The following is a 61,060-nucleotide window of genomic DNA, read 5'->3' on the forward strand; positions in this document are numbered from 1 at the left end:
GAAGCTCTTGTCAGATGTATTCACCATAATACATCGTTGTCGTAGATCTCAATGGGTGTCTATATTCCTGCCCAGCTAGGCTTAATTTGTGTTGATGACCTGTCTTGGATCGGATTGGCTACCTAGCTTTGGCTTCCCCTCTGGACCTACTTGGGGTGGATCCAATGTTCTTGAACCCCCTTGGCTCTACTTTTGATGTACACCTCCCCCTTCTTATGTAGTCGGGCCGAGGTAGTCGTATCCTATTTAGATACTCTGAGCGTAACCTTTTTAGATTGTATTTCTTGTGAATATCTAGAATATTCTTTAGTAATCTGGAGATGATCTATGTATAGAACACGATGAACTATCAAAAATATCGGCACATAACTTATTTACTCCATGACAGTTGTAAAACCTAACGTATCGAGTAAAGGGCATGCGTACGGTGGATATCTCTTACGAGAATATATCATATTTATAGTGAATGTATAATTGTTCGTTATACCTTCCTCATTAGCTAGCTCTCTAACTCTGCTCAGAAGAGGGCAATTGGATTATGTCAAAAACTCACTCTCACTGGAACTCACCTAGTTGGGAATATTTCCTTAAAAAAATGTTCCTCCTAGTCAGAAATTACTTCCGACTGAAGAGAACTTTTTCTACTCAAGGAATGCCTCCGACTGAATAGAGCTCGAGGCATACCTAGTCAAGAAATTTCTTCCGACCAAACAAAGCTCAAGGAACACCTAGTAGGGAATTTTCTTTCGACCACAAAGAGACTAAAGGTTGTCTCCTCTTTTTTTATATCCTCAAGGAATATTTCACTAAATACACAAGATTTCTGAGGGGAGTCAAAATCATCATGACATTTGAAAAGCCACCTGACACGGCATTTTATAACACGAATTACCATAGACACTATGTAGGAAACAAACATTAGTGATACCTCATTAGTGACGGCTGACTAGAACCCATCACTAATGACCCATTAGTGACGGGTCTAGTGACGACGCGTCACTAATGTCACCTCGGACTGGGTCTCGTATCAGACCCGTGACTAATATACAGTCATTAGTGATGGATGAAGAAATCACCTATCACTAATAACAACAGTGATGGGTCATCAGATAAACTGTCACTAATGATTCAGTCATTAGTGATGGGTATTAATTATCAGTGACGGGTCTAAACATAACCCATCACTAATATTTCAATCATTAGTGACGGGTCACTAATGTGTTAATGTGTTTGAGAGTTCAAACCACATATCAACAAGAAGGCAAACCTAGGCTCGTGCCCAGGTAGCATTTCGGCCTGCCAGCCTAGGTGGGGGGCACTAGCGCTGCCGTTTAAAGGGGGCAGACAGGGTGGTTAGGGTTTACCCCCCTGGTCGCCGTCGTGGCATCGCTACCTAGTCGCCCCCCCCCACCAGATCCCGTCGATCTCAACGGCCGTCCACGGGAGGCGAGGCAAAGAGGCCCAAAGGAGTTGTAGGAGGATGAAAGTGCGACAGGAGAAGAGGAGGGGAGAAGATGTTTCTATGGGACTGGTTCTATGGGGTGCTCGTGTCCCGCAGAAGGAGGCCAAGATCCTCTTCCTTGGCCTCAACAACGTCGGCAAGACCACGCTGCTCCACATGCTAAAGGACGAGCCGACGAGGTACGTGCCTCAGATCTTGTCTTGTCTCATTTGCCCCGAATCTGATCCGATTCGATCCTTTTCCATTTCTTGATTTCCCTTGATCTATTTGAATCATCTCTCTCTCTCTCTCTCTCTCTCTCTCTCTCTCTCTCTCTCTCTCTCTCTCTCTCTCTCTAGCAGTGGTTAGTGCAGCACCAGCTGACACAGCACCCCACGTCAGAGGAGCTCAACATCAGCAAGATAAAGTTCAAGGTGTTGGACCCCTCCTTTGGGGTCACCTTGTGTAGCTCATACCAGTTCTTGGATCAGTAGCTGGTACACACGAATTCCAACATAAGTAGACATCACAGACATACATCGATTAAATACGATAATAGGGTACAACACAAAGTTCATTACAATAAATACCCGTAGGTATAAATTAACAAACCCTCACAGCACAACGGAAACACGCAAAAGTGACCCATGCCCTACAGGTAGCTTGAGTGCAGACGAAACCAGCTTCTCTAATCTTCATCTTCTCTTTCGATGAAGTCGGCCTCTGGATCATCTGGGTCCACAATTAGCAAGTGTGAGTACATAAGGTACTCAGCAAGTCCTACTTTAAGGGGGAATATTAGATGCTTATGGGTAGATCAAGGATAAGACTGTAGAGTCTTTTAAGTTTTGCGGAAAGCTAGTTTTGTTGATGCAAGGTTCATTTTGCAAAGACTACCTTTAATAAAAATATTTTCGAAGATAACACGTAAGTTAAGCTTATGGGGGTTGACGGCCCTGGGGAAGATACTTCCATCCCACCAGTTCCCACAAGTCTTTTGCCGGCAGACACACAATCCAAAAGGCTTAGGGCACAAAGCCAAAACCCTTCTTTTCGAAAACACGGGCACGCAGCCCACTCACACACCAAGGAGATACTCACACCGAAATGCTAATCATTGTGACCAAACCATAGCATGTCCTTGACTGAGGACACGGCTATCCGGATAGATTTAACACTCTGCAGAGGTTGTACACTTTTCCCACAAGATATGCGCAAGCTCCCACCTTAGCAACAGGTGGAGCTATCATAACAAGACGCAATGACCTCACAACGAAGTCACAATATCCACCCATGGGGCACTAAGATACCAAGGGTCTTAGAAGATTCACGGGAAGGACCACTTAGCAATCCCAAGGCTTTGACATAGCCTTAACAATATCACCAGCCGAACCTTGGGCTACGCACCACCCAAGTCTTCTCCTGGTCCCCATTGCCACTACCGGCCTCCGGGTGGGTACCGAACCAAGTCAGAGGGGTTATGTCAAGTCCTGCCCATTCAGACCATGTGGTTGTACGAGTGCATACTAGGTGAGATGTCACAGCGAACCGGTCCTTATATGACCGAGACAAGAGTCTCCCAGCAAGAACACCATAAAGGCGAACCTTGCTCCAGGGTAGTTCCCACCTTTGTGGGGTACCTTACTCACCCTCGTCAATACTACTCTAGAGTTTTCCCAAGAATACAAGTTTTACACGCACACGCACCAAGCACACATCACTTCACATTTTTGAAAAGCATGATTAATATATGTAGATAATCTAGTTCTTTCTTTTGAGTAAAGCAATCCTAAGCATACTAGTAAACAAGCATTCATCCAAACAATCATTATAGTTAATGTTGAGAAACTTCTAGGGTTTCAACGGAATAAAGGTAATAATGATAAGGCATGGTATAAACAAGCTAGGTCATAGCTATTCTAGCATTTCTTTAAAATCACCACTATTAATTTAATCATCCATACTCCTATTATTTGAACAACAGCTCTACGGGTTATATTTAAAATCATAGGATCAATATGATCAACGGTTGTAGGACTTGCCTTCGTTGAAGTCCTCGTCTGCTCCTTCTCCAAACTCCGGGTCCTCGGGGTCTTCCTCCAATGCTCATTCCTCTAATAATCGCAACAACGATAAAGGCGTACACGATCAATCAAACGGTTAAAACAATGACTAAAAAATTTACAAAAAATATAAAATTGATATGATTGGCTAGATCTCGAATTTAGATGAATATCGGTGGAAGAATCATTGAAAATGAAGTTAGGACGGAGGAGAAATAGGCTTCAGAAGTTTTGCCAGGAGAGAAATTCAGAAAAAGAAAAAGAGGGGAATATTCCCAGAATATTCTGTTGAGTCGGCTCAGGGCTGGGCTGGGCTCGGCTCGGGTTGGCTCGGTTTTTTTTGCGGCGGCTTGGCGGCTCTGTTTTGGGCTCGGCTCGGGCTTGGCTGTGACGGCTCGGGCAGCGGAGAGAGATAAAAGAGAGAGAGAGAAGAGAGAGGGGAGGGATGGCTCGGGCAGCGGAGAGAACGAGAGGGCGAGAGAGAGGGAGGGGCGACGGGCGGTGGGCCTCGTCGGCCGACGGACCGAGGGCAGCGACCTGGATCTGGCCGGTGGGCGATGGGGGCGGCGGCCACCGACGTGAAAGCGACAGCCAGCCACGGGGAGGCGGCGGCCCGGTGTCGGGAGAGCGGCGGCCGGCGACGGGAGGCCAGGTATGTCCACCGGGGGAGGGGAAGGAGAGGGAGAGAGAGAAGAAGAAGGCCGGGAGGGGCTCACCGGCGGCGAGGGGGGTGCTCAGAGTGGAAGATGGCAGGGTGCTCGGAGGGAGAGAGCGGATGGAGGTGAGGATAGGGGTCTGCACTGTTCACCTTCTTATATAGAGATGGAGACGGGGCTGCGTGGAGCGGGGCGCGAGGGGGCTGCACGGGGTGCGAGGCTGCAGCGCAGGACGTGAGATATGTCGTCGCGGCGCGGCGCGGCGCGGCGGCGGGGTCACGTGAAGGGGACGGGAGAGACGGAAGAGAGAGGAAAGGGAAAAAAATTAGGGAATTAACACAAGGCCTTCGACCTCGGCGGCCACCAGATCGTGCACCGCATCTAGAAGGATTACTATGCATCGCGGGGACGACGTAGGCGTAGGGGTCAGTGCCGCCGCCACCACTGCAGGGCAACCGGAGCGGCCGGATCCACGACGGGAGCGACAAATCCACGATGGGCTCGACCCGATCAATGGCGGGAGTGACCAGCCGTGTGGCGACAGGCAGCGCGAACCGCACCAGCTCGTGTGGCTGTGCTGGGAGGCAGGCTCGTGCGGTGTCTGACGGTGGAGTGTTGGTCTTTTTGATGGATCTCTGAATTGCATTGGTTTGTTTGTTTCAGGCAATTCTGCACTGGTGAGCACAGGTAAGATGCATCTGGTTGTTGATTATTGGCCTTTGGGCTTATGTATGAGGCTAATTCTGCAACGTTGACTTTATCTTCATCCATTTAGTTTAGTATGAATTGGTAGTGGATTTGCTATTATACTGGGCTTGGTTATTTGATCAGGATACTAGATTGTGCAGAAAGAATGGGTATACGGAAACGCAAATGTGGATTTGACATATTTTCTACTTCTGTTGCTGGTTATGATTGGTGAGAAGCTTAGCTCGTATGGTCAAAACGTTTTCTGGGACATCAGCCACTTGAATGGTCATACTTTTTAGCTTGACTTATTGATAGTTTTCTGATGTTTGATAGTAAGTCTTGCTCCTTGCTTTCATCGTTGATTGCAGAAAAAATGCTTTGCCACGGAGGTATAAGGGTTGTCAGTTCCACAGAGTGATCAAAGGTTTCATGATTCAATGTGGTGACTTCTTGAAGGTTTGTGCCATTTGCCTGCCACACTTGTAGCTTCATCCATCTATTTTCTAACTTAGCATAAACATTAACATGATGCTATCCTATAACTAAGCTTGTGGTTCTAATGTATGTATATATGTTTATACTAAGCAACACAACTTGAGGATTTCTTAAGGTCATTTGTTCCTATCGAGAGTATTCTTAAGGTAGAACTGCTGAAAGCAATGACATATTACAACTAATTTGATTTAACTGCTCACAATAGTCTGCAAATACTGAGACTTTGACATGTACTGGATACTGGAAGGTGTAAGATGGAATAGCACTGTGCTGACTGCTTGCAATTGAACTATGCAAAATAGATGTTTAGCTTAGCAGAATAGATGTTGAGCACTAATATTCAGACTTCTGTTAATTCACACCAATATTTATGGCTAAATAGTTATTGCTGTTGTTGCTTCTCAGCTATGGAGCTATCTTTTGTCAATGCTTGGGGAGCAGAAGAACAATATTGGTACTCTGTATTCTGTAGAACTAGTCATTTTTATTATTTATGTAAGCATAGAGTGAAAATTTTATGTAACCAGAATATCTCTAAATTGGAGCTGTCTTTTCCTATTAGAGTCATGATGTATTTTGAGGTTTTAGAACTTAATATGCATGTAAATATGAACTTACATTTTGGATCTGGACCCAACACACATTAGCGACGGGTCTAGATTTGACCTGTTGTTAATTGCAGTTATTAGTGACGGGTCTAGTCAGATCCGTCACTAATGTGTTTCATTAGTGACGGGTTCAGACCAGTCACTGATGAGAACATATCAATGATGCGTTAAGAGTGACGGGTGAAATACCCGTCACTAATAAGGGTTACCACCCGTCACTAATGTGGATTTTTGAGGTAGTGGGATGCCCTTAGCTTGGAGTGATAAAGCCAGAACCTGTTATGAAACCGATGCACGATCTCCAACTCTTATAAATAAGAAAGGATATACGCGTTATCGCCTTCCTACTTTTGTGCCTCTCAAACTTTTGCCGTCAAACTGCAAGCTCTTCCGTTTCTTCAACCTCCAGCCCCTAATTCTCCAATGGCGTCCTCAAGCACCCAATGGGCAACCTTGGAGTCATTGGAGACTTGCATTAGGAAACTATAGAGGGACGGGATGATCATGCCAAGGAGCCTGAAACCTTGGTGATCGGCAAAGGGGGATGACGTTTTGATGTGCCAGGTTAGAATATATTTGGCTAGCGTACTGCTCAGTGATTGGGTGTAAAAGCTCGACACCCGGTAACTTTTGCAGTGCTTCTCCGGTAAATGAACTCATAACCTCGACCCTCAGGAATCGAGTTAGCATTATTTCTAGAACTTGGCCTAGTTCTTCTAGGAGACCTATCTTGATCTCTCTCTTGGTCATGATGTTCATTAATCTCATGACGTAGATCCATATCTGAGCGGTTTTTGGGAGGTGTTGCATGATGTATCCGCTGGCCACGTGTGTATGCCTCCTCATAGGTTGGTCTAGTCTCTCACCTTCGACTAGGGGAAGCTAAATTGAAATTGTGTTGATATGTTCTACTCATCCAAATAGTATATCTTGTTGAGGTTGAGTCTTTTGCTCGCTGTTGAACATTGGTAACAATCTTAGCAATGTCTTCCAACTATTGCACCCATTTTAGAGTATCTAATCCTCCCCGAGTCAGATTGGAGAGTACGGTCTTTGCACCTTGTAGGTACCGAGCCATGCCAAAAGCACAATGTTCCCTGTTGTCTTGCCAACCTATCGAATAGAATACTAAACGGCGAGGTGACGACAATTGATTCCTGTGGCTTTGATCTCCATTGCGATTGTGAACTAAAGAGAGGAGTTTCAATGGACTCGAAACCCTTCGTGGAGCATCATCATCACTTTTTGTGATGGGATTTTCATGCCTAGGGCTAGCATATGCTCAATATGCTGGAGGATCAACAAAGAGCACATTGACTTCGTAATCCTCTACGTCTTCTCTGTCTGTAAATGCATCAAATTCTGAGAAGCGATGTTCATCCTTCGGAATCTCCTTTTCGATATTGGCGACTAATTGGTAGCAAGAGATATCGGAAGTTGAGGCCACAATCGTCGTTGTTTTTTTTTTTTGACTCACAAGGCATAAGATTATGCGATTAATCATCTTGATCAATAAACCCTAAGGCTTGTCAATCGAAAATTACCATCGAAGATCGAGGAATCTCCTTAAATGCGTCGGGCTTCATGTAGATGTCGGGTCCAAAGTCATCGTAGAACTCGTCGTTAGAGTAGCCCATTGCGGGTGACTTGATACGCTTATTTGATGAAGATGTCTTGTTGTATTCCCATAGTTGATGCCAGTTGTTAATGATTGGTAAAGTCGATTATGCAAATACTTGTATAAAGTAGGGATCCCTCCTCCTCAACTATACGTATTGAAGAAAGAGACATGAGATTTTATATAAGTTCAAGGCTCCCTTAGGATAATAATCATAAATCATATTTTTCCTTTATTGATGTTAGGAAAAGATAATTACAATTGGGATATGTCTAGATCCAATCCTAAGGATCTAGGAGAGTTCTCTCATGTTCTAAGTTGTAAATCCCATGTCGGATGAATCTTGTTATGATTTGACTTTGTTGTGGATCTTAATAGGTTATCTCTGCTCCTATCTGATTAGGCTTGCTCTATATTGCTTATCCGGACCTTTTTTAGGAATTTGATGTGGCTCAAGATCTCTTTACTCTTGGGTTTCCTAGGATTCACCCTCTTTCTAGCTCTAGATCTGGTATCCTCCTTAATGTACCCCTCCCTCTCCTTATGTAGTCAGGGCAAATGAGTCGTATCATACTTAAAAACTCTTAGTGCAATCTTCCTAGATTGTATCTATTCTGGATGTCTTGGATATTCCTTTATAATATAGGGATGGGTTCCGTATAAAATACAACGAACTTCCTAAAATATTAGCACATGGCTTATTTACCCTATGACGGTTGTAAGACCTACCGTATCGGGTTAAGAGCACATGCACGGTAAATATTCATTATGAGCTAATATCGTATTCATATTAAATGTATAATTATTATTTACACATTCTACATCAGCGGCGTTGACAATGGGACAAGATGAGTGGGTCTCTAGGTAGGCTGATGACGTGTTGATGTGCGCTCTATGTTAAGGGGATGGAGCGAGGAATATATTGAGAGAGGAATGAAGGAGGGGAGTAGGGAGGTATGGCGAGCGGCGGGGAAGCTGTAGGAAGATGATGGCAGTGTCGTGGGCCAAAACGGTCCAAGGTGGGTTGGAGTGCTGTCAAGCACTGATAAAGGGGAGGGGATGGACCTGGCTCCAGTTGGGCAAGTGAAAGGGTCACAGCCCGATGGAAAAATCAGGAAAAGGAAAACAGGGGAGAGAGAGGTAACAGTGCCGGGTTGGGTTGGAAGGGAAAAGGAGTTTAGGTTTTTAGAAAGGTTTGACATTTTCAGGAAAAAAAACAAATTCAAAATTGAACCATGTTCAAATTTGAATTGGCAAACATTCAACCAAATAAATCCAGAAATTCATAAACGCAACTTGATGCAGTTTATGCAGGTTTTTGAATTTCAAAATTTAAATTTGAGCTATACACTTGGGTTTCTTTGCCCATATTCATTTGAAATTGTTTCTAGTTTGTTGCAAATTTAAAAAGTTCACGGTTTTTGTGGTTTTTTTCATGTCCAAAGCACAGGGCGTTACATCATTTGAGTTACTAAACCATGCAGGACTTGAGCAGCTCATTGTTAAATTCCTACGATCCAAATAGGCCATAACTCAATTCAGAATTTTAAATGGAGTGGTTGGTTTAATTACTTAGGAGCATAAGTACTGTTTCCATTCCTTTACTCTATTTTAAAGAATAAGTACTCCTTATATTACTCTTTTTTTTCGATTACAAGATTGACATATAATTACACAACCTAGTGCACATGCACACCACACTCACATACTCACGAGTGCATCTCTCAGCACACACGCCTATAATATCACCAGAAGCACTCATGTGCATGTAAACCGTGTGCACAAATTTCACCATATACTTGTAGGATCTCCTTTAGTTGAAGTCCATAATCCAGATTCACAATTCTGTGAATCCATAACTTGTAAAATTCTCGAGCGCCTTAAATGGCCACACCCACACGTCAAGGTAGCCATGCTGGTGAACATGTCAACATGCATGGGCAGAGTTTTGTGATCGAGTGGACGTACGCATCGCATGGACAGATGATGCATCGTGAAATCCCCGGCATGCAGGCAAATGTAGCGGCTGGCGGCTGCTAGCCTCTGTGTGCATGTGATGTGGAGAATGGGGCCGATGCATCTATCTATATATCCATAAATCGATCACGCGTGCATATGCGTCGCGTATATGGCTCGCACTCTATCAACTTGATCCGTCTAATAACCATCCATCTTTATGCATGCATTCTGAGCGATGCATCGTACATGTACACACATACACATCCAAGTTGGAGATTTCAAGTTTTCAACTGCATGTGGTTTGCCCAAACCAGGTGCTGGGTCGAACTGAAACTGCACGCTACCACCCAGCTGGCAGCTGGCCGCTCGCAGACTCATCGATCAACAAATAACAGTAATATCAATCAAATTAACTAGCTAAATTGCATGTTTTTAATTAGCTTGCTCGCTTCTATGTGATGGATCCATGATCAAGTAATAAAGTGACCTGCACAGTAGTGGCCAGTAGGTACGTAGATGATGATATTTTTTTTCGAGGCAAACGACCTGATTTTACTTGATTAAAACACAACTGTCTCAGTTACAAGCATGATACAAGAGAGTGGAAAAAACTCTCTTGTTCCGTGAGTTATATATATATATTATATGCTTAGATGTACTGTAGTTCACTGTTGCACTATCCTGCAGTTATGATCCAAAATTTAGTACAATTACGACTCACAAGATAGGTCAGTTACTATAAATATATATGATTGTAACTTGGTATCTTATCTAGTCGTAATTATGCACTTTTTTTTGTCATATGATCGCAACCGGGTCACCTTTGCTATTGTAACTGACTTTTTTGTCATGTGATCGTAACTCAACTATCTATACTATTGTAACTGATTATTTTTTTAGTTGTAACTGTGATCACAACTGGGTCACCTCTGTGCACACCCCAATTACATCCAAAACGCAGTATAGTTGCTATCGTAACTGATTTTTTTTGTCATGCGACGTAACTTAACTATCTGTGATGTCGTAACTGACTATTTTCTTAGTCGTAACTAGGGGTGGCACAACAATAAACTACAATGCTTCTCGTAATTATACACTTTTTATCATGTGATCGTAACTCACATATATGTGCCGTCAAAACTTTAGTCATAACTGGGGTGGTGCGAAGGTGGTTGTAGCAACTGAGGGTGGCGCAACGTAGTTCACTGTTACATCTAGACGCATAGACGCAGAATAGACTCGTCGTGTGTGTGTGTGTGTGTGTGTGTGTGTGTGTGTGTGTGTGTGTGTGTGTGTGTGTGTGTGTGTGTGTGTGTGTGTGTGTGTGCATGCTACACCACCCGCGCTCCTGCATCCACACGTCCACTCGCTCCAGTGCCTGCGCGCACCTCCCACTACTGTGGCACCCTGCTGGACCAAGCCTTCAAGAAGAGCCCCATCGTGAATGGAATTAGAGTTGCGGCGGCTTAGACGAGCTCGCCTCTTCGGGAATCAGAGCGTGCAGACTTTGCAAACTCTGTAGAACATCGCGTATTGTGTGCCCGTTGAAAGTGCAGCGACATCTGCAAGCTTTGCGTGCTAGGAGTCGGAGGGAGCCGACCTCCGAGCGGTAGCATCTATGAGCTCCACTGTGCTGGTAATCAAAATGCAACAACCTCCTAGGCATGAAGCTACAATCTGGGGTGCCCAAAGGGTACATACGCCCGTTTTCTCACCGGCCCAGCTCGTTACCTCGCGCAGCCCGGCCTAACCCATTTCTCCCTCTCTCTCGCCGATAGCCTGAGAACGCCTGTCATCCCCGTCCCTCCGCTTCGCCCGCGTCGCGCGCAATCGTTGCCCACGCCGCCTGATTTCGTCACCCCGTCTTCGTGCCCGCGCCCACGATCCTGCAACCACCTCGCTCTCTCTCGTGCCTATTTAGCCGTCCCTAACCCCCCCCCCCGCTCTCCCCTTAGCACCAAGCATCACCACCCCTCACCTTTGCTGAGCGCCATTGTTGGTCGCAGAGCTCCGTCGAGCACTGTCCGGTTTCATCGGTTTCGCGGGAACACGAGGAGTCTTCTCCGCCTCCCCTCGATGTTGTTCTATCGCCGCACGACCCTTTCCCACCGTGCTCCGGTGAGCACCGTCATCACCTCTCCGTCGCCAGCCCTTCCCGTTGCGCCCCGAAGCCCGCTGACCGCCTCTTCGGCATCGCAGGACCCCGAGGGAGCTTCACCGATCTTCAATTTTGTCTCTCCGCCGTCAGGACCGTTATTACGTCAAGCTCTGACCCCGCTGCCTGCTTCTCTCAGTCACGAGCCACCTTTGGCCGCCGTGAAGCCTTCAGTGAGGACCCCATCGCCTCCTCTTTCGATTGCGCTATTTCTTGTCGCGTTTGGTAGCCCGTAGCGCTAGATCGAGCGTCGCTGGTGATGCTCAGGCCATGCCTGCGGCAGCGGCGCCGTCTCTCTATCACCGCTGGCCGCCAATCATCCCCCAAATGCCCTTGGTCGTTCGATCGTAGGTGCACGGTCGAGATTAGATGTGCGGATACCCTTTCGCGTTTTAAATCTCAGCCGTCCGATCTAGATCATGCGCACTAGATTTAAATAACCAAATCCCAATCAGCGTTAGCACATCTGTGCCATGTGTCGCAGCCACATCGGCAGCCCTGTCCTATGTGGCAAACAACGTCAGTGCACCTAAGCCCAGTCAGCTGCCAGGTAAGCTAGTGATATCAGCATGACGCAATAATTAGGTTTTTCAATTCAAATAAATCCTTAAATATCTAAAATTAGGTAATTTTATATACAGGCCCCCAAACTTTTCTACTTTCACAAAAAAACCCTTTTTGACCCTTGTACTTTTACTTTTAGCCCTATGTAGTTTTATTTAATTGCATAGGTCCCTAAATTTTACAAATAAGCCCTTAACTTTCTGTTTATACAACTTAGCCCTTGTTCTTTTTCAAAAATGCCCCCAAAGCTTTAAATCCTTATAACTTTTTCTTTATAGCTTCGTTTTAGACGATTTTTGCGCTCTCGCGATCGTAGCAGCGATTACTATCCGTTAGTAGGCTTTTTATAATGCTTTGCTTCTTTTTAATGTAATGTTCTTAGATGTTTGTGCTTACTTATTTTCGGTGCGCACGATTGCAATAGGAGATGAGTAGTACGTGAGCTTGCATGACCAGATCTTTTAAGAGTTTGAGCAACCCGCTGTTGAAGGCAAGTGTCCTTGATCACATTGATTCAATTATAGGAAAGTGTGTCTTTTACTTACTAATTGCATTCTTTTGTCAATATGAATCCCATGTTTAGAGTTTATTAGTATTTTTCATGGTTATCCTTGTCGCCGGTGTTGTAGTTGGGTGTCAAACGTACAAATGCTTAGTTGTACTGTCAAGTCGGGTAGGATAAATGTTAATCTGACTAATGGTCTCTGCAACATGAATCGATTTGGGTAATCTTTTGTAACAATATGGAACATAGGGATCTAGGTAGGTTGGTTTGGTTGGTATGGTTGTTGTGTGCACATTAGACGATGTGTATGTACCTACTTTAGATCCTAAGGATTGGTTCATGGACCTGTAACCCGGCATAATAGCGCAACCACGAAACTTATATGGTACGGCCTGGTCGATTAATTGGATGACCTTTGCAGTGGATGGAATCCATGTTAGCGGTGAAATCTTAGTGGGTGTTTACAGATTTGAAGGCACCTTGTAAATGCCTTGTAATGACCTCTCGTGTAACATCCTGAGTTTAAGCCTGCCAATTAGTACAAATTTCACTCCAACTTGAAACTTTTTAGGGTACATTAGGCTGATTAAGATTAAGAAAATAGGAGTATGGATGTATATATACAAGTATATGTATACATTCGTAATTGTGAGTTATGCTAAGTTATAACAGTATTCGAAGTGCACTAGGATCAAATTCAAAATAACCTCTGCATTAAGTTGGTTCTTGTGCCTTAGTTGAGAATTTTTATGGTTCTTTAGGTGGAGATTTGAAATTGAATGACTCCCACTTTCAAATATACTTTTAGATTCTATTCAGCGCAAATCCAAAATTGAGTTGGATCCTTTGTCAAAACCAAATTCAAATTCTCCAAATTTGAATTATTCCAAAACCTTTTCTTCTCTCTTTCTTTTTCTCCTTCCATTTTTTCTTTTTCTCCCCGGGCCGGCTTTCCCCTTCCCTCTCCCTTTCTTGGCCCAGCTAGCCAGCCCGGCCTCCTCTCTCCCACGCGCCGCGCCCGGCCCAGCTCGCCGCGTCATACCGGCCCACTCACGCGCGCGCCTCTCCTTCCTTCTCCCCTCCAGCGCGACGACGACATCGCCGGTCGCCATCTCTCCGGGAAATATCTCGCGCACGCCCGACCACTCTCCGCGGTCCCTGCTCACTCTCCGCTCCTGCTCTCTCTCTCTCTCTCTCTCTCTCTCTCTCTCTCTCTCTCTCTCTCTCTCTCTCTCTCAATCTCTCCTTGCTACCCATGCCTCTGCACCGTGATTTTCGAGGCCCACGCGCTGGCCGGCGCAGAGTGCCCATGCTCCGGGGAAAATGGTGGGCGCCGGCCGCCACCTCGCCACCGACGTCCCTGTGACGCCAGCACGTGAACCGCCTCCCCGTGCCTTCCCTCCCGTCTATAAATAGAGCAGCCCGTGTTTCTCTCTCCCTCCTTTTCTCCACTTCGCCGCGCCACCGTACCACCACCACCGCCATTTCCGCCGCTGCAACCTCGCCGTCACCCATTCACCGTCCACGTGCCGTCAAGGAGTTTCAGGACACTACCGCCATCTCTGTGCTGCTGCCTGTTCACCGGAAGCTCGACTGGAGCTCGTTCGCGCCAATAGCCGAGCTGCGCTGCCGCCATCTCTCCGACGAATCGCCGGCCGCCGCCCCGCCCGTCGTCATTCCTACGCTCGGTGAGCACCCCAAGCCCTAGCACCTCCCTCCTAGATAGCATGTAGGCGTCCTCGCACTCTCCCTTAGCTTTTCACCGTACACCGCCGTGTTTTGGTTTCCGCTGTCGCAGTTGCGCTCGCCGCCGGCATGATTCTGCCCTGTGTTGTGATCCGGCCATCGTGCCATATGCTCTAGGGGCGTTAGGCCTCTTTTCCTTGCAGGATTGGCCCCTCCCCGTGCGGGGGAGGTGCTGTCCAATTGCACCGCGCCGCCATCTCCTCTCCGGCGGTGATCTGGCATCGTTCTCTCCGCCGGTTGCCGTCGAGATGATCCTTGCCGAGTCCGCCATGTCGCGTAGAAGCCCGGCGTTAACTCGTCGTCGTGAAACTCCGGCGAAAACTCGATTCCGGCGAGCTTTCCGGCGCTGCGCCGCCGTGATTCCTCGCCGCCGTCTTGTTTCCCCTCCGCTCCGCCGCTCGAGCGCGTTCGCGCGCTGGCGCGCTCGCGCAAGCCAGCTGGGCCATATCTCGGCCTGGCCAGCAGGCCTGGCTCGGCCCAGTGGCTGGCTGGCCGGCCTGGCCAGCCTAACCGCCAGCAGACCGTACCCCGTAGGCCGGCCCAACTCCCCTGGCCCGTTAGCTAGCCAGCACGGACCCGAATGGGCCAGTACTGTGTAGCTATTACTGTGCAGCCCAAGCCCGGCCCAGGCCCATCTAGGCCCAAATTTGGCCCAATCTGAGCCCATTAGGCCCACTGGGTACTATTCATGTGGGTCCCACCTATGAGTAGTATCATTTCATAATTTCCCGATTTAATTTTATATTAAATCTTCCGGGAGCCGTAACTACTCCGTTCTGGCTCCGATTTCGGCGATTCTTTCGTCAAAATTCATCTAAAATCGAGATCTAGTTATGTGTTACATTATGATGTTTGTTAAGGCTCATTGGCTTTCCATTTTGTGTGATTTGGTTCTTTCCTAGTATAGCTCGTTAATGGTCGTAGTCGTAATTGCAGATCTGCCAGAATTCTGTGAGTGCTGCGCGGGAAGCATCAGAAGCGAAGAAGATCCTGATTACAACCAAGATTTTGAAGAAAACTCCAGAGAAGGCAAGTCCTATCTCCTTGATCATACTGAACCTATGTTTTTGAATAATATATATGATCAACTAAAATCAGACTCATTATCGCATGTGCTATATATTGCATTTTCTTTCAAACTACTTGTAGTAGTTAACCCTATCAACACTGCCATGCCATACATGTCATCATCCAGAATACATATCACCCTAGGAATACCTGTTGTTAAATATATTAACGATGGATGACGTCTTGATATCTAGCATGCTTAGGATTGAATACATCTCCTCGGAGATGTCGTTTTTAAAATGCATCTCCTCGGAGATATTGCTTTTAAAACACTTCTCTTCGGAGACCAACTTGCTGTTATCAATGATAACTCATATACCATGTTTCCTTGATGGTTGTGAATTTCGTGATGGTCGGGAAATCCTTGATGTCATGTGGGACATGGAAGGTGATGTGTAAAAATGGGTGAAAACTGTTTTGGCGCGGACAGGTAGAGTAGTCCTCCGGGGAGGATGCTCATGGGGGCTTGAGTTACATGATGGTATTCATTGCCCGTGAAGATGCCTAGCCCGGCCGCTTAAGGACCGAGTCTTGCGCCGTTATGCTTAGCCACCCCGTGCAACCATGCGTCCTGTATGGGCAGGATTTGATTTTTCTTCACTGGACTGAGTTGGGCATCATACCAGAAGGCTGAGAGCAACGAGCAGCCAGGGGTCTATCTGTCCTGCTGTTTGGAGGTTCAGGGACCGGCTTAGGCTTAAAAATGGAGGCTGACCTTCGGAACATGCAGCTCTGGAACTTGGCGTGTCTCGTGGAAAAGCCCGGCAGGAAAAGTGTTTGGAGAGTCTCGGTATGATTCGCTCCTCCGCTTGCAATGGTTGGAGGCTGAGCATATCGTATGGGTAAAGTTGTACAACCTCTGTAGAGTGTAAACCTATTCGAATAGCCGTGTCCACGGTTATGGACATGCAAAGCATTGACCTCACTTGAATAGACTCTGGGTGTGTGAGTTTTGATGAGTGAGTGTGTGGACTAGATGTCCATGTGATGTGGTTCCTGGCTCGATCCGCCAGAAGCTGTATGGTACTAGAGGTACACCAGATGTGATAAAAAGGACTGCGGAGTGAGGTATAGCCCCTCCCAGGACCGAAAACCCCCAGATACAACTTGTTACCCTAGTTTTGGTTTTAAAACTATTTCGACAGCTTTGCTATCAGGTCACCTTCTAATGCGTTGGGGACTTGAGGTGATATTCAGTACCAACAGAAGATGCCTGCCTTGTTTTCAAAAGCTTTGTTACATTTATTTCAAAAAGGTTAACGGTGGAGAATATATAACTGGATATCTGCATAAAACCTGTTTTACGCTTAAAACTATGCTGTAAAGCCTTATCCTTGAAATATTCATTATGCATCTATCAACCCCCTTGAAGTAGTATAGGACTTGTTGAGTACCTTCCGTACTCACTCTTGCTGTCATTCAGATGAAGAAGCCGATGCCGACTTCACCGGAGGAGAAGCCAGAAATGAAGAATAGTATCTAAAGTTGCGTTCGCACCCTCGTTGCTTGTGGCTTAGGCTTTTGTTCCGCTGTGTGCTTTGATGGCCGCTAGGCCAGATTTGTAATATACAGTATGGGTTGTAACCTTTTGTACTCTAAACCATATTATTTATGCATGAAGTTTGACTGTGATATTATGACTGTTATACTGTGCGTATCAGCTACTTGATCCAGGGACTGATACAGGAGGCACAGGGGAACCCGGGCTCAGGGTTCCTGACATCTCGGCGCACACCTCGGAAATGTATAAGGTACCGACGGGTACCGGCAAAAGTGGTGATCACGACTCGTTGATAAAGTGTGCAAACTCTGCAAAGTATAAAACTGATCGATCAGCCGTGCTCACGGTCAAGAGCAGGCTTGGATTTCTTCATGATCAGTGGGGATCTTGGATGGTCGGTTTTGGATAGTCGGATGGTGGTACCTCGATGAGTTGGTAGCCGGATATGAGATATCTGGTGAGTCTGGTAGTCGGATGGAATCCGATGAGTTATCCCTTTAATGTTGGTATCGTCACATATGTTAAATAGGATTGCTAAGTCATTTTTGAGTGCTAGATTAAGATGGTATAGATGCAATAAACCTGAGTCAAGCATTTCTTACCTTAAGCATTCATGTCATATTTTTTTCACACGTGTTGAGTACTCCATGTACTCACGCTTGCCTTCTCCCGATCTCTTGATGCTGCTTAGAAGATGAGGACTTAGAGGACATCCCGGCCGATGGAGCTGAGTCCTAGGCAAAAGAGGTTTTCGACCTGAAGATCATGTTCTAGGTTGGCACTTCCCCGAACAACGCCTATGAATGTATAGAAGACCCGCTACCGCTGAAAGTTATCTTAGTATTTTCCTTTAAGACCTACGGGTACTTTTGTAATAAATCTTATCGTTGTGTAATGACACTGTTATGTTATCACTTATGACGTCACCGTATACATAAAGTTTGATCCTGACATACTGTTGCACTACCATGCAGTTACGATCCAAAAACCAGTACAATTGCGACTCACAAGATAGGTCAGTTACTACAAACATATATGGTTGTAACTTGTTACCTTATCTAGTCGTAATTATGCACTTTTTGTCATATGATCGCAATCGGGTCACCTTTGCTATCGTAACTGACTTTTTTGTCTTGTGATCATAACTCAAGTATCTATGCTGTTGTAACTGATTATTTTTTTAGTCATAACTGTGATCACAACTGGGTCACCTCTGTGCACACCCCAGTTATATCCAAAACGCAGTATAGTTGCTATCGTAACTGATTTTTTTGTCATGCGACGTAACTTAACTATCTGTGATATCGTAATTGACTATTTTCTTAGTCGTAACTAGGGTGGCACAACAATAAACTACAATGCTTCTCGTAATTATACACTTTTTATTATGTGATCGTAACTCACCTATATGTGCCGTCAAAACTTTAGTCATAACTGGGGTGGTGCGAAGGTGGCTGTAGCAACTGAGGGTGGCGCAACGTAGTTCTCAATTACATCTACGCGCAGAATAGACTCGTCGTGTATATATATATGCATGCTACACAACCCGCGCTCCTGCATCCACGCGTCCGCTCGCTCCAGTGTCTGCGCGCACCTCCCACTATTGTGGCGCCCTGCTGGACCAAGCCTTCGAGAAGAGCCCTGCCGTGAATGGAATCACTTATACGTCACTGTATACATAAAATTTAATCCTGACATACATGTGGAATGTATCTGATTTGTTCTTTTAAAACTGGGTGTGACAGAGTATAAACTTGGTATATATACCCCTAGGGTGCCCAAATGTATGTATGTATACTCCTGAGAGTATAAATTTGGTATATATACTCCACGCCCCCACACAACATACCATACGCAAAAGCAGCAGGTGTCGGCAAGCATCGACAGATGAGATCAATGGTCCAGGAGGAGGCGGTGGCACCCATGGTGCAGGGCAACGACAACAAGCAGCAGCAGCAGCAGCAGCAGTACTGGGTGAACGGTGCGCTCATCATCGGCGCCGGACCTGCGGGGCTGGCCGTGGCGGCGTGCCTCCGCAAGCAGGATGTTCCGTCCGTGGTGCTGGAGCGCGCCGACTGCATCGTCTCGCTGTGGCAGAACCGCACGTACGACCGCCTCAAGCTGCACCTCCCCAAGCGCTTCTGCGAGCTCCCCATGGCGCCCTTCCCGCCGCACTTCCCCCAGTACCCGTCCAGGGCACAGTTCCTCTCCTACCTCCACTCCTACGCCCGCCGCTTCTCCATCGCCCCGCACTTCCGCACCAACGTCACCTCCGCGCGCCGCGACCGCGCATGCGGGGTCTGGCGCGTGCAAGCCCACGTCGCCGGCCGTGGCGACGTCGAGTACGTCTGCCAGTGGCTCGTCGTCGCCACGGGAGAGAACGCCGACACCGTCGACCCCGACATCGAGGGCCTTCGCCAAAGCAGGGTCCCCGTCATGCACGCCGCCGAATACCGGTCCGGCGAGCCCTTCAGGGGCAAGCGCGTGCTGGTCATCGGCTGCGGCAATTCCGGCATGGAGGTCTGCCTCGACCTCTGCCACCACGGCGCCTCCCCCACCATGGTCGTCAAGGACTCGGTGCACGTGCTCCCGCGGGAGGTGATGGGCAAGTCCACGTTCGAGATGACGGTGACCATGATGCGCTGGCTCCCACTCTGGCTGGTCGACAGGATCCTGGTCGCCATGGCGGCGCTCACGCTGGGCGACGTCGAGCGCTACGGCCTGCGGCGGCCGGCGGTCGGGCCGATGGAGCTCAAGAGCCGGGAGGGCAAGACGCCCGTGCTCGACATCGGCGCGCTCGCGAAGATCAAGTCGGGCCAGATCAAGGTCGTACCGGAGGTCAGGAGGTTCCTGCCTCTGCCTGCCGGGGGGGCGGAGCTCGTGGACGGACGCGTCGTGGAGGTGGACGCCGTCGTGCTCGCCACCGGCTACCGCAGTAACGTCGCGTCGTGGCTCAAGGTAACAAAAAAAAAAAGAAGAGTAGTTTGGTTCGAGTTTGCCTAACTGATGGAACTAGATGAACTACTAGACGGAGCCAGCAGCACAAGATGTTAGTCTAGTTTATTATTTACTGACTAGATAGTGTTTTGGATGGATGCAGATGAAGGGGACAGGTGATTGGGAGGCCGGAGAGGAGGATGGTCTCTACGCCGTGGGGTTCACGAGGAGAGGGCTCGCCGGGATAGCTGAGGCGGCGGTGAGGATGGCGGAGGAGCTGGGCAAGGTGTGGCGGCAACAGACGATGGATCTGCAGGAGCACCCAGGGCCAGCCTCTCGTGCCTGTGATGGATCATGTGTGCATGATCAGTGAATCCGTCCTTGTAAAAAGCACTCGATCCTGTCATATGCATCTTGATCGTAAGTTGTAGCTCAAAGCATCGGAGGTAGAGCTAGGAGTGACCAGCTCCCACTGTACTAGTTTTTTTTTTTCTTTTTAAAAATTCACTGTACTAGTGTTACAGTTTGCACGCGAATGAACATCCATCTATCTCTTGCTGTTAGTATTCCCTTAGTTGCTCTCTCTATCCATTTAACGATAATGGAGCTTGAACCAAGCAACATACACACCCATAGCATACTAATAATTGGTTTTCTTTGGCATTTTGGGATGCTTCCAAGACATACATTTCTAGGTTTCGGCCAAGCACTGCTTGGTTCATTTCATAAGCTACCTGTCCTGTACATAAACAGTGCCTACTCCACAAGTACAATCACAAATACCAAAATGAACAACACACAAGTAGCAAATGCATCTTTGTTTCCTCAACTGCTAAGTATGGTATAAATATAGTCAAGTCGACACCAAAGGATGATCAGTGCCAATTAAGTCACAATATGAAGATTAGCGCCAGAGCAAGAACGAACCGATCAAGCGCCTATGCAGCTTTCCCAACAACCGTAGCTCGAACTGAAACTACCTCCTCCAGTCTGCTGAGCATACTCAGCAATCACTTTGCTGGCGCAAGCATCCCATGTCCTAGCAATCTCTCGCAGTGACATGGGCTCAGCCAGACCCCGGAGCAATATGCCAAACTTTGACTTCGCTTTTGTAGACAAGTCATCAGAGTTCCTGCTGCGGATTCACAAGCACAATGGAGCACCGTGAGTTCAACATACACCTAAAGAAGCAGGTAGTCCGTAGGCACGGCGTGATACTAATTGTGGGAGATAATAAACACAGTGGTCACACACCTTTGCTCATCTGAAAACTTATCTAGGAGCACCGGGGAGCATTTTGGGTAGCTAGCAGGAACAAGCAACCTCAATGGCAAAATTGGACTCTGCCCATGCATTCACACATAAAAGAAATGAGCCAATGATACAGGTCCAGAAAATACTAGAGCATGTGTTTCGAAGCTCACCATCTGTGCCGAAGCAAACATGGACTTCAAGCTGGGACTAACTGCAACAGCAGTAAACATACATTTAATGACTGTCCCTTCAGCCCCTTCAGATGTTGCAGCAAATGACTCGGCATCATCCTCACATACATGGAGCTCTGTGTCTATAAGCTGCTGGTTTATCTCCTGAATCTCCTCCATCAGAGCATGGTTTACCTGCAAAAAGATGCTCAGGATACCAGATAAAAATACAAGGTAACCAAAAATTTGGAGCAGCTCCCATCACTTGATAATATACATCGGCTTGAGATCCATATATGCAAGTTACTGTAAACCAAGAACTATTTTTTGGTACAAAAGTTCTAAAAGAAACACACCTCAATTTTTTGCCACTTGACACATGAGGTTGCAGTTGATTGTAGCTCAGGGGTATCTACACTATATGATTGTTTGAAGCTATCATTGACACTTCCAGCTGATGAAACATTAAGAGGCATAGCACTCGTGTCGCGTTTCATTTTCTTTGATGTACCACTCCCATCATGCGCTATGAAGTTTCTGGCTTGCAAGCGGCACTTTGTCATAGCAACGAGATCTTCACCCACAGCAGCTCTAGAACCGTTACCAGGTGCCGATCCAGCGATCCTGTCAATCATGCTGACGACAGATCCTATATCGCTAACTGCGGTAATAAGAGACTGATGCTGTGTTGTCCGCAACTGCATTGTAACACAAAGTTGAACATGAAACAAACCGGATTTTTTTAGAAGAATAATATGGACCATGACATATCATAAAAGGAAACTAATTTATGGGATACGGGTGTAAATGGCTACTTATGTACTTACCGTACAAGGAAAACAGGCTATCAGAGAAACAACTGAATTATGAAGAGAAATAAAGAACTAAAATGAATCAGGTTAATCATAAAACTTCATGCAACACATGTTTTCATATATGCAAATGGGAAGAGCCAGAAGTAGAATTAAAATTATTAGGCAGTATTGTTATCATTTGAAGAACTAGCTGACAGGTTGCCAGAAAAAGGGATGATATACCTAACTCCTCTAGCCAAACTCTTCTTCAAGCTCATATTCGTTATGCTAGTATGTTTCAGAAAATTATATGCCTATCTTTGAAATTAATCAAGTAAAACAGTATATTCGGAACAGTCCAGATCAAGCAACAAATCATTAAAAGACAGTAAATATGAAGTTGTGAAGTTACTGACTGCTTTAAGTAAGCGATCTAGAGGCCTTTCTGCTGCACTTGATTTGGTTGGAACCTGAGTTGGTACGTTAGCCTGACTTCCATCGGCACTTGTGAATTCAGCTAGCAAGGGCGACGCCGATATACCTGGTGTATTGACGGCTATTGATTGCGTTTGAGGTGCATGGGATGATGTTTGCTGATGCCCAGCTTGCCCAGTATTAGTAAGTGATGATAAATTGGACAGTGGTTTATCCGAATCCACTGGTATAGGAGATGGGGCAACAGGTGGGGATGGAGATGGAACGAATGGTGAGTTAGCTGAATGCAATGGCGTCCCAGTCTTGAGTTGAGATGGCAACAGATTGTGTTGATCAACCTGAGGAGAAGGGTGTGAAATTTGTGGGGATGATGCTTGGAGGTTTTGCGGTGAAGAAATTGGGAACACACCACCCTGTTTCAACTGCGGATAGTGGTTACCTCGTGGGCCCACCTGTTGATAAATTCCAGATTTCATTGCAGCTCCTTGTCTAACCTTTAACTCATTCACATCATTTCCAGAATGAAGCTGTGGAACCTGCATCTGCACTTGCTGTTGTTTCTGTAATTGCTGCTGTTGAAGCATTTGCTTTTGCTGTAACTGTTGAAACATCTGACGTTTCATTTGCTGACTTTGCAGCATGTGATGCTCCTGCTGTTGCTGCTTTATCTGCTGCAATGAGCTTGCGTTTGCTTGCATTGAATTGGTATTAGGCTGCATTGTACTCATCGAGTTGTGAGATAACATGTTACTACTAGACTGCTGTTGTGCATTCATTGCACCCTGCAAGGGCCCAGTGCTTCCCTGTTGCAATGCACCACTCATTGAACCATGCTGCACAGAATTAAAATTATTTCCTTGGGCAGTCTCCAAATTAGAGCCAGCCTGTGGTGTATTTGCAACATTTTGCTGTGTTGTTGGAACACCAAAGTTTGTTGCTTGAGGCACAGGTACATGCTGGACACCAGCAGCACCGGAGGACTGTACTCCTGTGCTCATATTTGGTAAACCTGCTTGAGGCATCTGATTAGTATGGTTATCATGCTGCTGCAAACCTTGGGAAGCCTGATGTTGCTGTGAAATGTTAGAGCAAGGAGCTTGCCCACCAGATTGCTGATACGATTGCTGTCCTGGTGTCTGCACAGGCTTCCTTCTTTGTGAATTAAGGATACTGATAATTTGCTTCTCGTATACAGGGATTTTCTCCCTGAAACCTGGCTGAATACTGCTCTTGTTGATTTGCAGGAAATGCAATGTGCGCTCCAACATTACTTTAAAACCCTTCATCCTTTCATACTGGTCCATTTGCTTTTGAGGTAGCATGTGGTTGTCAACATATTGTAGCTTCATAGATATCTTATTGTACAAATCATTGAGTTCTGCAAAGTACTGGTCTTTTAAGACCTTAATCTGTGAAAAAATAAAACAAAGAACAAATAAGTTTGTTGATGAGGCTACATGGAGATGAATATAGGAAAGGAAGATATTGATAGGAAAGGAATACATTGAATGGAGCATGGTTCATCATTAAGTTACAAATAGGATACAGATAGTTCGGTAGCAATTACAAGCAGGACTGCACGAATTCGAAATAAAATGGGAACTACGCCACCCATTAAAGGAATCATGTATTTTTAAAAATAAATTTGATTAGTTAACTTTATGATCAAGAAAATACTGCAAAAAAAAAATTTGTCACCTTAAGACATCTAGACATCACGTGCTCCACAGTCCACAAACACAAAGATCCCTTATATATTTTAAAGGACTGCCAGAATTTAGCATATCTACATACCAATACCATACTAATGTGTCAGTACAAATTTCAATCCCAACTTTATTTGAGAAAGGAAAGAAAAAAGAGAGTTGATTGGTGGAAAACAGACCAAAAGAAAAGCACGAAAAAGGAATTGAGGGGCAACAGGAAGTGGAGGAAAAATCCAAACATTTTAGTACACAACATTGCTGCTTATTTCATCTTATATCAATCTAGATCAGTGCGATCTCAAATCTCTCTATTCTGGATGCTGTTTTTCATGAACTTTAGAAATGTGCAAGCAAGTTGAAAGCTTGGGAATGCCAATGGGATTGTAGCATGCTTTACCGTTTGATATAACTCCTCTTGCCAATCTCCTGCACCTGGATGATCAGTTTGAGCAGTGGAGTCCACAGATGCTGCAAAGAAAGGTTGTCAAAACTCAAACAAGAACCTAATGACAAGAAATCAAATAGCAAGCTAGTACAACATGGAACGGGATGTAACCAGCGAGTGGAAAATTGATTGCTAACTACTGGAAAAGAAAGTTACAACAGTGAACCAAAGGTCAGATTACAAAAAAAAATGCAGAGTAGCATTTAGAGCAATATTTGTCAAAGTTTAGGAGCTCGTTGAGTGAAATACTGAAAAGATCAACTTAGTAAAAAAACAAGATCAACTTAGTCAACAACTCAACATGACAGTCAGTGTGGACTGCAGTATATAACTGCATCTGAATCATGCATATACGTTTTTCATCTCCAATTTTTTTAGTCCAAACAATTTGAAGCTTGCTCCCGCAGTATAAGCATTGCCTTCAGAGAATAAGGTGGAACCAAAGAAAATTCAGATCCCTATGGTGGCTAAAACTGCAAGTGAAAACTAAGGTTTTGTTCATATATATAGGGCTACAACAAAGACCGATGGTAAGCATAATATGACCTTAGCTTCAAGAGAAAATACCCAAAAAAAGGGTAGGCTTACACAAGAACGTGGGGAGACATTAGAGGGTAGAACAATAAAAGGATACCGTGCTCTGCAAAGGCAGTATATGAGGAACTTACTACTGGATGAAACTTCTTGAAGACCCCTCTGTGCCTGAATATATTGCTTTTGTTGATCAATATTATTCTGCTGCAAGAGCATGCCAGCTGAAGTTTGAAGTCTTTGTTGCATTGAAGGTTGCTGTTGCATTCCCAATTGCTGTTGCAATTGATTAGACTGAGACTGGTACTGCGGCATTATATGCTGCTTTGGTTGCTGAAGTTGGTTCTGCTGAGATTGAGGTTGCATCAAACCCATCGATGGCTGCTGAGCATGCTGTTGCTGCTGCGGTTGCTGAATTGCTGCTTTTGTTTGTTGTAACATATGCATTCGTTGAATGTTGGAAACATTAGGCACAGTTCCAAGAAGCTGCTGCTGCTGCTGCTGCTGCTGTAGACTTGACATATTTGCCTGGGAGCCCAATTGTTGTGGCTGGTGCAAGGACATAGACTGCTGGTTCAGCATCTGCTGTGTTTGCTGCATATTCAAAAGATTATTTGACTGAACTGGTAGCCTTTGTTGCTGTTGCATCTCTACAGCATTATTCTGTTGACCGATTAATTGATTTTGTTGTAAATTTGGCTGCTGGCTCATTAACTGTTGCTGCTGTTGTTGCAAAGGAATGTTGGGCTGCTGAGTTGGCTGAGCCTGTTGCAGAGAAGGCTGCTGATGCATGGAGGACTGTGGATGTTGCTGTTGCCTCACAACAGATTGTGTAGGTTGCTGGAGTAGTGATTGCACAGATTGTTGAACTGAGTTCAATGGATTCTGTTGAATACCACTCTGAGACTGCATGGCCATCGGCTGTGTCTGTGGAATGGACTGCCCAGGCTGAAGGCCAGATGACATTTGCATCATGGGTTGCTGCGAAGATTGCAACTGTGTTGACTGCAACAAAGATTGCTGCTGCTGTGCGTGTGGCTGCATAAGTGAACTCTGCTGCAATTTCTCTCTCATCAACATTTGCTGCTGCTGATAAATTAATTGATTTTGTGCTTGTTGCTGCTGCTGCTGCCTTCCTACCATTTGCCTTTGTGCAGCATACATATCTTGTGTAGCACCTTGTGCCAAGCCATTGTTCATAGTGTTTTGTGGCATGCCAGACATATTCTGCAGCGTTGATGCATGGCCAACACTCGGCAAGCTCTGACCAAGACTAGGGAGAGAAGAAGCTTGTACAGATGTAGAAGTATTTGGCTGCCGGGTCTGTTGCTGAGACATCAAGGGGATTGCTGATGACTGTGCTGGATTACTGCCTTGTGGAGGAAGTCCAGGTGCTGTTTTAGAAAATATACCATATGAATGTTAAAACAAGGAATGCTTACTTTAAAATTGTAAAAGGCACACAGAAGCACTCAAAGCAGCGTGTCGCAGATAAAATTGAGACAGTAGTGAGCTTCTACATTTTTTGAAGAGAAAAAAAAGCATGTATACTGAAGAAATTAGGAACTGGGCAACTGATTTGCAACTAAACATTGGTTCCTTTGAGGAAGCTGGGAAGCAGACCTCGTTAACTTAATCTGACCAGGAATCGAAATTAGAAGGAAAGACAGAACAAATAAAATTTGAGGAAAAACTAAAGATGGTCCGTGTCTACTTTAACTCATAGCCACAGAACTGTAAGCTGGCTCCAACCTAAAGCTGTTACATGGAAACTATCATGGTATAAGCATTTACAGTGCATCACTTTACAAATCATTAAATAAACATCTAGACTATGATAGTCCATGAAATTAGCAATAACAACATTTCTCCTTCAAAAGATACAGTAGAAATTAAATAAACAGTGAAGAAGCAAAATGCAAACAACTTAGATAACATGTGTAAGTAGTACAAAATATGCATTCCACCAGTGATTGCACAACCTCTCTAAACATGGTATCTCCACCAATCAGATGGTTTACCCTCTCCACTCTCTAGAATCAGTACCACCATAAAATACATATGGTCACCAATTAATCTAACGCAATTAACCATTTCCAGCAGCCATAACTTACAAGTTTGGCACAGCTAATGTAGTGACGTCCGAGGTGAACAAAACATATTGCCTCCAAATATCTTACTGGTAGTCGAACTTTTTAGAAGCAAATACATTGACAGAGAATAAAAAGTGTAACATAGGATTTGCTATGTGTGATACCTGGGCCGTGGAGATTGGGATTTGGAATCACTTGAGAATTTCCAGGGTTTTGTTGTGACTTTGTCTGACTCTCCATAGAGAGCATTTTCAAAGAAATCTTCCGCAAATAATCCGACTGAGTAATACAAAAGAAAAGAATTTTAAGTTGTTGATTTGTAATGATACGAATATATAAGTGCAAGTTGTATCGATTAATAATATCTTGCTACCTGTATATCCTACAGTGATTACCACAGTTGAAAAGGAATTGCTTCTCTTTGTTTCGTGCTAAGGGAGTTAAGATGTTTGATACAAGAAATATGATTATATAATATTGCATTTCCCATAAAACACTTTAACAGATTACTCCCTTTCTAATAGAAGGTTGCTTCAGAAATATACCAATTTCAGGTGCATGGCAGTGTATGTGATTTATACAAACATGAATGGCTGAATAATGGACTGATGTAATTCAAGGTTCAACACTCATAACTTCAACATGACCATTGGGAAAACTGGTCCACCCGTGCATTGCACTACTGTTTATGCTAACATGGTAAAAAATATATAAGAAATATTTGTTACTAATTACACGGATGGTTTTATGTGATTTTTAAAAAAAAAACACTTAAAAGTGACCTAAAGAGTCTTTCAGATTGTTCACAGATCACTCTTTTCTATTATTGACCCGTCCACTTTGGAACTCCCAAAGCTCAAAGTTCTGGTTTCCGCCTGTAGAAGGTAGCAAAGTTACGCTAAATGTACCTGGTTGGTTGCTGCAGTATAGATCTTCTCTTCAAATCGCACAGCAATTTTTTCAAGCTCACTCAGTCCCTCTGGCACTGATACTGGAAGGTGCTTCTTCAGAGTCTCCATTCTACACATATAAAGCAAGATGTGATATCGTGAGAGATATGCTGCTTATGAGAAATGTGTTTTGTCTACAATTTAATGTCTGGTCAAACGAGTAAGCCAGGTGCCCGATTTATGTACATAAATATTGTATTAGTTTCCCAGTGCCAGAAGTTGCATGTAATTTGTGGACAGCTATAACATCACGCACATCCATGTGGTCAAACTGGCTATGAGAGCAGCACGAATTAAAATGGACATGTTTAATTGGCAGGCATATACATGATCCAATAAATAGACGAGGGAGGGAAAAACATTAGTATTTGGTCAAGTCATGAGTTGTCACCATTTGCACGGAAGGTGGATTAGATCTTCATTCCGACTACCCTAGCAAAATCCATGGTCTACCCGATGTGATGGAACATGATTGCGAGTATTTCATGTGTGTTTATGGTGCAGACGCAGCCTTATGATAAAAATTTTGTATCTTTCGGCAAATAAACTTGTGGCTTCTGCCTGCTATTAATTTTGATAATTCGATTAGGCAGTTGGGCGGATTCAAGACATGATGTAATCTAGATAGGATTACACTAGGCATGGATCGGACGGCATGAATACAATTGCATCCATCCCTCTGTTGAGGATTAATGGGTCGGAGATCTGTGGGCAACCAAAATTAATGCACAGCACGCACGCACACAGAGAGAAGATGTACTTGAGGTAGCTAATAACCGGGGGCATCGTTCAAAAGCTGAAAACTTTTGAGCTAAGAAGATTGTTTGTAGCGGGGGATGCAGATAGAAAATCATAAATCGGTCTTTGTATACGGATGGATCGACAAATCCTAGTGGTATCTAATTAGAAGGGGGAAAGGGGGTCGTGAAGAAATGAAAAGAATACTACGACCTGTTTAGAAAGAAAATTGATTTGGGGTCGAAGCTTACATCTTATTGACGATCCTGCTGCGCGCCTCGGGCTGGAGTTGGGCGCGCCAGTCGCCTCCGGCGGGGGCTGGGGCGTTAGGGTCGACGCCGCCGGCGGCTGCGACGGCGGCAGGGTCGGCCCCCTGGGTGGGCCGCCAGTTGGCGCCGTCCATGCGATTTGATTTCCGATTTGAGTCTAGGGCTTGGATCTCACCACCAACAGGAGGAATCGATGGCGAGCGATGGGATCCGAGCCGAGGAGGAAGAGGGGGAGAGGAGGGGAGGAGCGACTGAAATTGAGCAGGAAGGGAATGAATGAGAGAGAAAAGCCAAGGTCAGATTAAAAAACACGCAAGGCGTGTTCCGTCCGTCCGGAATATTCCTTCGCTCTGTCGTCGCCTCCTCCATCGTCTGTCCATCCGTCCGCATGCGCCGACATGTGGGACCGAATCAGCACCCACGCCCGTGCCCGCAGTGTCCCAATCGCTCCCCCGCGCCTTCCTCGCCACCTCCTCCCTTCGCGCCATCGCAGCCTGGGCTCCCCCGCTCTCCTGGGTTTTCCACGCTGCCGCAGTCTCCCAGGTTTTCCGCGCCGCCGCAGATTCTGCCACCGTTTGGTCCTGCTTCCTGCCCCGCGACCCCCCCCCCCCGCTTCCGCAACCTGCAGCCGGCACAGCCCTCCCCCATCCTGCTGCAGCAGTCCGGATCTGCTGCAACCCACCCAGAAAAAGTCGTCGCTCACCTCCATCCACAGCAGCACTGGTCGCCGCCACCTTGGGTCCTACTTCGAGCAGCAGCGGCCACCTCCTCCCTCCACCACTTCGCTGCCCTCTCGGTGCGCCGTCACCACCGCGCCACCGTCCCGGTTCTCCACCACCGCTGACGACCTGCACAGAAAAAAGGGGGCACCGAAACCCAAGTCGCCGCCGGCACAGAAATCGCCGCCTCGCGCCCGCTGCTCGACCGCCTCGTCGCCGACTTCTTCGATCGCGCCGTCAAGGACCCAAGGAGGCGGAGGTCTTGAGGTTGGATTGTGACCGGGAGGTTGAAGGAGACTAATGGCTTCGATATCAGATAGCGAGATGACGAATCATGAGAGCATATGGGAGTTGGATCAGAACCTTGATCAGCCCATGGATGAGGAGGCTAGCAGGCTCAAAAACATGTACAGAGAAAAGGTCAGAGATTGAACCTTGCATGTTAAATTTGACCCTTCTTTTGTAAAAAAAAAAATGCTTTCCTGGACACCTATCATGGTTTCTAGCTTAGTCTCTGCTTGCATTTGGAAGAAAAATGAGTAATTTTTTTTATGGATGATTCAGTATGTGTTGATGGTTTGGGGAACCATTTCGATTTTAAAAAGATTGGAGATCGTATGATAGAATTTCTGTCACTGTTGGTTTCCCTATGTCTTTTTGACAATGTGTATATATCGTGTTCTAATTAAGCTAGAGTCAAACTGAAATCTGTTTATTTTGTTCATGCAGAAGTTTTCATCAATTTTGTTACTACGGCTCGCATTTCAGAGCTTGTTGTAGTCGACTTAGGTACATCCCGTTGTATGTTTTCTACAATACCTTCCCTCGTGGAGTAGATGATGACGAGGGTGTTATTGGAGCTCTTTCCTTGATCATTTACACCATCACTCTCATTCCTCTTATGGAGTATGTCTTTATTTGTCTTGGGGGCAAATGATAATAGTCAGTGAGACATCACATTCTGTCAAAGCTTGGAATGTGCTGCTTCCTTTTTATTTGTTTGCTGTCTGTGAGAAATATGAATACAATTGTTAGAAAAAAATTGTATGTTCGTAAAATACCAGGATTTGAGTATGAGATAGGAATTTACAAAGATTATGCAATTTGCTATTTGATTAGGTTGGCAGAATCCCGTAATCTCTCCTACTTAAAAAATAAGTAATCCATGTATCGTTAGCGTTTTCCGGCCTCCGCTCAGCTCTTCGTCCGCCCGCTCGTCCGCCCCGCACACATCGTCCGTCCAATCAACTTCCTCCTCCACGATGCCCTTCGCCTCATCCTAGACATCCTCCGTGCCGCCCCCAGCACTCCTCCACCCGAGCGCCCTCTCCAAAAGCCACCCCCTGCACTCCTCGTGGTGCCATCCCTCGGGAACTCCTCCTCGCGCCGCCTCCCGACACCGCCCCCGGGCACTCCTCCACGCGAGCGCCCCCTCCCGACTCCGCCCCCCTGCACTCCTCGCGTCGCCATCCCCCGGGAACTCCTCCTCTTTTATTTGTTCAATTTTGATTATTTTTTTAATTTTAAAATATATGCTGTTGTCCATAGAACAAGTTTAGTTGTGTTCAAACGAAACAAGCATTTAAGTTTGTTATATTGTCTCGTTAGGACAAGTTTATTTTCAAACCATACATATTTTAATTCCCGTTCTGTTGCAAATACATAAATAAATTTATTTTCCATGTAGTGTAGTCTCATGTGATGACATGTTGCAGGTTCTGCAACCTTAAAAGCGCCTGAAGGTTGAGCCGGTTGGGCCTGGCACCGGGGAGAAGCTTTGAGGCCTAACATTGCTCCAATTAACCTGTCACATGAGAATCTAACTGAACATTTGCTTCCCAGGCTAATGAAAAATTGAACAGCAGGAACATGGAGCAGCATATCTTTATAGCATAACTGGGCATTTGGGCTGGACTATTTGGAAAAATCAGGAATAATGCTTGTCTCATACATAATATGCCTGTTGATCCAATTGAGTGGTTCTTATGATGTGTTCTTAGTTGGAATTTTCGCCTGCTCTGAAGAAAAACGAGGAGGGTGAGAAGTTGCAATGGGAGCTCAACAACTACGCGGAGTTGCGATAGATTTTAACAACCTGGCGAAACAATGGGTACCCTTGCATAGAAGATTGATGGGTCAATCATTAAAACATGATGGATGATCTACTTCTGATAAAACATCTCATGAGATAGTGACATGTGCTTTTGTTTTTCAGTTTAGTTAGTTGTGATGGTCTATAATCTTGAGTCTTTTATTGCTTTTAGCTCAGAACTTGGTTGTTTGGCATGGGGTTACCTCGTTGTGTCAAACCTTGAGATTTATATTTTGTTCATGTAGACTACACTTGTGTTTGTAATGACTAATGAATCTGTATGGATTGTTTTTTTAATGAAAACTAAGTCTTATCTCTACTGCTTAAATATTTTGAAGGCAGGAAATATTCATGGTGCGATGCTGTCAATATGAATTTGAATAATGGATATCGTTTCGCATGAATTGATTTTCGTTATAGCCCCCACTCACGTGAATCACCTTGAATGCAGGATTATTATTCTGTTGTAAAGCACGGGCATTCAGCTATAACAATAAACAATTAACCATTTAATTTTTTTGCTAGAACTTAACCATTTAATTAATTTGAGCAAACGAACATAATGCTAAGAGCAAACCTTTTTCTGTATTGAAGGTCTTCTACAAAATGTTGGAGTAGAAACAACTCCCGAGTCAAGGAAAAGATGGTTGTTATCTCACGTCATTATTTTGCACATGTTTCATCAAGTCAACGGTATTATCTCATGCAGATTTTTTATCCCGTTGCAACACACAGGCATTCATCTAGTCAAGGTCAGAAAGAAAGTCCGAGTGGGCCGGTCCACCATGGGCCGCCCAATATCTAGCCCGTTGGATCTTCATTCTCTCTTTCCAACAAGACATCCGGCTCCAGCCGCCATCTCTCCTCCTCTTCCACCTCTAAGACCGTCTCCAACAGAGGCCGTTTTCGCGCCGCAAACTACTGTAGCATAAATTTTACGGAGCGAAGTCGGCCGCAAGTGACTCCAACAGACGCGGTATCGACTGCAACAGGGATGCGGGGTGGCGAGCGGTGTCGGCAAAGATACGGAGCGATGCGGTGTCCTCAACCCTGTGCGCGAGCGGAGTGGAGAAGTGGCGGTTGCTCCCGCGGAGCGGCGGAAGTGGAGCTGGCGAGCCCGTGCGGCGGCGAGTCGGGCGGCTTCGGACTCCGGCGGAAGCGAAGACCATTCGGGTACTCAGGAGACTCCGCATCGTCCCCCGCGGCGGACGACTAGTGCGACATAGATCCGGCGACAGCGATTCAATCTTCTCCACCGTCCGTGTGCTCGGCGACAGTACCCGGAGCGAGGTCGTCAGCAAGGTTGTAGTACGTACTCCGGTCTCAGATCCATGGATGGGTGTGGCCGACGGCCGGAGCGTGGGCTGCTCGGCGGCGGGACTGATTAGGGATTGGTTTCTATGTGAGCTGGTCGCCGGCCGGATTGCATATTTTAGCGATTTGCGTCATAGATCCATGTAGTTCGTAGTGTATGCCCAAATGTCTATTCCGGCTTCAAGAACCAGAGATTGAGATTTCGATTTGATAGGAATCGGCCTTATTAATTTGGTAGATCTACCATTATCAGTGCATGATGCTTGTTGAATATGCAATCTTTGAGCTGAAATATAGTTCCTCTGAGTGCAGCTTGTATCAGTGCATGATGCTTGTTGAATATGCAATCAGTGGGTTGTCAAATGGATTGTCAATTAGTGTGGAGTTGGGGTTCGAAAGGATGTGATGAACTAGTTGACAGAATTGTGCCAATGTGATTGTATGAGCTTGTATTCCATCTGAGTGCAGCTTGTAGGTCTGCAAAACATGCAAAAAACTATGACTGAATGCTATTACTTTGCCCTAGGTGCATAGAGTTTGATAACAGGAATGTAGGCATGAACTTTGTTGAGGCCTGTAGGTACTGAACAATCTACTGTTGAATTAAATGTATGTGTATATGAACAATGTGTTTCATTGCAGCAAATGTTCAGATAGTTGGCATGGCTATGGTCTTTGTATGCCTATATTTTCAGGAGATGCATCTCTGTCCAACAGAATGTAGGATTCTTTTGTGGCACGGTTGTTTTGATAGGATTGTTGTATGCCACTTCGACTGAATCAATGAACCTAGATGTCCATGATCAATGTATTCAAATCGTGCTGCAGTGTTTGTTCAGTTTGTCGGAATTGCAATTGACCTTTGTATGGCTGTAATTGAGCTATGGTCTTTGTATGGCTGGTAGAGGAAGCAACATGGTTCCTTCTTCCTAGGATGATAAATTGTCGTGTTAACCTGGTACCTATAGTGGGGGCTCGGATTTTTGCAAATAAAACCGGCAATTTAGTTGCTCATCAACCTGTACTGATCTTTGACAATGACATGTACATAACATATACTTGGTTTGCAGTGAATATTAGTTTCTCAGTTTAGGCATCCCTGTCGTTGGTTGTAGATGGACGCTGCTTCGCTTGCCGCTCTTGTCTCAAAAATGCAGGACCATGTCCAACAAATGGCAGCCGAGTTGAAGAACGTGGTGAAGGACAATTTGAGTACGGAGAACACCCCTGCTGATGTCGACCTGAACCGAGCTCTGCTTCAGGTAGACAACATTGCGGGGGACTTGGAGCAGCTCGTCTTCCAAGTTGAAGATGCGTTGCGGACCGGAGGCGAGGGCAAACAAGTCTTGCAGGGCTGTAATGTAGAAGATGAAGGGTCCGGAGGAGAGGGAAAAGATCAAGGAGGAGAGGGAGATAATGGACATGGACATTTCGCAGATGAATAAGGACCAGCAGGCATATTACAAGAGCCTGCGCCAAAGCATTATTGCTACTTACCGTGCTGCATCTGCCCCTTGAGGCTTGCCGGCCAATATCAAGACATGTTTCATTAAGTACTTTAATATGCAGGTTCCTGTATTCGTTGAGTTCAGAAATTTTTCAGCTATGTGATACATTTTCTTCATTTCCATAGTACCTTTGAACTTCAAGTAATTGAACTGCAGTCATGTGTCATACATTTTCTTCGATTCCACTGCATACAGGTGAGTATTGTCAATGTTGTCCTGCTGTATAAATTACACCTTTGTATGGTTTCTACAACTATCAGCATTTGTCTTGCCATTTCGGTCTGCATCTGTTTCTGGAACTGGGAGAAGATGCAGCCTTGTGTTCGGCATGCTGTGTAGGGCTGATGCGCCTGCATGCTGTCTGGATGATGCCTTGGATGGTTGCCTGTATGATGCCCTGGATGCTTGCCTGGATGATGCCTTGAATGGTTGCCTGGATGTGGACTTGGATGCCTCGATGATGCTGCAATGACTTGGTGTGCAGGGCTGCTTGCCTGGATGGTTGCCTGTATGATGTTGTTTCACATGGTGGGCAGATGCGCCTGGATGTTGCCATTTCAATTTGATACATGCCATTAGGAATTCAAATAGAACATTTTCATTAGGACCACCGATTGTGGATTTTTAATACAACTGATAGAAATTTAGCAACACGCATCTAAGGAAGTACGAAATGCGAAAAGATAACTACGTCCAAACATATTACATTTATTTCGTCAAAGTACTCAAGGTGTGGCCTACTCTCCTCCGTGGAGCTGCCAAAGATGCTCAACTATGTCGTCCCAGAGTTGATGATGAGCCGGTCGACTTCTAATTCGCCCGTACCTTTGCATAAATGCTTCAAGTGGGGGGTTGGTTCGTGGAACGGCACCGCGTCCTCACCCGAACCCTCGTACACATATTCGACTTTCCCTTCCGGTCTCTCATCTTCAATTATCATGTTGTGCATGATAATGCAGGCCGTCATTATGTCATTCAGGGTCTCCTGATCCCAGAACCTCGCAGCTCCACGAACTATGGAAAATCGAGACTGCAATACTCCAAATGCCCGTTCAACATCCTTTCGTGCAGCCGCCTGCTGCACCACGAAGTGTTGCCGCTTCCTGCCAACTGGAGCTTGTATGGGCTTCACAAACGTCGCCCACTCCGGATAGATGCCGTCTGCAAGATAGTACCCCATTGTGTAATGGTGTCCATTAATGGAGTAGTGTACCTTGGGTGCTACACCAGCAGCAAGGTTGTCGAGGAGATGTGACCGGTGGAGCACATCGATGTCGTTCAATGAACCTGGTATTCCGAAGAAGGCATACCAAATCCATAGGTCCTGCGACGCCACGGCCTCTAGAATGATAGTCGGTGCATTGACATGGCCCCTGAAAGAACCGGATCACGCCGTGGGACAGTTCTTCCACCTCCAATGCATGCAATCAATGCTTCCAAGCATCCCGGGGAACCCTCGACGCTGGTTCATATCCAGCAATCGAGCAGTGTCCTCCTCGTTCGGAGCACGGAGGTACTCGTCACCGAACACCTCGACAATAGCACGCACGAACCGCCTCATGCTCTCAATGATGGTACTCTCCCCTAGCCGGAGGCACTCGTCCAGGGAATCTGCAGGAGCATCATATGCTAACATACGGAAAACCGCAGTTACTTTTTACAAGGATGACAGCCCAAGCTCTCCTGCAGCGTTCCTCCTTTGCTGGAACCACGGGTCATGGTCCTCAACCTCCTTCACAATCTTGCAGTACAGGTCACGTTTCATCCTGAACCTGCACGACAACCGACCATTACTACTTCACACATCGTACGTACGTACCACTTTGAAACGGATACCCCAATGTACAATGTTACCTGCAACGAAAAATGTAGTCGGGGTACACCGAGGAGTCTGCAAAGTAGTCGTTGTACAACCGATTGTGCCCCTCCATCCGATTCCTGTGTATGCGCCGGTGCCCGGGGACGGACCCGCCCCACGGCCCTCTGCGAGAAGCTTCGACGTCCGCATGCCATGCGGTAAGAGTCGCTAGGACCAAATCATCTTCCTCATCGGAAGAATCATTGGAGAAACATAGCTCTCTCATATACTGCTTCCAGGCTGCACGAGGCTCCATTTCATGGCTTGCAAATGAGAGGTCCTCTTCCTCCTATATATAGTGCTTGGCCGAACCTTCCAAGGGAAGACACTGCTTAGCCTTCCCCTACAAGCCACTACTTCGGAGGCTTCGACCGCAAGCTGGTTTCTTCCTTGCTTTGGAAGCTTTCTTCGAGTGCAAGATACCACAATTGAATGTCAGCGTAGGGCTATTTTACGGGTCTAAAATAGTAAACACCGAAAAAATGCCGACCACATTTACATGTACATCTTGACTAATTAAATTATTTCGTAGCAATAACGTTAGACCGTAGCAGAACCAGTGAAACGTGAAGCTGCGACGGTGGTTATGTCGGTTGGACATAAAATATTATAATATAGGAAAGAGAAGATAGAGGATAAAATAAGAAGATTCTATTGGAGATGAAGGGAATCAGGGATGCTGCAATAGTGATAGGGGATGCTATAATAGTATTTTAGAGGATGAAATTTTAAAGATTCTGTTGGAGATGACCTAATGGTAATGCTGAGGTGATTCGGACGTGGTTTCCAGAGCGGCGTGGAGGAAGCACTACCCCCTCTTGGCTCTCAGGCCTCCCGTGCCGTCGCCCACCCGCGCTTCTTCTCCTCCTCTCGCTGGCGCTCCACCAAGCGATCCGCCTCAAAGCCGCCAATGGACTCGGATGCCGGGGAGCCCTTCTACGTCATCCGCATCTACCTCAGCGAATGCCAAGCTCAAGTCAGCAATTCGGTATCTTTCTTTTCCTTCTCTTTGCTTTCCTTTCCTTTCCTTACACGGATTGCTGGCTTGCCTGCTTATGATGTGAGACCCTCCTGCTACTTACTGTCTTCAAAGGCCACTCTCTGCCTAAAGACACCGAGGAATATCTCGCTGCGCGCGGGTTAGGGAACGCCCTCTCCTCCATTCAAGCCACAGATGCCAGAGATGAATTGTTCGGCGATCTCGTTCCCTGCCCTTTCCAGGTGAAAAAACAATGCTCTGTGCTTGCAACCTTCAGCTGCTTCACAGCCATGCCCCATGTCCATCACTTGCCAATGTTTCCCGTTACCTATCTTCTATGGACCAGTTTCCTTGAGCGTTGAGCACATCTTTCATTTATATCCTCGGGTGTTCTTGCATTTGTCCATGACATTTCTGGTAGAGTGTTGATTGTGCAACTTTTGGTTTCAGCAACCTGATGGGACTGCATCCTCTACATCGAAAAGGTCACAGGAGATTGTGAGTAGCATTTTCTTTTTCATTATAAGTGTGAATATATGATCCGTTGAAAAGTGTCCTCTACACGACTTATGAGTTCTCTACATATCTCATTTACTCGCACCAACAATCATTTTCTGAAGGAAACTAGTCCAGCAAAGAAGCATCCCAAAGTTGCTGAGCAGGAACCGTTACCTGATAGTCATGTGAGTATGAATAATGCAATGCGCAGATTATGCATGCCTCTGCCATGTTTCTTGGTTTGCTCCTGTTGTTTTAATTTGATATTAGCATGTACATTTGCGACTTATCTTCACTACGATGATATGTTGACTTGTTCTCACCAGCAGACTTGATTATCTTCAGCTCTCTTGTATTCTTGAATTTGATGGTGCTTCTAAAGGAAATCCTAGGAGAGCAGGTGCAGGAGCAATAATAAGGCAGTTAGATGGATCTCTGGTATGTAGACCAACTGATGGCTAAGCTGGTGTGTTCTATTAAGATTCAGTTATCATGCCTAGCTGGTAACTGTGTTATGCTCTTCAACTAAAGATTGCTCAACTACGTGAGGGCTTGGGCATTGCAACCAACAACGCTTCTGAATATGGTGCATTGGAGGGATTCAAGTATATCCGTGCTCGAGGCGATTCCAAAGTTATATGCAACCAAGTGAGTGGATATACTACATCGCTGAACTGTGGATGGTTTGCTTCTCAAGTGTTTGGATTCGGATCCAGCAAGAATTGCTATGGAAGAAGTACATGAAGGCATATGTGGTACACATCAATCAGCACGCAAGATGAAGTGGTTATTGAAAAGGACTGGTTTTATTGACCTATTATACTTAATGATTGCTTCAGGTATTATAAAGGGTGTGAAGTATATCAAAAGTTTGGTGATATTCGGTTAGTTTTTGTTGCTATGATGCATCCTATTATCAAACTATGGCCGTTCTAAAGATAGGACTTAGATTTTATTGGTCAAATATATCATCCATTATTTAAAGGTCATCGTTTCATTTTTGTTGTAACTTATTTCACCAAATGGGCTAAAGTTGTTCCTCTCAAGAACATGACACATAAGGAGGTGATTGACTTTATATTGGAACATATTGTTCATAGATTCGGCATTTCATAAACTTTAACTACAGCTCAAAGTACTTCATTCATATCACATCAGGAACGTGAAGATGATGAGTCATTGAAAATTAAGCTTCTTAATTCATCTTCATATTATGCTCAGCCCAATGGTCACGCCAAGTCTAATAATAAAATTTTAATTAGGCTTATAAAAAAAAGATAGAGGAGCATCCTAGAAGATGGCATGACGTTCTATATGAGGTTTTATGGGCACATTTTATATCTAGATATGGTACCATTAATGTAACGCTATACGAAGTTGTTTATGGACAAGAAGTTGTTTTACCTGTTGAACTAAATTTTAATGCTTTGATATTGGCCGAGCATAATAACTTGTTACTGTGGATTATTATGATCTAATGATGGACATAATTGATGAAGTGACGGATAAAGGGTTGAAGGCTTTGAGGGAGATCAAGAAGGGTAAACTAAGGGTGGCTAAGGCTTACAAGAAGTTAAAAGCAAAGTCATTTTAGATTAGGGATTTTATGTGGAAGACTATTTTACCTGTAGGATCAAAAGATAAGAAGTTTGGCAAATGGTCTCCAAGTTGGGAAGATCTATACGAAATTGTAAGTATCGTCTCTGAAAATTCTTATTTGTTAGAAACCTTGCAAGATGAGATATTGCCTAGGGCTATTAATAGGTGATACTTAAAGAAATACTATCCTAGTGTGTGGCAAGATGCTTAAAAGAAATATGACCGATATATTGATTATCATCATCCTAAAGAATATTCATGACCGATGTGTTGATCATCATCCTAAGTAAGGTAGAAAGTAAGAAGATATATTTTTAGTAAGCAAGCTTTACCAAAAAAAAAAAAAGCAAGGGGAGGGCATGTGTTGATAGCAAAAAATGGCTCGGCTAATATTTTTGTGAGCGTCGGATGTTTCGGTGTTCAGAATTTTGCTCTTACCAGAATATCCGGTGTTCAATCCAATTTTAGAAAGTTTTGACATATCAGAACATCCGATTAAATATATTTTTTCCAAACTGAGAGGACGATGTTTCAAAAAATCGGACCTTCTGACAGGATTGGAACATCCGATGTTTGGGTTAGAATATCTAATTAATTTTTTTTTTCCAAACTGAGAGGTCGATATTTGGAAAAATCAGACCTTCTGATTTGTATCGGAACATCCGATCTGACTCATATTTGGATTTTTGGGAAGAGATTGAGTCGGATTTGAAGATAAGTTTTAGAAGATTCCAACTCAAATTAGGACAAGACTAACCCTCCCTATAAATTTAAAGAGCCATGGTCGATTGACAAATCCAACATCCAATCAAATAAACACAATTTACTTTTATCTTTTCATTTTTATCTCCTTTTTGCCCTAGTTCTCTTTTCCAACCTCTATCACTTCCCATTTTTGATCTCGACAATCAAGGATATGTCGTCGGCCATCTACTCTCTGACACGGTTCCTCCCAAGTGTGGGTGACAACGAAGGTCCAACGGTATGATACCATAACTGGGGTTTCCTAAGCGCTGCCTATGGGATACATTGATCAGAACATTTGATCCACCTAACCAGAACATCCGGTTTGGGCTAGGATTTTCGATCCAGGAATTTACACACGAGGTGTTTAGTGTTTTGCGTGCCACTTTTATGTGTCAACAGTAATGCAAGCTCTTGCAGTGTGCTATGTAAGGAAATTGCACGTAAATATAATTCAAAGAGGCCCAGATTTATGGGAGAGGCGTCTAAGGACTAGCAATAAAAAGAAAGAGTTGAGAAGGATTTTGAAGAGATAGCGACTTGCCCTCGTGCCGTCTCGCTGGGAGGCGACAGGGGGGCGACAAGCCTCACAGCTGCCAGAGCCTCCCCACTGCGGTCTCGTGTGGTCGCTGCTGCCACTACCGGTGGAGGCAGCGGCGCCAAGCAGTTGCCACTGCGGACCACTCACCCCTCCCTCCCCTACCTCTTCCCCTGCCCTGCACCTCTCCCTCTTCACCTTCTCATTGTGCACTCCAGGGAGTGGATCCGGTATCTCCCCACCCGGAACTGACGTTTTTGCAGGGAGGCTCGTGCGTCCACTACTAATGTTGGCTAATTCTAGTCGAGCACACGACCTTTGGTCATTGGGGGCGATCTTGGGAGGCGACAGGCCTCTGGGGCCTATTCAGATCTTCTGTCCCCACCTGGTGGTTTCTCGGTCTTTGGAGGGGGGGGGGGCTCCTGGTCCTTTTGGTGGCGGTCGACGCTTGGGTGCGTCAGCGGCACTCCTGTGTCAGGCAGGTCCATTTGTCTCGTGGTGCTTGCGGCAACGCTGAAGGGTGCTGTGTGCATTGGTGCGCTGGCACGAGCTGCTGCGTGCGATTGGTGCATGTCGCCGTCATGCGTAGCCGAATGTGGCATGCAAGCTTGGTGGTCGGTTGGCTATTCACAGCCCCTGCTGCCGTGGCGGCTCCTCATCGTTCCACCGCATAGATGGTTGCCCTAGCCCCTCTAAGCCATGACGACTCCTCCCCCTTGTTGGTTCGTCTCTCTTCTCTGATCCGGACTGTGGGGAGCTTTGTAGCGAAGAGGGGCTGTGGGGTGACTGCTCGTTGTGGCTTGGTCCTCGGGTAGGGGCTTGAGCACTGGGCGAAGGCCTTTTCTGGCTTTTGGCCTAGGCTAATGGTGGTGACGCCCTGCGTCGCTTCCTCCTCGGAGGCATCTGTCGAAGGTGCCTTCCTTCCCCCTGCTGCGGGATCTACTTGGGTGAAAACCCTATTCGTGTCTGGATTGGCGACGGTGGCGCTTTCAGCGTCGTGTCCTCCCTGGAGGCGTCGCTTAGCAAGATCCCACACCGGACATTGATGGCCGGTGGCTTTGTTGCGATGAGTTCCTCCTTCAGCGATGGTTGTCGACCACACCGGGCCCTTTAGGGGCTAGCTTGTTGGCGAGGCCTCTGTTTGTTGGGGCTACGTCTCATGTCCATTGGCGGGCCTTGTTAGAGTCGGAGCTACTGCATCGGGGCGTCCGACGAGCTTGATAACGATGACATGTGGTGACCGTGTGTAAGGACATGGGTTCATCGTGGCAGAGGTTGAGGTCTGTTTTTTTAGAAGTCAGAGTTGCTGGTCTTTTTCGGCGAGCTCGACTTCGATGACCCGATAGCGGACTCCGCGTGAGTTTGTTTTCGGTGGTTAGTAGTGTGTTGCTTCGTTGCCTGGGCGCTCTAGTCATTGAGTCTTTCACCGGTTGACTTTAAATCAACCATACAGTTGTTAAAGATTTTCAGACCTAGTTCCCTTTATAAACTAGATTAACTCTTTTCTTCTATAATAAAATCTGCATCACGAGACGATTCTTTAAAAAAATAGAAAGAAAGAGCTCTCCACTACGAAGCGCCCCCACCACCTCAGAGTGAAGGCGACCACCAACTCCAGCCAAATACGGCCCGTCTCCGGCTCATCGACGGCATGTTCTACGGTGAGGGACCCATCGCTGCCGTTCGGTGGTGATTTGTACGACGCCGGCGCCGGTATGGGGCTCTGTTTATGTCTTCCTTTTAAGGATCTAGGCGTGATGCCTCCTCTGCTTTGCGCCGTCGGGCCTCTGCTCGGCGCGCGTGTAAAAAAAACCTTTCTTCCCCGTTCTTTTTTTCTCTTTGGCTCTGGATCTTGTTTGGCCTCTTGGAAAATCAAAGGCAAGGCAAGGAAGGGGCGCCGTGCTTTTCAACTGCATCCATCCTGCCTATGTGCTCATGCGTGACTATACGTGTGCGCCTGCCTGCACGCATATCATTGGACTCCAAATGGATGCTCCGAGTCCCGCCCTGCTGCCCTGCGTACCTACACGACACGACACGACACTACACGGATGCAGTTGAAAATTATGGATGCAGTTGAAAATTATGGATGCAGTGCAAGCCTGGCCTACTGGTGTGGTGTGTGCAGAGACTCCACTCCGATCCTAGGACCTAGATGATCACGCACGTACGGTACGACAGTCCGGCACCGGCTGATCCATAATTTTCATGTGCATATATGCCGGCACGCTGAGAAAGAGAGAGAGAGGAGTACACTACTAGGAGTAAGTAGGAGTAGTTTAGTTAACTGGCAGGCAGGCAGGCAGGCAGGCATGCATGCATCCATTAACTTAAATTAGTTGCATGCCACGCGCATATACATGCGATATGTGTATGTATAGCATAGGTCGATTGATGCCGTAAATATACTAATAACTGGAGTAGGAGTACTAGTTGTCCACTGTGTACATGTAGCAGCGATCGATGAAGCTATATTAGCTACTAGCTAGGTATGTGTAGTGAGCAGCTGCTGCAGGGCGGCCGCGCGTCATCGATCCATCATCAGCCGGCCGTGTGCATGTCCCAGATGCCGCCGCCGCCGAACACCTCCTGGAAGACCTCCAGCCCGAAGTCCTCCGCCTTGGGCAGGCGCGTCACGTACGCCTCGAAGTCCTCTGTCTCCTGGTCTGTCGCGGCCAGCTCATCCACCATCCGCTGCATCGCCATCGTTGTGGCTAGTCCACCATCGCCGTACTGCTGCGTCGCCATCGGGTCGGCGGACAGCACCGTGAACCGGGCGTCCACCTGGATCATCGTCTGGTGGTTCGTGGGCGAGGCCGCGGTGGTCACCGAAGAATTGGAGTTGGACTCGGCGTCGGCGGAGCAGCAAGGCGTCCCCGGCGGCGATGGCTGCTTGGAGTAGTGCTGGTGGTGGCCAGGGGCGGGAGACGGCGCCGCAGCAGGTGCAGGACAAGGAGTGGGGAGGTTGAGCCGCGCGCAGTCCCCGTAGAGCGCCCTGGCGGCGGAGTCGTAGGCTCGCGCGGCCTCGAGCGCGGTGCTGAAGGTGCCGAGCCAGAGGCGGGCGCCACGGTTGGGCTCGCGGATCTCGGCGACCCACTTGCCCCAGGTGCGCTGGCGGACGCCGCGGAAGGGGCACTGCTGGTTATCCGGGCCGCCCTTGCCCTTCATGCACCCCTTACGGGACCGTCGCAGCGGGCAGCACTTGCGGCCCCCGGCCTTGTGCTGCTGCTGCTGCTGCACAACAACGACCTCCATGGATCGATCGATGGACTATGATCAGAGCAATTGAGCCCGGGATCGACCTACCTTCCTCCTTAATAGCTAGCTTCACTTAATTAGCTTGAGAAAGCTACGTTCCGTCCCGTTGCCTTGCCTTGGTTTGGGTTTGGCTATATATATATATACACACACACACACACAGAGAGAGAGAGAGAGAGACGACAGGGCTGGAGCAATCCATCTGTTGAGTTGAGGGAGGGAGGAGGGCAGAGGGAAGACGCCTGTCCTGTTACGTAGGCGGGCGGGCGGCAGGCAGAGAGGCCGGCGCCTGGCATTGCATGGCGCCAAGTAAGTGACACGAAAGGGTGGGGCCAAGAGGGCAGGACACATGGACGTCGCCTCCCCTCCCCTCGGCCCGCGTGGCGCATCCCCAGGTCTGGTTAGCTTGGATTCCGACGCCGACGATGGTCTCCTCTCTCCTCCCTTCCTCCTGTCATGCACCGCAGCCGCAGCCATACCCAGCCATCTGCAAAAAGAAAAAAGCCCTACCACTGCACTGCTGTCTGCTGCTATGTAAGGAGTATATCCGATGGATGGGTTCCGCCCTTGGATCCACCGCAGCTAGACGCATGGCATGTTGCGCGCCTGCCTAGGGGCGACACTTCCAGCAGAGCACTGCTGTGTCTCTGGGATAACTTCGAGCCATAAACCTTCCCGATCGAACCGCGCGCCAAATTAAACCATGGGCTGCTAAACTATTCAAATTAAGAATTCGAATTCAAATTTCCTCACTCAAGTATTCCCTCTCATCATAAATATTTGAAGTTTTAAATAATATTCAGTTAAACTTTTAAAATTTTAATTATCGATAGCTTTTAAAATATTTATTTAGTTTAGAAACATAAAAAAATAGAACCAAATATTTCTGCTCATAAACGGCGCACAAGCCCCCGCGTCGCTCCGAGAGAGGGGCGACTCAGCGGCCACCAAACCCACCGCGTAGCCAGCCCTCTCCTACCGCATAAGGTAGCGTTGCATCTTTGGCGGCGGCTTTCCCCAGACGATGGCGGCTCAGATATGTGCTAAGCTAGGTCGGGCGTCGGTGTGTGGAGCTCGACAGGGGTGGTGGCGGCCCGGCCTTGGTGCGACCGGTTCCTTTCGCGCGCCCGATGGATCTCCGCTCAACATTGGTCCTACAGCAGCGGGGCGCAGCAATCGATGGTGCACAGTCGGGGCCTAGTCTTGTAGTGCTACCGTGGCACCGCTTGTTCAGCATTCTACATGCCCAGCCATTTTTGACGGCCTTGGATCCGCATTCTATGTGTGGATGGCTCCCGGGGATAGGTCCTCTTGCCAGCGGCGTCTGCCTACAAGTTCTATGCATCAACGGTGCGCAGTGGCTCCCGACGATCAGCTCGTTGTGCTGGGGGCATCCAGAGGCGAGTCTTGGTGCTGGCAGTCAGCTACGTGTCAGCGGTTGGCGACTAGTGGCGATGCCCGGTGGCTCTCGGATCCGCACGGTGATTGCGCCTGGCAGACATGGTGACCGCTTTTTCGCTCTGACTGGGCTCGTTGGCCACTTTTTCGCTCTGACTGGGCTCGTTGGTGCATGGTGGCGGCAGCGGTGAGGTCGCATGTGAGTTGTCGGCGACGATGGGGGCTTCTTGTTTGTGGTGGAGGTCGTGGTGGACGATGGGCCTGTGGCGACAGGCCGCGAATCTTTCGCGGTAGGTCGCAATGGAGAGGTGGTCACTGTCTCTACTATGGCTGCCTCTGTTCCTTATGCCCAGCTTCAACGCATCCTCACCGTCCGCCCAACCGTAGCAACCTCATCGTCCACCGAGCTTCGAGCCGTAGACATATCATTTTGCTCTCCGCAACAGAGCTTCGACTCGTCCTCCGCGCCAAACTTCAAGCCACCTTGCCGTCTCCCGAGCAACCCATGCAGCCACTCGCCTTTCCTGTCTCTTCATCTCCTCTCTCACGGTCACCTCATCTCCGCTCCCCCATCTCCACTGTGAATGTAAATTTAGATAGATGTCTCGACTATGCGCGTGAAACTTGTGTGAAGATGATTGTGGCAATAGATAGATCTAAATAAATGGTAAAAAAAATATAAATATTTAAAGACAGATTGTGTTTTTATCATTCATTTAGGTTTACTATTGTCACTGCGAATGTAGATTTATATATATATTATGCACATAGGTCTTCAGTGCACTACTCCCGTTGGAAATCGAAGTAGATAATAAGATAAGCTAAAGGTATCTAATAAGAAAATGTGAGCCATAAACAAATGCAGTTACATGGAAGAGCGCAATATAAATTTAAGAGAATGTATTTCGAGATTAGAATTCGGAAAACACACCTAATCCTTTTCCTCTGTGTCTCACTGTTTTACTTCTTAATTAGATGGCCTTTAATTTCTTCCCAACTTAACCTATCAATGGTCCAGCCGCAACAACTTGTTTTGCAGGGCTATATATTGGTTACTAAAATAAGCTATCGTTATTACAACAGATAACTTATTTCACCGAGTAACCATCTCTGGCCGTTTATTAGTAGTGCTCACAAATTGCCGCGTTTTGGAGGCATGCATGTACTCACATCTATTCTGATTTAGTTCATCCATTATCCCTATAGATTAGGCATGGATTGTGCTAGGATGGAGAAAATCATAGCTAGCTGTGAGCGGATAGCATCAAACACAGGGAGCAAAATTATACACAGTCCATGATTGAAGTCATTCCACATCATAAACGTTGACAAAAGCAATTACTTGTGATAACGAACTGACAAAAACAAATATAGTTGCACCTTGTAGATAAACACTAGAAGAAGCATCATAAAAGAAAAGAAACCACAAAAAACAATTAAAGAGGAGCTCACATAAGCCCTTGTGTTGGCATGAAATTTGGCAATCCCGTGCAACACGAATCCGTCTTGGATAACTATCGTTTTTCGCAGCGACATGCGACTTGTTTACAAGCAAACAAGCAAAAAATTTCGACAAACAACATTGAGGATCACTGTCCGAACGATTTACAAGCAAATCGACAAAGAACTATCACCGAATTACGGAGACTTAGAGTAGCAGCGAAGAATTACTCTAAAACTACCCTAATGTGCAGGAAAGTAAAGAAAAATGAAAAGTAGATGTAATATTTACGATTAACTAAGTTGTTATTACAATCGGCCTCCACCCTCAACTATTTGTAAGGGGGACGTGGTCTTGATCTAAGAAATCAAAGTAGTACTCTATTCCAATCCTAAACACGCTTTATTTGGCTAAAAATATGAAAAGAATTCGAACAGATATACGAATCCAACTCGAGTCGGACTCGGACTGAACATCGGATGATCTGGTGAGAATAAACTTTTGATCACTGAACTATCTGGTGAGTTCAACTCAGCTGGACCCCGAACTCTTTCCTAATATACACCGGATAGTCCGGCGTTTAAAATACACTCACCGGATGCTATCGTCGAACTAATATTTGAAGAGAGCAAATCCTGCTGCAAAAATTTAAAACGCATGCACTGGATGATCCGACGTTGACACCAGAAGCCTTACCGGACTAATTCTCGTAGAAAGCAATTTTCTCTACAAGTTTTATCATTGAACTCACCGGATGATCCGGTGCTACCTTGGATAACACACCAGACTATTTTTTTTAGAGAGTAATTCTCTTTACGCGATTCAAGCTAGAAGCACCGAGTAATTTGCCGTTTGCACTGTAACCCTCGCCGGACTATTTTTTGTAGATGACATATTGCTTGGTCAAATATCAACTTACAAGTACCGGATAGTCCGGAGTTTGTATCGAAACTCTCGCTGAATCAATTTGTATAGACAATTTGTACAGAGAGCATGTTTTTTTTTTAAAAAAAAAAATCTCATTCTACTCACCAAATAGTCCGGTGATAATACGACCTTAAGCATCGGACTATCTAACTTGTACAAAAAGTCTGACCGTACCATTTTTTACTATCAAACCCTTGCACATACTTGTGTTGTCGAGATTAGAGCTAAAAAAAGCGGAAGAAGATCTTCATAAGCACAAAACACAAAACCATACGGTGTATTTCCTTGCTGCAAAATTACACTACTTGACAGGCTCTCAATGTAGGATAAGGAGCCACAATATTCCACGAGTAACTTGTGCTCGGCCAATTCCCAAGAATCGATTACCTACGGAGGTGATTTTCCAATTGAAGCCCAATCTGACTTCATCAGGTCCATTGCGTTGTACTAGGATCAACTAACCATTCAAACTGCTGCAAAGGAACATTAAGGATGAGAAAAAATTGCAGCTAAGTTCTGAACTAATCATTCAAGTCCATTGAATCTTGGTTTCTAGAAACAAGGGTAACACAAGAGGAAACAGATTTCCAAGAATCAGTTTCGGGCTAGAGTTTCAACTAGTGTGGTAAAACACGATGTACCTGGCGCCGAAGGGGATGCTGACGCGATGTCTGGTAAAGGAGATGTTATCATGGCTCTGATGGCTTGGAGCAGCAGCGGCGAGGTTCCTCGGCGTCAGACTCTCTCACTGGCAGCCATCTCTGTTCGAGCGGGGGAGGCCACATGGGCGATGGGTACCGCGGGCACACATGGTGATGGAGCTCTCTTGGCTTGCCCCTCAAAAAACAGGGACGATTGATGGGCCCGGCGCAAAGGTTTAACAGGCGCGGTTAGTATTAGAATATATATACTCTGTGTCTTAACCATATTCATATAATTCTCGGGTCGAGTACGCTACTTGTGAATTTTTCTGACAAGATGTAGATTGTACTCACGTTTCCAAACACCCCTTAACAGAATGACCGACTGTTACAACTTACGTACAATATACTACTGTATATACGCCTGCACTGCTGGAGGACTAGCTAATTAAGCTGGAATGATCTGCTCTTGCAACGTACAGAAATCTGCGGTACATCCTATAGTATACATGAGCATCGACTCACTGGAGCATCGACTCGATCCGTCCGTCCCCGTCGTACGCCGCCACAATCTTCTTGGCATACCCCGGCATGTGCTGCTCCGCTCTGCAACCACTCCATATTGGAGTAGTCCAATAATCCATTAGAGTATAATACAGAACATACATACACCAGACTAGACTGGACTGACCTCTGTTTTCCCCATGCCCGCCTGACATGGAGGTAGTTTCTTATCGTGTGATAATCCAGAGAGTAGCGCGCAAACTCCAGCCCTTTGGGTCCAACCTGATCAGCCCAACAATTAATTCATTCAGTGGATGTCATGTTACCAAACCATTATCCATCACCACCTTATTACTACTGCATGCTAGTATCAATCAATCGACAGATTAAGATTCATTTCAATTTGCAATATTCCAATCCCTGCAAATTAAAGCTACTAGAGGACGAACCAGGTTCAGCAGGAAGGCAAGAATGTTGCCCACAAGTCTGGGAGCTGGATTCGAAGGACCTTTCCCTGCAAATTCATTTCCATGTAAGCCAAACAGATTTGCTTACTGCTGCTATTTCAGGCCCAATTTATTTAGTTGAGGTACCATGTTGCATACCCATTTTTGCTGCATCGTCAGCTTTCACCGTCTCCATAACAAATGGTTGCCTGGCGCCCTGAAACACAAAACGCAGAGCTCGTTACACCAATGTATGTACAAGTTCCACAGATTTCATGGCTGCAGACCCCTACACTGCTAACTGTAGGCGTGCTCTCCACAAGGCCCTCTATCAGGCTCAGCATCTCCCTTCCGCGATCATTCCTACAGGCAGGTATGCCCTCAGGGTTAGCAATCAAATTAATTCACTGCACAGCAATTCAGATGCTCACCGAGAACCTCTTACAATTGCACCAATAAATTCACTTTACCTGACCGTTATATACTGAGGATGCTGTGTCATGGAAACCCCAGGATATTTTGGTACACCCATATACCCCACCACTAAATCCTGCATTTTTCAACAAACACATATTCAGCTGTGGGCTGCTTCTCCACTCCAAAACAGCAGACCGTTAGGATACACAGCAACACCCAACATAAGAGGAAAATAATGGTAAAAAAACTCAAAAAAAGAAGAAAAACAACTGGTAAAAGGATAATAACCCAATCTCTAACAAAACTACTGTTCTCAACCTGAAGAGGTATTAATGTAATTAAAGGTTTAAAACGCATGAGAAAACTTGTGACGACGAATCAAGAACAAAGGAGAGTAACCACTTTCAGACCTATAGTTCAAAAATATCAAAACAAGGTAAACATATGAAAATAAATCAAGTCCAGCTACGCTAATGCCTAATCCAGTACTGATAATGCAAAGCATGGCCCAAATTAGTATGTTCTATCTATACTTTCTAAACAAGACATGATCAAATAATTTCAATCTCTGTAGATAAGCACAAGGAACAATGGCTCCTATTCTAGCGCAGCCAGAAATCACATGATTCCTTTTCAAAAAAGAGAACCTATGCAAAACAACTGCAACAAGAGAACCTATTCAAATTTAGAACTATGGAAATCTTACCGCCAAGGCATTTGTGTAGTCAAAGCAGCTGCAGGTGGTACAAGTAAAACATTAGCTCGGTTGTGAATGGTCATTAAAAAATGTGGAGAAAATCTAGCAACACATCTATACAGTGGACGGAAAATACCTGTAGCATGATGGTGCAATAACATCAACCAGATCGTTTGCTGGCAGGCAAAAATAGGGAACCTGCCTTAAATTAGGCCATAAATTAAGAAACTATTCGATTTTGGAAGACCCAAAGCTCTAGAATAATAGGCAAACAAACATTTACCTCTTCAACATGCCCATCTAAATGCTTCAAGTGAACCTGCAAACACTCTCAGTTATACAATGCTATCACGCATCTAAACATGCAAAACAAAAGCATTGTAACACTACAAATTCATGTGTTCTTATATTGACCCTAAAACTGCTTACTGAGCTGTTGATTTGGAAAAGTAAATGGTAGCTATTGGTTTTCTACATACGAAACTGCCAAAATGGGGATAAATGTGTAAGCAGCCAATTATTTCAAAGTTCTACCTTGTAGTCTTGTATAAATTCGTAATGTAGAACAGTTTCTGGTTCAGTGCTTGCGGCCTTCAAGAACTTATCAAGTCCTTCACGCGTACCATTGTCAACTGAGAGTATTTACTATAAGCCAGGGCTACAATACATCTTCAGTGCAACGCAATAACAGAAAATGTAAAGATTCAAAGGTTGAGAGGCTATTGGAAGTTACCACAGTTTGTGCCGAGCACATATAGCTTTTCCAAACCAAGGTATTTTTCTACAGACCTTAAAGCTGTAATTCAATAACCTCGCGTTTAACAACTGTGAGATATGATAAACCATCACCAATAGAAACAGAAGAATTGTCAGGTAAAGGTAAACACCTTGCACTTGACAACCCACCCCACAGAAAAGAAGACGCTTTACACCAGCTGCCTGTCAAACGAAACCATGAAACTCTTTGGATTTGATATAATTTGTCAGAATGAGCATGTATGAAGCAATTGTCGCACCATCATAGTAAAATGTCTCTGCAAATAGAACCTAAGGTGGAGTTTGGTTTGCTTTTGGAATCACTGGGTTTGGGGATTAATTGGAATATGGAGTAAAATGGGACATTCCACATAGAACAAGCTAACAAAAAAATTTGGCCCCATGCGAACAAATCAATTATTATTTAACTGATTTTGATTCCCTAGAACTGAGAAATGAGAACTAATCTCTGGACCAAGAAACTCTAAAATGATGTTGAAGAGCCAATGTTCTCTCAGAGATCTGCCATCATGACCCCATTATTGCTTCTGTAGGCTGAGAAGGGAAGGGAAACATGACAAGACAGCTAGCGTCAAGGAGCAAAGAGGGATGCATAGTGTGAAAAGAGACTGTGTTACCTCAACTAAGGCAAGCGTATTGAGATTAGGTGATAACGTTGGCTTCACACCTTTGGCTGCAATCACTTCCTCTGGTGTCCTACAAGAGCATGGCTACAGAGATGATATCTTACTTCCATTGTAGCGTGCAAGAGACAGGAAGGACAAGTAGCATGTACAATTCATCGATAGACTGGTAACAAGCAGATAACTACTGCACTGCAAGAGATTACGAAAAATGACACACTATCACCGTCCCCATGATACCTGGCCAAAACAGGCCTTGGAGCAAGCCTGTCGTCAGGATCGCTGCAGTGGTAATAAACAATGTTATTTAAACCCATGAGTTAATTCTTCTGCATTGCAGTGAAAAACAATGTTGGGAGTATTTGATTCTTGTTTGGGTGCCTTTGTACACAAACCACAGCGTCGACCATATTTGCTTTCAGCATCTCAACTGCGATTGTTGTCACTATTCCCGTCCATTGTGCTCCTAATGTAAGGCACATATTACAGGGTTGAGAACGTAAGATGGCAGGTTACAAATGTGTCCTTATAATACATGGGTAAGTTAAGTTGACAACAGGTAACTGTGGTGAAGGATAAGAGTTACAAAAAGGTAGGTAGATACCTTGAACAGATTCTATCTTCCTGGCATACAAGAGTTGATCATACACTCCAAAGTACATTTCATCCATGTCTTGCTTCCTGCCTCTCCCATGGACCACTGGTTCCAAGTCCTAAATCAGGAAAGGTGTTGGTGAATTAATAATTAGTTTTACCATTGCGAAGAAAGGGAGCGCAGAGGTAGGTGAGAAGGGAAGGAAGGATGTGACCTCAACACGGGACATGCCGTCTCCCAGGAAGGCGCAGGCGCTCTTGACATGTGCGACGTAGTATGTGTCGCAGAGGCCACAACGGCTTCAATATCAATATGGCACCAAAACAGAGAGAGAAACACAAACAAGGGTCACATATCCCACCCAGCCTCTAGCTACAAAGCTAAGCCTAAGCTGGGTACTGGACTACTACTGGGTAGGGTAGAGATGATACCTGCAGTGGTCCTTGGCAGGGTAGACGGCGCCCGGAGGGATGGGCTTGGATTTCTGCCGCCAATCCTCCCGCAGAGCCTTGGCCTTGACTTTTCTCTTGCCGTCGTCGTCGTCATCCCCATCCCCTTCCCCTAATTTAGTTAGTTTGACAGTAAACTGATCAGTTCATACTACTATGTTACTTGCACCGAGGAGTAAACAATCTGCTAGCTGTGAATTGCCGTCAGTGGTACCTGGAGAGGGAGAGGCCGAGGAGGAGGCGCGTGGGGTCATGAAGGAGAAGCGCTGGGGTTTGGGTTTCGAGCATGGGACCGAGGCGTACAACAAGAGGCAGCAACCAGCGGCGGCGGCGGCGGCGGCCATGGAACAGCAGCAAGAGGCAACAAGTGGTCAGTCTGCGGCTGCGAAGCGACGATGAGGAGGAGGAGGAGATGAAAAAGAGGAGAGGGTGGCGCTCAACCACTAGTTAAAGAGTGCTGAGAGCGGCTTGTTTATCATCCAAATGATGCCCAAATATTCTATGAAAATTTCCTAAAATACTAGGGTGCTGAGGAACTTATAGCTGAAATTTGGTGGTATTACATCTTAGGACGTGCTTCTAGGAATTCAAGGTTTTTTTTTCAGAAACATAAATTGCAAAAAAATTAATTCGAGAAAATTCCAAAATATTGAGTCAACACTTAATATATAAAAGATATTGAATAGATAAAAAAATATTTAGGCAGCATTTCTAGTAAAAATTGTTGAATCTACGGTTACCTTAAATGTTAAATCACAAAAAAATATTGAATAAGCACTTTGTCAAAAATGTTGAATTAAAAATATATTGACTCAACACTTACTCAAAAATGTTGAATCCAACTACCGTCCCCACCGTGTACCAGTAGGCAACAGAAAAGGAAAAATATTACACTTTACATTTTATTTGTGTCTTATACGTGTCGAAAAGGAGAAGAAAAGGGAAAACAAAGAAAAAAAGAAAAAAGAAGGAAAACGAAAAGCAAATCCGTTTGTAATATTGATCAACAACTATCCATCAATACAACAGACGGAGCTAGGAACGGTTCAAGTGGTTTCAAAATGGGTGCATGATTTAGGAGGAAAATATGTTAAGAAAGACATCTTTTTTTTCCTCTTTAGACTTGATCTAACAATTTTTTTGAAAAAATAGATTGTGCTCAACAAATTGCAAGACCTATGAGGCAAGTGATGTTACAGTTTGTATTAACAAAAATCGACTCACAAGAAATTATAAAAACTGCTAATTAAGAAATAAAGAGGTCATCACTTGTAAGGTGAAAATGAAAACAGAAGGAAACCAAACAAGCAAGCCTGATACGAATACGATTATATTATATGATAATGTCATGTGTCCACATAACCTACTCGACTAAACATTATCCTTCCTGTTAGATCAAGTCTAAAGAGGGACAGCTAATAGCATTTTCTCAACCCAACATTTATGGTCTGGAGCACGGAGTAGAGATTTCAACTACCTTCAGCACAACACAAAATTTCGAATTCAAGCAGGACCATGCTAGACTCGACTGCTAGCATTAACATCATCTTGGTTCAACAACAAACACACACACACACAAAAAAGGTTTATATGAACAGGTTATGCAAGGTTGCACAACTAATTTATGAAAAACCCACTGTAGCAGGACTGGCAAAATCTTCTAGCATCACATTTCTAAGGGCATAACCAAAAAAAAAATGCCAGAACGTCAGTTTGACCATGCAGTTAATCCAGGAAAAACAGAACGAAACTGTAAACTGCAAAGAATGTAAATTGCCAGCCAAGCTCCTAGTTTTACTGCTTCATGTTTCCTCCTCATGAGACCAATCAAAGATGAGATAGCCTGATGGTTGGCTACAAAATCCACAATAATCACAAGAGAAACGGCAAGATTCTTACTGTGCAATCTAGCATGGCATGGAGTACTCGCATCACATCTGTGTTAGCATTTCTGGATGAGTATCACTTCCTCATGGCTATCGATTGGGTTATCCAGGCAAGTCACAAACATATGGTTAACAACTGTCCACAATTCCTGATGTGATTCCGAAGGATGTGCTTGTCTGGAGGGTTATGAAACTTACAAATGTCCCCAAGAACTACACCTACAATAGATGATATGTATCTTTTCTTCAACATCGTTCAAACAGCAGGTTTTTAAAAAAAAAAACGCATCAACTATTGTCAGGATTATCCAACTTTCACGAAATCCAGTTACAGGCTTCATGATTCAGTGTGCCCCGGCGAACTGGACTATTCTTAAACCATCTCAAGCCTAGGAATCATATAGTGCTGACTATAATACTGTGATGACATTTGTGTGTGGAAATAAATGACAGGACCAATCTATAGCAATTCACGGTGAAATTCATGCTGACAGCTCATAAATAGGCATACACAAGACATATAATCAATTAAGACATGCAATCAATTGTTTTTCTTTCTTTTTTTAGTTCATTCCAGAGATCATAGTCTTGATGACTTTCTTGCTACCTTGTGAAGTTATTCATACTGATTTCACAGACTCGGTATGCAAATTCCCTGGATGTGAATGTTCCATAAATATGGTTTGAGGGTTTTGAACAACATAAATAAAGCCCAAGAACTTCAGCAGAACCAGCAGAACAAGTTCACTCATGTAATATACGGTTCATAAAGATATACAGACACAGTTGTTAAATATAGAGTCTCTTTTGTGCTAACCATATCAGTACAACACTAGTAAAAGATTTAGCATACCTTTTGCATGTAAACCCTATAACTGCAGCAGCAGCAGCAGCAACAACAACAACAACAAAAGGATTAATGGCAGCTGAAAGCTACCAAGACAAATGTGAGCAGCTAGAGATACCCTCGGTTTTAGACTTTAACAATTTAGAGGGTGCAACCTACGGTGAAGTGAAAGCAATGTATCAGCTTTCCATCAAAAAGGCCAGTAAGTTATCCATCCAAAAAGGCTAGTAAGTTGTGGAGCTATCAGCTTCAATATATTGATGCTTCAGCACCAGCATCAGCTTCGATCCCACTCACAGATCCTACACTCCATAATCGATGCTCAGCTCCCGCATGGGTGGGATGGTCTCCATGGCAAACACCATGAGATGAGGGCATGATTCGTCCTCATTGCCACGGATTACAAACTGGATAAACACATTGGGGGTGCAGCTATGGCTAATGTAGCAGGCCACGTTCCTCTTCTGGGAAACGTCAAGGAGGTAACCTGGCCCTAGGAATTCAGGGAACTGGGGTCTCTCGTCGTTTGGGTCCACGGCGGAGGCATCTCCCCACTCCCTCCATCGCTCAGGGAACCTCTTTGGATCGATGATGCTGCGATCCTCCATCAACACATTGCCTGATTGATCGTCCATAACGATCACATCCCCACTGTACTCGCACACGAAAGCACCTGGCTGTATCAAGTCCAGCGTCCTGACACCCCACCCTGTCTCCGTGGAGCGGAACACCTCCAGCCGGTGCTTCATCCCTCGCTGCGTCAGCCGGTTCACACAGGTCATGGGGCACCCACACAGAGCACCACACTCAAACACCACCGGCCGTCCCATCACAAGAGTGCCATCCTCATTATACAACAGCCCTCCACTGTTCTTCCTCTCGCATCTGCACATCGACCGACAGTCCATCGCACAGTGGCAGCCCCTCTGCCGCTTCGCCGGCCCGGTCACCGCGGACACTGGAAACTCAGGGTGGACAGTGTACTCAAACAGCAGGGGAGACCTGTCGTCGTCCACCTTATTGCTGACGGGCACACGGAAGGGCTCCTTCCCCTTGGACAGGTCGAGGGAGATGTACCTGGGCGGGCGGATTTTGGCGTCCATGGTGTCCTTGAGCTGTTTGGCGGTGTGCCAACTCTTGCTGCCGATGTCGTCCTGGCCCGGGAGACGCACGAGCTTGAACTTGCAGACGTCGCGGCCGGACTTGCCGGGGCCGAATGTGGAGCTGACGGCCCTGTAGAGGCCGTCGTAGACGTACACCTTGCGGTTGGGGCTGGTGTCGCAGGCGTGGCCGCGGATGACGCGCACCTCGACGCCGTACAGGTAGCTGTTGTGGAGCGCGAGGTTGCCGCGCTCGAGTGTCTGGTCGGCGTGGTGATCGAGGCGGTTGCGCTGGCGGCCGCCGCTGCCGGTGTAGACGAGGACGTCGCCGGTGTCCTCGTCGTCGAGGTAGCCTCCGGAGGAGACGATGCTGGTGGCGACGGGGTGGCCCTCACTGACGAGGCTGGCGGGGATGTAACCGATGCCGGCCTGCGGCGCGGTGTGGAGACCGACGACGCAGAGCTCGGCTCGGTAGTAGAAGGCATCGCCGACGAGGACGCCGGGTATGTGGCCGACGATGCGAACGTCGCGGTGGAGCCAGTGGCCGGCGGAGAGCATCCTGCTGGAGGCGCGGAGGTCGGCGCGGTTGCGGGCGCCGGCGGAGGGCTCCTGGCGCTGATAGATTCCGCGGAGAGCCTCGAAGGTGAGGCGAGCGCGGCGGACGAGGGAGCGGAAGTGGAGGTGGTCGGCAAGGCCGAGGTTGGTAGCGCGCACCATCTCAGCGACGCGGCGCGCGCGCTTCTTGCCGCTGGAAGATTTGGAGGATCCGCCTGGTTCGGGCAGCTGCAGCTGCAGCTGCTGCGGGGGAGGAGGAGCGGCGGCGGCGGGGAGGCGGAGATGGGCGGCGAGGGCATCGAGGTGGAGCTGGGATTGGCGGAGGCAGTGGGCGAAGGCGGGGTCGTCGTCGGGGGAGGGCGCGAGCTCCTGGTGGAGGACGTTGCAGAGCTCCGGGGTAAGCGCGAGCATAAGCGGCGTCGGTGTGGCGGCGATTGAGGTTTGGGGCGGGATTGGGCCGTCGGGGTCGGGTTTGGGGGTGATGGGAAACTGCGACAGGAGCTGCACAAGTTGCGGCGGCGGCGGGGGGGACGCCATGGGCGTGGGCTCCTCTAGCACTAGCAGAGTAGCAGGTCCCTCCCCTCCTCACTCTTCCTCTCTCCCTCTCCCCGGTGTGAGCGTTGTGGGTGGAGACTGCAGACAACTCGGCGAATCTTCCTTCAGTCACAGTTTATTTTAGAGAGAGAGAGAGATTTGGTGGTATCAGAAACGGCAATTATATATCTTACCAAACGGAAGTAAACACTTACCAAATCAACAAAATCTTTAGGTTAAAATATCTTGGTAGTAAACACTTGCGTCTTTTGAAACACGGAATATCTAAACTTTAGGGGCTGAAATTTCAATAAATCTTAGTCGATTACTCTACTCACACCGTTGAGAGGGGTGACGGCCAGAAATGGTTAATGTGGCTAGGGTTATTATGGTATGACGAAGTCTATCGAAGTTAAAGGCGTCCTACCTCAGGTGTACTTGGCGCCTTTAAAAGTACTTAACGAAGCATGCTAAGTCAACGGTGAGCTGAAACCATTGACAAAGCCCTTCAATCCAACGAAGTCAAAGGGGTGTCGTGGCAGCGAGACTCGACGAAGTCGCAGACAAAGAGCGACGACTATGCCCGATGAAGCCAATGGAGTCATACTCTCACATGCGTACTCACTCATGCGAACTCCCTTGTCAACAAAGCTCAGCGTGGTTGAAGGAGATCTGCAGCGATGAGACCGGGGTCTTACTCCCTTCGGCCTACTCTAGTGTTGACGAACCTTGGCATAGTCGAAGTTGTGGATGAAGTCTCATGGACCAGCAGGGTTGTAATAGTAAATCCGCTCAAAGTCCGAAGTGCTGAAGACATGATGAGCCAAAAGGTTGGAGCCAATAGAGGTGCTTGTTCAACAGCAACGGTTAAATTCGAGGAATGCTACAGTTTTGGTTGTTAAACCCAATTATTACCCTTACTCCCTCTTTAACTGGTGTTGTAGAACAGGTTGTGCACTCCCCCATCCCCAATAATTGAGCAACATCTGGTAAGGGGTTGAGAACCATTGAGGAGGCAATGGGGGTCGAAGATGCTACCTAAAACCCCCGACAACTTGAGTTGGGAGTGTTGTGAGGGAGTCAGGTGTACTTTAGTTTCGATGAAGCCTAGCAGAGTTGGAGTTACTAATAAAGCCAAAGTCGTAGAGCCATACACTATCTCGTAGCAACGACGGTGCCCGGTGAAGCCGTACTCCCTCATATTCGATGAAGCACGACAGAGTTGAAAGTGTCGTACTGCCTCGAGGGTACTTCGATCAATCTCGATAGGTTCGTACTCCCTTGGGTGGACTCCAACTTCGACGAAGCTAAGCGGAGTCGAAGTCAACGAAGCCGAAAGGAGCTCGATATGCGGAGGCCAAACCATGACATAGAGAGACCAGTGCCGAAGCAAAGCTCAATCCGCGGAGGCCAAACCTCAACGCGGAGAGACTGTTGCCAAACCGAAAAGGAGCTCGATCCGCGTAGGTTGAACCTCGACGTAGAGAGACTAACGCTAAAGCGGAGCTTGATCCGTGGAGGTGGATCACCCTATTTCATTTTCAATCATGTCGGTCTCCTGCCGGGTGAAGCATCTAGCCACTAATTTGTGTTTTGATAATTAATGATAATATTTAGTTATGGACTAACATGTTTACTTGAGTTATGAGAAGGTTAGTCCAAGAATTGTTGAGGAGCTAGAAGAAACATGTGCGAAAGATATGCAAATGGCTAGCTCAAGGTAAAAGTATAAAATATAGAGTATTTTCTTTTACCAGTCAAGTGTGATTATAGAAGAAAAATTACCGGATTAATAGGATAAGTGTCATACTATTAAGAGGGGTTGATGTGTATTTACTTGAGATATCAAAAGTGATATAATTGCTCAAACTTGTATTTCATCTAGAGTGAGGAAATCACTTTGAGAGAAGCTGGAAATCTTGTATGAGGAATTTACCTTGAGAAGAACAAAAAATTCCTTTGAATAATTCTGAGTGGTTGGCGGTCTAACCACCCGGGGTGACCGGTATGACCGTTGTATAAGCAAAGGCAGAAATTCCAAGTCACGGTCTGACCATGGGGCTTCCCGGTCTGACTGCCAAGAGAATAGAGAGCTTGGATTTTCTGCTTTGGCTCACGGTCTGACCACGGGGCATGTCGGTCTGACTGTCAAGGGAACAAAGAGTTTTGGTTCCCTGTTCTAAGCTGGCGATCTGATTGTAGGGTTGTGTGGTCACTAGTTGGTCACGCGGTAGCTGGCTGGTCGCGCGGAGTGGCCACGATTCTGGACAAACATGGCATACATCACCTGTTGATATCTTATTAGAGTGGGACCGCCCGCAAGGGGACCCTGCTATTCTTAACACCGACAGTCAGCTACATTTATTATGTGGCCACAAATTCAACCAATATGATGACACTGTTTCATATAATGTAGGTAGCTCCTGTGCATGATATGTACATATTTCCTCGATTAGGACTCTTGTTGCTCTTCCATCCATGATATGTTAGACTCTGTTTGTTTTCTGCTGCTGCCAGAAGCTAGAAGCCAGAACAAACGGGGTTCTGAAGAAGTGATTTTTGGAGAAACCTGTTTTTGAGAAAAATAAACTAAAACTGAGAAGCTCGCTGAGAGACGCTTTTCTGAGAAGTTATGTGTTTAGAAGCTAAAAATTTGTTATAGAAACCAGCAACTATTTCCAAAAGCTGCTTTTCAGATAAGCCAAAAGCACAGTTTTTCAGAAAA

The 61,060-nt window shown here is 46.1% G+C and overlaps 7 protein-coding genes and 2 long non-coding RNA genes across 10 annotated transcripts; 4 read left to right on the plus strand and 5 right to left on the minus strand.

Annotated features, from left to right (window-relative positions):
- The first annotated feature begins 3,959 nt into the window (after positions 1 to 3,959).
- On the plus strand, positions 3,960 to 6,021 carry LOC133895818 (uncharacterized). Its single transcript, XR_009905656.1, has 3 exons — positions 3,960 to 5,078; positions 5,219 to 5,306; positions 5,751 to 6,021. It is a non-coding gene; the product is annotated as an uncharacterized LOC133895818 (long non-coding RNA).
- A 12,915-nt stretch (positions 6,022 to 18,936) lies between these two features.
- LOC133895362 (probable indole-3-pyruvate monooxygenase YUCCA9) lies at positions 18,937 to 20,559 on the plus strand. Its single transcript, XM_062335618.1, has 2 exons — positions 18,937 to 20,027; positions 20,170 to 20,559. The coding sequence occupies exons 1-2, from the start codon at positions 18,957 to 18,959 to the stop codon at positions 20,377 to 20,379; spliced, it is 1,281 nt and encodes a 426-aa protein (XP_062191602.1). The 5' UTR covers positions 18,937 to 18,956; the 3' UTR covers positions 20,380 to 20,559.
- Positions 20,560 to 20,644: 85 nt separating this feature from the next.
- Positions 20,645 to 29,689, minus strand: LOC133895361 (mediator of RNA polymerase II transcription subunit 15a-like). Of its 2 annotated transcripts, none has more exons than XM_062335616.1 (10): positions 29,374 to 29,689; positions 28,343 to 28,454; positions 27,599 to 27,713; positions 25,479 to 26,735; positions 24,763 to 24,833; positions 22,641 to 24,068; positions 21,787 to 22,128; positions 21,431 to 21,625; positions 21,261 to 21,349; positions 20,645 to 21,138 (listed from the first exon to the last, which is right to left on the minus strand). In XM_062335616.1, exons 1-10 carry the CDS (start codon positions 29,523 to 29,525, stop codon positions 20,937 to 20,939), a joined length of 3,963 nt encoding a protein of 1,320 aa, XP_062191600.1. In that variant the 5' UTR covers positions 29,526 to 29,689; the 3' UTR covers positions 20,645 to 20,936. The 2 variants fall into 2 exon arrangements, with proteins under 2 accessions (XP_062191600.1, XP_062191599.1); XM_062335615.1 differs by having other exon boundaries at positions 20,645 to 21,141; positions 29,374 to 29,688.
- A 138-nt stretch (positions 29,690 to 29,827) lies between these two features.
- On the plus strand, positions 29,828 to 32,505 carry LOC133895364 (uncharacterized). Its single transcript, XR_009905597.1, has 2 exons — positions 29,828 to 30,530; positions 31,826 to 32,505. It is a non-coding gene; the product is annotated as an uncharacterized LOC133895364 (long non-coding RNA).
- A 3,291-nt stretch (positions 32,506 to 35,796) lies between these two features.
- LOC133895239 (uncharacterized) lies at positions 35,797 to 36,660 on the minus strand. Its single transcript, XM_062335392.1, has 2 exons — positions 36,426 to 36,660; positions 35,797 to 36,311 (listed from the first exon to the last, which is right to left on the minus strand). Exons 1-2 carry the CDS (start codon positions 36,658 to 36,660, stop codon positions 35,797 to 35,799), a joined length of 750 nt encoding a protein of 249 aa, XP_062191376.1.
- A 1,007-nt stretch (positions 36,661 to 37,667) lies between these two features.
- LOC133895240 (uncharacterized) lies at positions 37,668 to 40,714 on the plus strand. Its single transcript, XM_062335393.1, has 7 exons — positions 37,668 to 37,870; positions 37,948 to 38,103; positions 38,312 to 38,359; positions 38,482 to 38,544; positions 38,705 to 38,797; positions 38,891 to 39,009; positions 40,600 to 40,714. The coding sequence occupies exons 1-7, from the start codon at positions 37,793 to 37,795 to the stop codon at positions 40,712 to 40,714; spliced, it is 672 nt and encodes a 223-aa protein (XP_062191377.1). The 5' UTR covers positions 37,668 to 37,792.
- A 2,987-nt stretch (positions 40,715 to 43,701) lies between these two features.
- LOC133895937 (dehydration-responsive element-binding protein 2C-like) lies at positions 43,702 to 44,471 on the minus strand. Its single transcript, XM_062336465.1, has 2 exons — positions 44,025 to 44,471; positions 43,702 to 43,934 (listed from the first exon to the last, which is right to left on the minus strand). The coding sequence occupies exons 1-2, from the start codon at positions 44,406 to 44,408 to the stop codon at positions 43,782 to 43,784; spliced, it is 537 nt and encodes a 178-aa protein (XP_062192449.1). The 5' UTR covers positions 44,409 to 44,471; the 3' UTR covers positions 43,702 to 43,781.
- A 4,665-nt stretch (positions 44,472 to 49,136) lies between these two features.
- Positions 49,137 to 53,865, minus strand: LOC133896374 (7-hydroxymethyl chlorophyll a reductase, chloroplastic). The gene is made up of 19 exons (XM_062336967.1): positions 53,628 to 53,865; positions 53,396 to 53,525; positions 53,179 to 53,263; positions 52,974 to 53,082; positions 52,751 to 52,835; positions 52,610 to 52,651; positions 52,364 to 52,442; positions 51,857 to 51,908; positions 51,703 to 51,765; positions 51,504 to 51,601; positions 51,253 to 51,288; positions 51,106 to 51,167; positions 50,979 to 51,006; positions 50,326 to 50,405; positions 50,149 to 50,218; positions 50,015 to 50,072; positions 49,859 to 49,923; positions 49,597 to 49,691; positions 49,137 to 49,511 (listed from the first exon to the last, which is right to left on the minus strand). The coding sequence occupies exons 1-19, from the start codon at positions 53,755 to 53,757 to the stop codon at positions 49,427 to 49,429; spliced, it is 1,452 nt and encodes a 483-aa protein (XP_062192951.1). The 5' UTR covers positions 53,758 to 53,865; the 3' UTR covers positions 49,137 to 49,426.
- A 2,161-nt stretch (positions 53,866 to 56,026) lies between these two features.
- On the minus strand, positions 56,027 to 58,467 carry LOC133896371 (histone-lysine N-methyltransferase family member SUVH9-like). Its single transcript, XM_062336965.1, has one exon. It carries the CDS (start codon positions 58,336 to 58,338, stop codon positions 56,449 to 56,451), a length of 1,890 nt encoding a protein of 629 aa, XP_062192949.1. The 5' UTR covers positions 58,339 to 58,467; the 3' UTR covers positions 56,027 to 56,448.
- Between the last annotated feature and the right edge of the window lie 2,593 nt (positions 58,468 to 61,060).

The sequence above is a fragment of the Phragmites australis genome, chromosome 16 (assembly GCF_958298935.1).
Source record: "Phragmites australis chromosome 16, lpPhrAust1.1, whole genome shotgun sequence".
Classification (NCBI taxonomy): domain Eukaryota; kingdom Viridiplantae; phylum Streptophyta; class Magnoliopsida; order Poales; family Poaceae; genus Phragmites; species Phragmites australis.

Coding starts and splice junctions, on each gene's coding strand:
- LOC133895361 (XM_062335615.1), bottom strand. CDS start 29,525: ATGGACGGCGCCAACTGGCGGCCCACCCAGGGGGCCGACCCTGCCGCC. Junction 26,736..27,598: donor TCCCAATCTCCACGGCCCAG/GTATCACACATA, acceptor TTTCTAAAACAG/CACCTGGACTTCCTCCACAA. Junction 22,129..22,640: donor TAGATCGCTTACTTAAAGCA/GTCAGTAACTTC, acceptor GTTACAATGCAG/TTGCGGACAACACAGCATCA.
- LOC133896374 (XM_062336967.1), bottom strand. CDS start 53,757: ATGGCCGCCGCCGCCGCCGCCGCTGGTTGCTGCCTCTTGTTGTACGCC. Junction 53,264..53,395: donor CCTGCCAAGGACCACTGCAG/GTATCATCTCTA, acceptor TTGATATTGAAG/CCGTTGTGGCCTCTGCGACA. Junction 51,007..51,105: donor ATTGCACCATCATGCTACAG/GTATTTTCCGTC, acceptor TACCACCTGCAG/CTGCTTTGACTACACAAATG.
- LOC133896371 (XM_062336965.1), bottom strand. CDS start 58,338: ATGGCGTCCCCCCCGCCGCCGCCGCAACTTGTGCAGCTCCTGTCGCAG.
- LOC133895239 (XM_062335392.1), bottom strand. CDS start 36,660: ATGTTAGCATATGATGCTCCTGCAGATTCCCTGGACGAGTGCCTCCGG. Junction 36,312..36,425: donor GCATTGGAGGTGGAAGAACT/GTCCCACGGCGT, acceptor TCGGAATACCAG/GTTCATTGAACGACATCGAT.
- LOC133895240 (XM_062335393.1), top strand. CDS start 37,793: ATGGACTCGGATGCCGGGGAGCCCTTCTACGTCATCCGCATCTACCTC. Junction 37,871..37,947: donor AAGCTCAAGTCAGCAATTCG/GTATCTTTCTTT, acceptor TTATGATGTGAG/ACCCTCCTGCTACTTACTGT. Junction 38,104..38,311: donor TCGTTCCCTGCCCTTTCCAG/GTGAAAAAACAA, acceptor TTTTGGTTTCAG/CAACCTGATGGGACTGCATC.
- LOC133895362 (XM_062335618.1), top strand. CDS start 18,957: ATGAGATCAATGGTCCAGGAGGAGGCGGTGGCACCCATGGTGCAGGGC. Junction 20,028..20,169: donor ACGTCGCGTCGTGGCTCAAG/GTAACAAAAAAA, acceptor GGATGGATGCAG/ATGAAGGGGACAGGTGATTG.
- LOC133895937 (XM_062336465.1), bottom strand. CDS start 44,408: ATGAAGGGCAAGGGCGGCCCGGATAACCAGCAGTGCCCCTTCCGCGGC. Junction 43,935..44,024: donor ACCACCAGACGATGATCCAG/GTGGACGCCCGG, acceptor ATGGCGATGCAG/CGGATGGTGGATGAGCTGGC.